Source organism: Centruroides vittatus, unplaced genomic scaffold (assembly GCF_030686945.1).
Source record: "Centruroides vittatus isolate TY-2023 unplaced genomic scaffold, ASM3068694v2 contig_1752, whole genome shotgun sequence".
NCBI lineage: Eukaryota > Metazoa > Arthropoda > Arachnida > Scorpiones > Buthidae > Centruroides > Centruroides vittatus.
In genome coordinates this window covers 29,998-99,272 of record NW_027121068.1, presented here as the reverse complement: position 1 = coordinate 99,272, position 69,275 = coordinate 29,998, and the positions used below count along the sequence as shown (strand labels likewise).

Here is a 69,275-nt window from a genome sequence, read left to right as displayed (position 1 = left end):
GTTCATTTCTACTGTCCATTTCATCCGTTGGCGTGGTTTTCCAGCCTTTGTGGTCTGTGGATGTATTGCCACAGAAACACCAAGGCTGGGTTGGTTCCTCACATCTGTTGAGGGCATTGCAGTAGCCATGCTTGGGCCGGTGCTGCTTTCGCCACCGGTAACCAAGGGAGACTGTGGCCTATTTTTCGAACGTGAGCCTCTGCCTAACTCACGAACGCGGACCTTGTTAACCCGGGTGACGTCCGAGCCGGTATCACATTTGGATCTGGTTACTACCATAATACGTATCTCTACAGAATGTGGGTGTGTGGTCACTCTTAGCTTTATTTTTCCCCATAGACCTTACTGGCATGGGTGTCCCTACCAGGAGCTTGTGCTCCAGCCTGCATTGCCCTATGGATCAGTAAAATTACTGGGCTCTCCCACCACGACCAGGTGGTTACCATGGGAGAGTTGTTATTATTATTATTATTATGTTGGGTTAAGTTAGATATACTCGGTTATCACCGGTGGCTAAGTACTATGCCGGACCAAAGTCAAGGCATAGTAACGAAAACAGAAATTAAAGAAGTGTATCAGTGTGTGTGTCTGTATTCAGGAATTTTCTCACAATATGACATGTATTCAATATAGTGGCCTTCTGTAGAGTGATGTATGTGTTTCTATTCAATTCTAATGTGCCCAGGCTTTTGTGTAGTGTGTGTGGTATGACACCTGTAGAGGAGAGAACTACAGGTACAATAAGCACCCCATCCATCCTCCACAGATGCCTTATTTCCTGGGCGAGTTCTGTGTACTTGCTAATTTTTTCAGTGCATGCGTTTTGTATATTGTGAGTGTTTGGAATGGATATGTCTATAATGTATGTGATTTTATTGTGTTTGTCAATGAGTGTGATGTCTGGTCTGTTGTGGTAAATTGTTTTATCTGTGATTATGGCTCTGTCGTAGTACATTTTGTGCGTGTTGTTTTCCAATACTGTCTGTGGAATGTATTTGTAGTATGGTTCGTGGATGTCTGCTAATTTGTGTTTCTTTGCAATCTCTTGGTGTATTATATTTGCTACTTGGTTATGTCTGTGTAAATAATCTGTCTGTGCCAAGAGCTTGCAACCAGAGGTGATGTGTTGTATAGTTTCTGGCATGATGTGACATTTTCTGCATGTGTCATATGTGAGTGTTGCATCTTTGAGTATGTGTTTTCTGTAGTTTTTAGTATTTATGACCTGATCCTGTATGGCAATCATGAATCCTTCCGTCTCCCCAAAGAGGCATCCCCGAGCTAACCAGCTGTTTGACGCAGTTTTGTCAACAAAATCCTGGGCCAGATCGTAAGGATGCCTGCCTTATTATTATTATTATTATTATTATTATTATTATTATTATTATTATTATTATTATATTATTATTATCATCAACGCGTCTCGATTATATATACATAGATACACGACGTAATGTACAAAAAACAGATGTAACATCAATAATAGAAAAGATGATAATATATATACGGAAGGTCGTCGCCAGGAGGCAGAGAGGCAGCTGCCCATTTCTAGAAATTCGAAAAAATTATTTAAATGCTAAGTTTTAATTAAAATAATTTTCTTAGGCTTGTTGTAAGTTTAAAAAATGTTTTAATTAAAATGTTTCTTTAACGAGTACATAGTAAATGATCGAAACTTTACGAATCGTTTTTATTTTGCCTATATACAATTCATATCCTCTATCAATTTACATCGTCTTGCTCCCCCCTGGCTCATTGGCTGGCGTCGTCCTTGTATATACGTCATTTTCTTATATTAAAAGCATTGATATATACGAAAAATATAGTGTGAACCCGCGGACCAATATACGGGTTTTAGTGGAAGAATGAGCGAATTTCGCGCAAAATTACGACTTTGTAATTTAATTTTTTAACGCGATTGTTAGAAAAAACATCGCACTAGAACGGATGGAATGACATTTTCTCTAAACAGATAGAGAGGAATTTTAACAAAATGTCAAAAAGAAAACATCTCATTGCGAAAGAAGAAAAGCTGCAATCAAACGTCATCGAAGTCGACGGAAGAAACTTATGCTGGTACCTAAGAATTAACCTTCGACATGTCAATATTGATTACATTATTATTTTCCCAGGCATCGGGCAGGAAAGGTGAAGAAACTGAAGTTCCGGGCGGTCGTCCCATACGAAGTCCGAAGAAAGGTGAATAAATTAATTAGTGCCCGGAGTAATCAACAACTAGATGCCACGTTCAGCGGACCTCCACACGAACGGACTGTCTCGGCCCATGCAAGTCAACGAAAAGAAAACCCGCAATACAATTTTCAATCCTCTCTGAATTTCTCTCTCTCCGATCGAACGAACGTCATCTAATTTGGGCAACGAATATCGAGGTATCTATAGATTGTTGTAAACTCTCTCTCAACGTTAGTAGCGTCACAGCTAGGTCAGCATGCAAGCTGATAAGAAACTTTTGTCGAACCATGCCATAGGTGTGTATACGTAACCTCATTTAACCGCATTTAATCTTACGTTTAGTAATATGTATCGTAGGTTTAGCTGTATAATAAACTTTCTTTTGTTAACTGTTAAATTTGTCCACCTGTCTTATTCACCAAAAAGAATACCTATCGACTTATCCACGCGACTTCCCCGATCGAAATGTAGCCCTCCTAGCTCCTCCTATCCGACGACTTCGAGGTCGGGTTTTAACAACCTGTGCAGATTAAGTGGTCATTACAGAGTGACGCAGTAACCCCCTGCTTATCTCACAATAGAAATGTTTACAAAAATATAGTGTAGTACTAGCAGCCAAACTAAAACATAATATTAATACTAATAAATCTAAAAATAAAGAAAAACTAGATGAAATGGGTGTTGTACACGAGCTAAAATTTACATGTATTAAACCAGCAATTTACATAGGTGAAACGGGAAAACGAGTCAAAACTAGGGTAAAAAAGCATTAAGCAGAAATTCGTTTAAAAAATAATCAATCACCACGGACAGCTAATTGCAATAAATACAGATGTGTAATTAATAGTAATAATTTAAAACTAATTCACAAAGAAAAAGATAAGTATTTAGGAAAGTTCAAGGAACATTTCGCGACTGTGAGTGCACGTAGCACTACTAATCTAAATAATGGGATGGAGATAGATGACGCGTGGGCAATGTGGTAAGGGCAAAATAGCGCGAAAACAAATAAAAAGATAAAGAAGAAACGGTTAGAACGATGCTTCGAGCGTAGGATATCGATAAAGTGAAGCGCTGTATTTTTTAGCAAAAAACTTCAGTTCGTTATAATGTAAATCATTTGAATGTTGTAATTTTTGCAACATTTTTCTAACATCTGTATGTTTTCCCTAATGTAGTTATGTATTACCTGAAGAGGAATGCGAGTGAAATAAAATTTTCACCCGAAATACATTGTAATGTAATAAAGGCAAACGTTTGTAAACGTTAGTGGTTTTGTCTCTGATAAAATGCAGTTATAGTTTAAAAAAATAACGGTTATCTTCTGTCTTAACCTTTGAAGTGTTTTAATTTTTAAAGTTTTCTTAACATTTTTTTTTAAACATTGTTTGGATTATACGCTTTAATTGCATTAAACCAAACAAATACATAATGTCCTTATAAAAATTTAAATTTGACAATAACACAAAAATTATTTTTATTTATTTGTTTTGAAATCACGGTATATCGAGACACTCGCGTTCTGAGGTGAAGCCAACATCGTGACTCTTGGATGTGAGAAAAGAAAAATGGCCTGTTAATTTAATTACAGTTCGTATAGAAAGCGTTTCAAAGTTACACGGAGTGTTAATTTTCACGTATGACATACAAAAATTCTGTCCGTTAAATCTAATGTCTGTCAAAAAGAAATGTGTTAAATCTATATTTTACTGTAACAACAAAAATAAAAAATAAAACTGTTTCAAAGTCAATATAACCAAGAATTGTACAATGAAAGAAACGCTTTGCAATTTTCGATTTAAAATTAAATTTATGTTAACAAAAGATTTATTCAAACGGAGATGAAAACAGTCGAAAGTATTTTAACGTTAAACAAACACCGGATTAGAACGGGCTACTTTCCCGCGATTATATTTTATTACTAAATAATTTGTCTCCAGAGAAAGGCATTGGGCGCCATCTCTTATTAAATTTAATAAGAGATGGCGCCTCAGACCTCCCTTTATTGACAAATTGTTTAGTAATTAATTACATATAATCGCGGGAAAGTAGCCCGTTGTAATCCGGTGTTTGTTTGGCTTTGCAAATTTATTGGGTTCGTGACGTTTGCTTATGTATTTTAGTGTTTTAAATTGAAGGATAAATTGTTTCGACGATTAAGTTTAATCTCGGAAAAAAATTTTAAAAAATTTTATAACAGATTTTACCTAACATTCAGGGCCTTATAAATGACTTCCGTTTTTTGTTTGTCATAATCGAAGTAATACTGTTCACAACTCAAATTCTTTTTTACTCCAGCCTGCAAAGAAAAAATAACTCAATTCAGAGTGATAAAATAATAATATTTATTTACTATTATTAATTTACGGGAAGTGGTAAATAATAGTAACAAATATGTAAAAACGAAACCATTCATTAAAATATTTTAAAGCGATATTTTTACTTTCCTTCTATCGTAATCGCTTTCCTTCTATGTACAGCAATTAGACCTATTTAAGACAAGTGTGTTTTTTATGAAAAACCAAATTGGTTTTAGTAAGGGTTTCATAATATCCCACGTTCCTACGCTCACGTACTATTATATACTACACCTCTTTCAATCGGGTCTAAAACCTGGTTGATACAATTGCGTATTTCCTTTTCTTGTTCCATTCTCACTGAGTTTTCGGCATGGATTCCGAAAATAGAAATACGTACTGTACATTTGAATTATATTAATAAATCTATCAATTATGTAAATATTGTCGAAACCCTATGAATTTGTCACAGGTTTTAATTCGATAATTTTGTTAAGTACGGAAGTCGTGCGGGGCTTTCGAACAAAGTATCGCTGAACACCGATATCTGTTGTTGTTTGTATGTTACTGTTGACATCGGAGGTTAAATAATACAATTAATCCGGATATACCACAAAATCCTTTGTTAATTACATCACTTCGCTTACAGATAACCTCGAAGTACGTACGCTGTATGCTTAAATACGTCATTCTTTATGTCGCGAAAATTTCGTATATGTTAAAATACACCCTTTTCTGTGGAATTACACAGATTTCCTATAGCCATTCGAATGCTGTTTAGCAGATATCAATTTCTAAAACGTTCGTTTTTACGGAGAAAAAAACTATGACATGCTAAATAGGTCTGTGCTTTAAGAGTGCTCTTTCTATTCAAAAACGACGACAATTTTTAACTCTACCGTTCTAAATTTTAAATTTTTTGACTACGTTTCTGCACTGTACGTAGGAAATTGTGGGGTTTTTCTTTAAAGTTACGTAGTAAAACCATCTATTACACGTGTGGATTGTCCAGAGCGGGCGCCATTACGAATGAGTTTTTAGAGAAGTTTGACGCAAGAACAGATTTATTTACTGTTATCGGCTGTTCGACGTACATTTAGAAATTGCTTAAACAAGTAAGTCTCGTTCGAGAACAATCGCAGTGTAATATTACTTGAGTACATTATAAGTCTTCCTGTCTAAAGAATTTCAGAAAGAATCAAAAAATCTATTTCTCGTAGTTTACTACTAAAAAAAAAAGCATAAGAAATTTCGCTAATTTCGACAGTAAGAACGAGTTTTATAAAAATTGCATATTATAATAACGAGAGAAACCTTCATTAATTTATACTCGCATTCGGATACGACATATGAAATTCCTTTATCTTCCCACCCCGTCGACCTTTTAACCGTCATCAAAATTAAGCAGAGTCAATCTCTTTAATACCCAATACCCGAACCTCGTGATTTATTACTTATAATTATAGGCTTTTCAGTAAAAGTATGTAAACACGATATAAAAATTTTCCTGCCCGTACAGAAAGCTTAATTTTGAAATAATCCAAATAACCCCGCTCTATCCTATTTAAAATAAGAAAAATTATTCGTCACGACAAATTACTTACAAATGATATTGGAATCTTCCAAACAGCTCTTGTGTCTACGGATTCTAAAATGAAGAAAAACAATGTTATTGTTGATGCAGTGTTAAATTAAAAATTTTAAGTAATTATTCGGTTTTCTGACAAAACATTTTAATGGTTTTTTATTCTGAATCCAAAAATCTAAACAGATTCGAAATTAAACGAAGAATTTAAAAGTTATACGTGAAAAACTTTGCCCTATATCTTCTATTTAAAGTAAATAATGTAATCATTTTGGTGTATAAAAAGGGAAAAAAATTACTATTAATGTTTTTAATAAAGATATTTGTCTTTTTTCACAATTATTTATATACCAGAATCCAGTTTTTAAATTAAAATAACTGAAGAAAAACAGAACATAGTAAATATCTTTTATACAGATCTTTCATTAAGAAATGGATGTCAAATCGATACCATCGAGAACCCAACAACAATTAAACAAATATTAAACTGCTCGACATCTGCAATTTTCTCAAAATGTCTAACTCGATATTGTATATTTTACACAAAATAAAACAATTATTTTCTTATTCTAATATAAATTTCTGTCTGTCCAGGCCTTTTAGTGCTGACGGTCCTAGTGGACCCCATCGATTAACGTCTATCCACTCTCTATATAATTATTAAATTGTTTAATAAGAAAATGTAACAAGGTATGTATATTTATCTATAAACAATATTGGAAATTGCACTACATATTTTAAATAATATTATCTAAAAGAGTAATTGTTATAGTTCTTCGCGATTATATTATATATTGAATGACATATATAGAGATTAAATTAAACGATAACGAATTCCCAACTTACAATTTACCTGACACTTTTAATAATATTTTAATTTAAACTGCTTTTTAACAAATTAATTTTACAAAAAGGTTTACAGAAATTTACTTACTTTCTGTCCAAACAACAGGAAAGGAACACAACAGTAGAAATTTAACCAGTTTCATCTTGTATGTCTCTCCGTTGTTATTATAATTACAGTACTCGATGTGTGGTTTACTCTGTAGTTTATAATATTTTCAATTTACTTCTATTTGCATATTCGACGATTTATTTGTTTGACTTTTATACATAATTCTTATGCAGATGGAACTGAAAATAATGACGAATGGAAATTTGATGTTGGGCTGGTTGGTAACTGTCTCTCAAAGTTAATTTATGTTTATAATATAATACAAATAAATATGCAAATATCGATAAGTAATAAATATTGAAAATTATATTCCATAATAGATAAACAGAAAGTTGTTTAGTTAAACTCTAACCTAGTAAATTTTTACTGGGGGGCATACAAACCGGGTGTGCCAAAAAACTTTGCTTGGAATTTAAAATAATATATTAGATGTATAATCGGCACGACTCTATTGCCAACAGAAAAGTATTATGTAAAGTACAGAGTCAAGACACTACTAATTTGAGGTGAAAAGCATATATTATAAATGAAAAAGTTATTAAAAATATTAACAAAAATTGCAGCGCGGCATTGTGATCATGTCACTATAAATAATTTCTCGTTTTATATGTATTAGCACGTATTCAAGAGATAATATTAAGGAAAGATCAAGATTATAAACAATTCACTATTATAAGTACAGTACATATTTATTTTACTTGAAGTTATCTAATAAATAAATTCGTAAATAGTAAAACGATGGTGACTTGCACGATTCAATTGTATTTATTTGTTTTTCTTATTAATAATACACACGCACGAATAATAATATTGAAATTTGGTTTATATAGTGGGATGTTTGCGTGTTAGTCACGGGCGGATCTAAATTTTTCGAGGTCCAGGGTTTAATGAAGTCCAGTGGGGCCCCATTTACAATAAAACAAGTAATACTATAAATGATCATTATTATTATTAATATTTACTATTTTTACTATACGATAAGTGCTCATTGATAATGAAAAAGTATTAAAAATTTATGATGATAATTCACTTTTTGTGGGCCTTTTACACTTGGAAGCTTAGGGCTTAAACCCTGTTAGTCCTTACGTAAATCCGCTCCCGCATGTTAGTATGTGTATGTGTGACTATGAGGCACAATTTTGTTCACCCTATTTGAAGCTTAATAATTCCTCTGCTTTTTGTCAAAACTTTCTAAAATATTGCAGGGAGGATTGTTTATTAATGTGATTTATTTAATTAGATTCCCGTGACTAAAGATCGAGAGGTGCGGAGATAAAGCGGGTCGAATGTATCTTCAGTAAGAGCAGATTATTGACAATTTTACTCGTTATTAGCATTTACAACCTTTTATAAAACCCAACTCTATCCTTACAATTAAGCTTTTCGCTATTTTATAATAATTAAAAATATAAAATGCTTTTTAATTAAACTACCTAACAGATTGCCTTCACACGGAGTTTTAAATGTTTCTAGGAAAGTTATGCAACTCATTGGGGGATTTTTCACTGGTTGTGCGGCGTTATTTTCTTTTCGAAACTCATAAATCATAATACGCTCGACACGCTTTTAATCCGAAGTTTTATTGATTTTACTAAAAAAAAAAAAAAATGTGAAGTAAAAAGTTTAAAGTAGCCTTCTAAACCAGGCCTGGCCAACCCAAATTGTTTCGCGCGTCACTTTGATCACGCGCAACATTACGGTGGGCCACAATTTAGGCAAACATGCTTTTAAAAAAAGTAAAACAAATACAAAATGAATAAGATTTTATTGTTATACCAAGAGTTCGTACTCGCACTTGCGCATTATAACAATGACACATGCAAATTTTTATTTATTTAATTGTTTTGGTGTACACATAACGGGAAACAAAAGTTTTAATAGATATATAACAGATATGGGCAAATGCGGCTCTTGCTGAAAGTGTTAATTTTTGTTTTTTGTTATTATTTTTACAATTTTATTTTTGTAATTGTGTGAAAATACGTTTGTTAATAAAATTCAATAGGACGGTGAAATGATCGTAGACCCCGAGTCGTTGGGCACGACTTCAGGTGATTTTTCTCGCAGGAACCTGGATGGCACTAGGCGACACAACAGAGAGGTTGTTTCCACGATGTCCGAAAATTCCCTCCTAAGTTTACTGAAGCACACACGTCCAAGATAGGACGAACCAAGAACTGAGAGAACTAATGACCGAGAGAACGTCATCTCCTCTTTTTCTTCGGGTTTTATAACTTTCCTTTGAGTCCCAGATCGAACATTCCGATAAGTCGATGTCGACTTGCCTCCGCTCTCTAATTGCCCCCCCTCGTTACGCATTGTAACGAGATCGGAACCCCGGTCGTCGGATGAGTCAACATCGACTGACAATTCGATTCCTACCGAAGATGTTCGATCTAAGTACTCAAATTCATCTGTTTTAACCGACTTTCTTGGAAATCTCTACAGACATGCCCTTTTATGGCCATAAAACATTCATTTTTCGTTTTCCCGTTTTTTCTTATTGATGGTTTTTTAACATAAATTTATAATAATAATAATAATTATTATTGGCTTCTATTCCAAAACAACAGGAAAAAAATTTCTTTTCCTCTTTTCGCACAAAGTCTAGACCCATTTCCGAAGCTTCACATATTTAGACTTCATTCTGTATATAGTGTATGATCAAAATTCTGGATTTGAGAAATTTCAAATTTGTTTTTCATATTGTATTGTACGAAAGAAGATCTCGCTGAACGCTGATTCGATATAACGCGGTCTGCTCGAAGCCTTAAAAAGCTCAAAATTTACGCCGATTCAAATTATCGCAGCATTTTATTGATTCGTAAATAATACAATTATTTCCAAACCAATAAGCAAAAAGTGGCAATTCGTTGTAGCGCTGTACTTTTCTTAAATCTGTTTGTTTGGTGCAATTTTGGAAAAAACTATAACGTCGCGGATGCCATAGGCCATGGCTTGGCAAGAATTAACTAATATATGCACGAATGAAGTGTGAAAGAAGTTATGGCCGAAGGTATCCAAGATTGTCGACGAGAAGAGCCTATCGCTTTATCGTTAGGGTACCAAATTGTCAACCTAATCAATGTAGAAGGACTAGAAGATGTAGACGAACAGGATATTGAGGAGTTACTGCAGGTTTCTGGCAAGAGACTTACCAATGACGACCTTCGAGAATTGGCAGAACAGGAATTCACGTAGAACTGGAAAATTGTGATTCTGGAAACGAAGAACCCAAGGAATTTCTTTACAGATTTTCTTAGAGAAAGTTCGGTAACGATAGCCGAAATCGTCGATCAAACTGTAGCAAATGATTCAGATTTTGAAAGGAATGCAAAAGCAAGTTGAAGAGTTTTGGATGCGATCTTCCGCTATAAACATTTGCTTAAGGGAGAAAAGCGACAAATAAAACTACACGACTTTATCGCAAAAAACAAGAATTTCATAAAAGCCAGGATCTTCGTCACAAAAAAATAAACTTTGCATTTCTGTATACATATGTTTATGGGTTATTTAGCATATATTATTATGCAAATTAATATAAAAATAACTTAAAGTTAAATCTGTTTATAATCTGTCGCGTGTTCCTCTTTCTCTATTTACTCTGTGTTAAAGTGACCTAATTTAATTAACGCCTTGTCGTCTAGGAACGTATCCCCTCGTTAAGCGAGGTCTTACTGTACTTATCACATTAAGAAAAAATATAGATACGAGAGTTGCGTAACTTCCCCGGCTGTTATGAGTTTTTATTTAAAAACTTTTATATTATTAAGCGAAAGTGAAATTATGTGTGGCGTCATCTCTTATCAAATTTTGTAATAAAAACTTTTTATATTTTCAAGTACTATAAAATGGCTGAAAGCTTAGTTTTGAAAGTAGGGGTGAGTTCTATATAATAGAAAGTGTAGATGTTAATTATTAACAAATAAAATCTTCATTAAGTCTGACCATATTGGAGATACACACGATACTCTTTATCTCCCCTTCTCCTCGACCTGTATCCACCAAAATTTAATAGCATCAGTGCCCTTCGTATACAAGTTACCACGCTAAATTTCGTTACCTAATCTTTACACCATGCTGTGATATTAAAGCTAAATTCACTCCAACACCACAGATATCGACGGAAGTTTTTTGTTGTTATTTTTTTTTTACCTTTTTAGTACAGGAGATCTTAAAACGCGGAGATTTGCAACGCGCTGTAAAATATAAAAGAGCAAGAGAGATTTGTAAAATTAATAGCGAGAGAACTTTACTTAAAATTTAGAAAGGCTTCTTACTCAACAACAGTTAAAGTTACGTAAGCAAAACACCTACACACGACACTAGAATAACCTTGCGCAAGGTTAAGCGTGGGGAAAGGAGAGCGACGTCTACCGGCCAGCGGTTGCCATAGAGTTAATGGCGGCCACCATGCCGACGTAAACAAACAAGCGGAATGCTAACATAGGTTATCGTTCGTTTTAAAGAATAAATCGAATATAATTCGATGCAATCCGTAATTTACTCGATCGTCCGTTTGTTCAGAATAATAATAATGCAACATTTTATAAGAGACGTGACATCTTAGCATAAATTGGTGGAAAATCGGCCGCCAAGGTGATGTTCGGCAATCTCTTTCAAGAAAATAACAAAATGAAGAGTGCCAAAAGAGTGCCTCCACCCAGATCCGTTTACGGATTAAGTGGAATCGAAAATCAGGGTGCAACTTGTTATTTGAATACCTTGTTACAGACTCTTTTATTAACTCCGGAATTCAGGGGTAAGTCTCTTAAGTGTAATTACATCTCTGAATCAGATGGTCACACCATTAGGTGCAAAATAGTCAAAGGGTCCACACCTCTATGCTTTGCCCTTCGCCGGATACGGCCACCCCTAATATCGAGTCGTGCACCATGTGCCGGTTGTGGTTCTTTTGACTTTTTAGCTCCCGCAGGCGGGTTTCCAATTCTGGATTGGGTGGAAAACTTCTCATTTGGAGTTCGTCTCTTACCGTATTGATCTTGCGGATGAGGAAACGTAGAGGTAAAGTTTTGTCCGTGCTACGGGTCCACGTTTAGAACCCTCGATATTGCCAGAGGTGGCATTTTTACGTACGGGCTCCCTACCAAATTTCTGCCGGTTTTGTTTGGATAGTTTTCCGGATTGGCCGAAATTACGTAATAGTATCCCCCGGAACACAAATGCAGTTTTGGACGAGGTGGTTGGACTTTGTCGGAGCTCTGGATGGTTCCCGTAGGAGTAAAATGAGTGAAAGGATTCTAAGGGAACCTTTGCCACGTATAGTGGTGTGGTATATAGTTTGTAGTTAAACCCTGACCATTCGTTTGTGAGCTTGTCGGTTATTATTCGCTCGACTCCGGTGGCCGATATTGTTTTGCCCGGTTTTGGTCGCCTTCGGTCTTCTAAGAAGTAAAGTAAATATCGTGAAAATGACCTCCGATAGAAAGAAAGTGGTTGTGATAGAGAAACAGTTGTGCACCCAAAAGAGAGTTAAGGGACACTCTCCAAATAAAGAGAAAAAAGTATAAAATTTTCCAAAAATCATTTTGCTTAATGGTTGCTTATAAATAATTTTTTAAAGGTAATTATTGGCCATCAGTCTTTATAGAGAAAGGATAAAAAGTTTGTTATGTAAGGCATGTTGATGGGTAGCCTATGATGAAATTTGCTGTTGTGTTTTATTTATTGTGTTGTCTTTATTGTAAAAGATTATTGCATTTAATTCGGTAGGTGATTATTTTGGATTATATTGAAATATTATAATGCATTTCAGTCGTATTGTAATGAAAAAATGTTTCTTTTAAATTGTTTGCTTGTTTAATGCATTATTATATTAGGGTGTTTCACGATGTTTTGATGATTTCAAAGTTGAAGAACTCACAAACTAATTGCTAAAAAAAGTTTAAAATTTTACACAAGGTACAAAATTTATTCAATTTTACTTATGAAATACTACGTCAAACAATTGACGACGATTCGTGGCTACACAAGACTCGAGGCGTTTCACCCAGCTTTTGGACACATTTTTTGTAGCTGCTGGAGGAATTCTGGAAATTTTATCTCGAATTTGATCTCTTGATTGTTACAAGCTTCTTGGCCGGTCGGAGTACACTCTCGCCTTCAAATAACCCCATAGGTAAAAGTCTGGTGGGGTTAAATTGGGTGAGCGAGATGGCCATTCGAAACGAGTGCGTAAATTATGCAGTTGCCAAAGGCTTCATGGAAAACTTCAAAGCTCTTGTTGGCTGTGTGGCATGTTGTGTCATCTTGTTGAAACCAAGTTGACCGGAGACGTCTATGACGGCAAAGGGTAGGGATTAGGAATGTATTCAACATCTCTGTATACCAGCATTATACATCTCTGTATAATGGCTTCTCCTCAATGGCCTTGGGATTATCGTGTAGTAACCTATATGAGATGAAAGTTGACAGTCCGCACTACTAATAGAGGGTGCACCGTCGCCGTATCTCGGTTTTAACACAAGTTATTGAACTTTGAAATTGTCAAAACATTGTGAAACACCCTTTAAATAATTTAATTATTATTAATAATCTTGTGGTTTTATTATCATTTAAACTGATATTTGATGTTCAGTATAATATACAAGAAAATAGAAAAAAATGATAATTCATTAATGTTACAGTTCATAAAATAGGATGAAATAGTAAACAGAATACATTTATTCATGATCAACTTTTTGAATATTTTTAAAGAACAGCTTTTTCTTAATTAAAGTAAAAAGTTAGTTATCATTTAGTGTTTTATTTACAATAATATAATAGAAAAATCACATAAATGATCTAATTTGTTACTTTGCATTTGTTAAGCAAGACTTTTACATTTTTATTCTGAGTAAGCGTGAAACAAATCTAAAAGCTGTGGTTTTCTTATGAATATAACAACTTGTTAGTGTGGTGACTTGTATAACTGTCGAAACTAATAGTAGACGAATCTTAAAGATTGCTAACATTTTGGCCCGGTTAACAGACCCTCTTGGGTGTGGACGGTCAAAAGCCGAATTCTGTTTTCGACTTCCACCGGTCTTTTTCGCCGTCCTTGCCGAAGAAGGGCCGTTAACCGGATCAAAAACATCAGCATTCTTTAAACTTTACCCACCATTAAAGGTGTATTAATTTGGCCTAGTAATCGTGGTGACTAGTTTGTCCATTTTTGTGTAAGTGCTACGTCATTTCTCGTAATTAGGACACGATTGCATTAAATAATTCTCCAAGAATTTGTTTTATAAATTTCTGCAAATATTAAATTAAAACATGATTTGAGCAATTATTGATTATAAAAAAAAAATATATTTATAATAATAATAATAATTTTCTGATTGTCAGAAAAGGCAATATTTATTTTTAAAAATTAAGAATAGTGTGCCAGAATTTTTTGAATTTGAATTTAATTTGAGCTGTATTTTCTCTATTTGTTTGTCATATCAAGTTAGTAATGCGTTATAAAGATAATGTTGAATTTTAGACTTAGTTCATCAGAAATATATTTTTGTCATAAAAAAAATTGAGATAAGATAATTTCTCTTTATATCAAACTTAACAATGTTAATGTTTATATATTTTAGAGTTTACTTAACTTTAATTATGTTTGTTAATTTTTAAAGACTGAACTGTTTTTGAGAGAATTGGGATAGATCCTTTAATCTAGACTGATGGAAACTCTTCCAAAATACATAAAACAAACTTTGTTTGAAATGTAATACATAGTTTTTGTAATATAGAATTTGAATGTGTTTGAACATAATATTTAGCTCTTGTGCAAACATTATAAAACCTGATATATTAGTAAAATGCCAAACTACTGCCGGATTAAATTGGGCTACTTTACAACAAGTTATTTAAAAATTAATTAAACATAATAGCAGTCAAGTAGCCCAATTTAACTTTGCTGTCATTTGACATTTCAGTAATAATAATTTGTTTTTTTTTAATGTAAAAAATATGCAAGTTCTAATCAAAATATCATTTGAATATGAAAAAGCAAAGAATCTCGCGTTAAAGATTTTTAAAAATTTCTAGTAGGTCTTGTTTGTTACTAGTTATTATCAAATAATGGAAGCTCAACAAATATTAGTAACTTTGTTAGAAAAGTGAAAGAAGTTAACAAACAAAAACCCCTCAATGAACACATTAATAATTTATGATGTCAAAATCTCACTTACTGCTGATCGGCACTAGGTACAGCTTTAGCCGACCGACTACTGAAGTTACACTTTATGTTTTCCATTTATTATGGAGGTATTGGCATTTGTCCTTCCCACCGATACTAGACGTTGCCGTTGGTCTAAAGTGGTGTGTGGCCGTAATGCATTCTTTGAGTTATCAGAGATCTTGTTTCCAGTTGGCTTTTTTTCAGAGCTTTGTATATGGGTTGAGATGTTTTATAGTAGTGCTTAGATGAATCCTTTGTTGTAAATAATCATATCTTGTCAGCTTGGTGATATCAGTACTAATTCGTTTGCTATTTCTATCTAATTCAGATTGAAAATGGTCACTAAACCAATTAACCAATTGCTATTGGCAATGAAAATGTCATGCAATTGGAACTTTACACTGAAATTTATACAGTAGTAAAGTTTAGTTCCAAATAAGGAAACATGCATGTATTAATTTTGAAGTTCATGTTGTGCAGTCAAAGGTGTAATTCCACTCTTCAGTTCTGATAATATCATGTAAATGCAAACAAGAGTGTAAATGTAAACAAAAGCACTCAAAATAAGACATAGAATAGCCTCCAGATCTTAAATTTTAAGTCAGGGAAATGCAGTCCGAAAGCTACTTTCTTCAAACACGGAATGTATGAGTCTGTGCGAGTGGGGACAGAAATAAATGGAATTTAAGAAATTTAATTATTATGCCTTTGTGTCCTTTATCGTAACTTAAATTTATCTTTGTATACTAGTACATTTATCAATTAACAGGACTTATTATACTGGAAAATTATGGATGCAGATATTTAGTCTTACAGATCAGAAATAATATTTTTTATTTAGTTCACCGGGTGAACTAAATAAAAAATATTATTTCTGATATTATCTATATTATCTTGAACTACACTTAAGTAAATTTCCAAGAAAATGCCTAAAGGTCCTAAACTTTGCGACACTCCAATCGTGGTGCCGTGTCACCCCGGTTGAAAAACACTGGTCTATTGTGTAATAATAACTGATATTATCTTTAACTTTTAGTAAAGTAAAATACATAATTTTGAATTTTGATATACATTTAATAAAAAAATATAATTATTAATTCTTACTTGATAATTTATTTTACCCTGTTAGTAATTTATATCGGGAATATAATATGATTAAATTCAATTTTGAAAAATGATTCATGATTAAAAACACCAGGAACTCCCAATTTAAATTAGGAGTATACAGAATAATTCCAAACTCCTTTCTTTAAATGACATTGACCTGAGATTAAATATTGAATGTTATTATTAGCTTAGAAATGTTCAAGTTATGTACAAAATAATTATCAATTTAATAATAATAATTGAATTAATCATATTGTGAAGGTCATAAGAAAATTGATTTGGAATTTGTTATATAAATGAACAATATAGAAGTATTAACGAATCTCTTATACATCTTTCACTTGACCTTGAACTCTGAGAAGTGTGTATAAATGTTCTGTGAAACCTTGACCTTGCACTCTTGTTTTGAAATCATAGGAAGATGCGGTGGGGTAAAGGAAGTGATTTAACAATTAAATATAACAAAACAATTGTTCATTAATAGAGATGCCCATCTCTTTAATTAATTTTAATTCATTTATAATGAGATGAATTGAACTGAGTCATGTGTTATGAGAGTGGTTAAACATTGTTTATAACAACTTTTCTTCTTGTGAAGTGATACTTTCCTTTTCTGTTTGTTTAGAAGCCAGTCTAACTAGAATTTGTTGAATTATCCTTTTGTCATTCACATGTTTATGCATTGCTTCGGGTGTAATTTTTCCTTGGATTATAAGCCTGCTTAATTTATAATAATAATAATAATTTAGGAGAGATTTAGATTTGTGAAAAAATAACTACTTTGTTAGTGTAACTATTAATAAACCTTAGATTTCCAAGCAGTTTTCAACTGAAAAAGTATGTCTTTGGAGGTGCATGCACATATTTTTACTTTGAAAACTGTTTATATTTGTGTGTATGCCCTGAGGATGAGTGTATATCTGTTTGAAAGTGTTTGAATGTACGAGGATTATTAAAAGTTATATTTAAAAATTCTTCATGTTATTACGTAGTTAAGGAGTCAAAAGTAAGACACAGTAAATGCTTGACATTAGAGTTACTCACTAAAAATAGCAGATCTGTTGGTTCCAGACAGAAATCAGGTGATTCGTGCTACTAAATATAATCGTCATTTTTGTTTTTGTTGCCAATTTCAGACTGTTCTTGTTAACTGTCAACACATTTTTGTCTGCTAATCTTAAAAAAAGAAAAAGTACAAAAAGTGATGATGAAGTTTGCTTTTCTGTTTATAAATTGCCAGAATTGACGTTTAACTGTATGAAGTAAAGCAAAATTATTACAAAATGTCATTGTTATTGACTGGAACATTTTAAGTAATCCTGGCATCTTTCCAAAAGTGTCCATTAACATCAATTGATCGGTTGTCTGCATGACGTTTTATCGTATCAATTGGTTAGATTGTTTTGCACAAGAATTTATAAATAAACATCCAGCAATTATTTTAAAAATGTAAAAATTCATATCTGTTTTTCCAGAATTTTATATTAGTTGCCAAATTTTCTCTGTCCTTTATCTGAACGTTAAGTATATTTTAAAACACTCCATCAGAATTTAATGATTATATATGTATAATGATGATAAAAATAAACTTGTAGTTATATTCTAAATGGAACATAATTGAATTTCTATATAAATTATTGAACAGAGAAGAAAATTTGAATTTTTGGTCTAAATTTTCAAGGAAAATATGTTGCAAAATGAACCAAATTTTTATTTTGCATTTCCAAATGATGCACTTTGTTAGTATACCAACAGTTTTTGAACTTTTTGTCATCAGTGATGCATTGTGTATTATATATAGTAGACACTTGCTAATTCAGCCTCTCACTTATCAGGCATACCCCAGTGTGATTGTCTATGCATTTTTATTTCAGTGAAAATATTAGTTACAACACACTTCTAGTTTTTTTGTTTACTTGGTTTTCATTTCTGAGGATAGTATTATTTTTTGGTGCACCACATTAGTTGCTCTACCAGTTTCAAAAGTAATTACTATCAAAGGACAACATGCCGTGTCATTTCTGCCTTTAAGCAGACTTTAGAACTATACACTCTTAGTAATCTGGCATTGCTCTATGCAAGGAATAATAGTGATATTAGTGGCAGTCTTCAAAAATAAACAAGTAAATAAAAGTTTGAGCATTAAGGTCTTAAGGGATGGAAATGCTCCATTAATCCATCTTATAAAGTCCATTAATTAATGGAGTTTATAAATGTCTTAAAGATAAGTTGCCTTAAAAGATTTATTATTTATCATTAGAAGATTTCCATATTTATTAAATGTGTGTTTTAAATTATATCAACTTAGGTTATGTTCCAAATGACTAACAAATATTTACCAGTCATAAAAGGATTTGTGTGTTGTCTGTTTGAGTGTGAATTTTTAAAATACTGGCCAACAGATCATAATTGATTTTAAAAATTGACAAATTCACAAAAGAATTTCTCATTATAAATTTGATTTAATTGCTTTTCTTGAAGTAAAATTCTGGTAAACTCATTTTGGGCTATATGTTTATCATTGAACAAATGCCTGAGAAGTGAATATTGAGACAATGTAGAATTATTACTAACAATCAGTCATATGCTCTGGGATGAAAATAAGTAAATAAAGCATGGGTGCATCATCACTTGATCTTCATTTCTTGTATTGATTTCTGATGACAGTCCAAAGTCTAAAGGTTAGACGTCTTCCTAAGAAAAGTGCTGAGTGATTAAAGGAAAGTAAAACTAGTGAGGAGTTCGGTGATCCATAAGTTGACCACACTTATTAATGACTCTGGTTATCTATGAATCAAATTTGGGTGTTCAGCTCCTAACACTACTTATGAGTTTTACTTTTTGGCACACTATTTCCGTCATGATTTGGATGAAGTAGCAACAAAAATCAACTATTTTAAAAATATTTTGTAGTTAATACATTTTTGTGTATAATTTTATGCCAATATTTTTAGAACATGTAAGCAGTTTTCTGAAATAAATTAGAATTACTATTATTGTAGATGGAATATTTGAACTGGAAGAAAGCGAATTGGGTTCTTTGAATGACAAGCAAAAGAAAGGTTCTAAGATTCGTATTATTCCTCTCCAACTCCAACGTCTGTTTGCCAGACTCTTGTTGAGTAACCAAGAGGCGGCTTCCACTTCAGAACTGACAGAGAGCTTTGGATGGAAACATAACGAGGTAAGAAACTTTTTATTCAAATTAAATTACTATGTTTCGACACTTAAAGCAGAACTTGATACCTTTGTATCTCCACATTTAGGGAATATATTATTTAATGCTGCAATTAAATATAAAGTTATTTGACACGAATCTCGAGTTATACAATTATTTAAGATAGGTTATTTGTCTTGGAATTCTCTTGATATTAAATGATGTATTTGACATTACAGATTTGGCACTAGCATTATAAAAATTGAGTTTTCTGATTAGATTGGAGTTTTATTTTTCTTTAGTTTAATCTTAAGTTACTTGAGTCTCATTTTTGAATTCATGACATTAGAAAATTTGATGTATTAACATCAAGATCTTTCACACACTTAACTATTGAAACAATTAGCCAACACCTAAATGCGATTTCCAGCAAACAATAAAAAACAAATTTACTGCTCAAATATTTTTGGCCGTCATTTAGAAGCCGTCGTCAGTAAATTTCTTGTTTATTGTTTGCTGGAAATCACATTTAAGTTTTGGTTATTTGACTGTACAGTTCCAGTTTATAAGTGTGCTGTTTTTTGGTTTATTTTTAACTATTGAATCCATGAAAACTTTTATATAATGTGTCAATGAATTTGAAACAAAATTATTCTGACAGTTATAAAGTTTAAAATCATTGTAAAAAATATTATTTAGGCTGTGCTCTTACAAAATATGTAGTACAGTAATAACCTTTAAATTCTATGCAAGTTTTCACTGCATCAATTTAAATATTTTAGTTTCAAGTTGTGAAACAATGCAATTTTCTATTGTTAGTTAATATTCTGTCATAAAGTAAAACTCTGTAATTTGTTCTTTCCTTACAAAAGGATTGAATTTCAATTTTGTATGTAAAATATTATTACATATATAGTTGATTTTCTTCTTTCTGATTCCATCTTCTAGGTTCAAGTCATCTACTTGAAAATTTTCAAACCATCTTTGCACTGTGCATTTCAAAACAGCATCATATCTGACAACTGAACCCAAATATTTTATTACAACAGTTGTATTGTTAGATTTTTGAAACTTGTAAATGCACTCTGTCTACAAACATTTGTGCTTGTGAACATCTCCATTGTAGAAACTGAAGTACATCTGTGGTTTGAAGCCCAAATAAAGGTCTGTTCGGGTAACATAATAAAAATTCAATTTGTTAGCAAATAAGCAATAAAAGATGATAACGGATTGTACAGTAGAAAAATTCAACGTTATTTTCTAATCATTATAGCAATTTATAAATAGTAGTATTTATATTTGCTGTCTTTTGTGGATGAAATACTGACAGTTTCTACTAATATAAGAGTTAAATTTCTCCAGCAACTTCTCTAATTAATCTTTAACAAACACTTTTAGCTGCCTTTGTCAATTGTTTTTAGGTTTATCAAGCATCAACTGAATGCAACATCAAATACTTCGTGAGTGACAATGAGGAGTTTTGTTCGATTGTTGTTCATTAAACCCGAAGACAGCCGAAAATGTTTATTATTAATTAATTAGAGAAAAGTTGCTGGATAAATTAAAGGTTTGTGGTAGTAGTACTGAAATCCCAGTTGTGTGTTTATTACATTTAGTTGCCAATTTTGTGGCTAAGCAATCTTGTCAGGATATTTTAAATAAGTTTAAAATATCCCGACAATAATTCTGAGCCATGGCTTAAACTGTTGACTCTCACATAATGACTAATACGTAGATCCGATAATGCCTATTGTTCATTGTATCTGTAGATGTCATGGCCAACTACAAAACAAACTTATATTTTTGATACAAACAACTTTTACTGTGGTAAATACAAAAGAAACAAATATCATTTTCAAGATAGAATGTAAACTGTACTTGCTAATGCATTTGTGAACATTCCGTGTACTTATGATCACAGCATGCTGATTCTCATTATAATTCCCATTAAATAGATGCTATTGTATTTGTTGAATTCAAACCTCTGAATTGGGGGATTTGAATGGATTTTGGAATTTATAATGCAAGACTTGGCATATTGCCCAAGTCTTGCATTACAAAAAATAGAAATTTAATTATTTTGTGATTTTGAGACTTAATCTGATTTGAAGTTATTTAGTTAGGATCAGGGTTTGTGTACACTCTATAATCCATAACAGTTTTAATTATAGAAAGTATCTTTATAGTATTCTGCTTTTAAGAGTCTCAGAAACACAAATAATACTACACATATATATACACATATATAAGAGCATGCTCTTATTTTTACAGAACTATGGTATATGCTTATTATATTATGTTTATGTATAGTACTCAGAATTCAATAGAAAATGGGCTGCAGCTTTGTACACATTCACAAATGGTATAATATAAGCTTTACATTACGTAAAAGAAACTCAAGTCTACACTTGCCTGGTGTCTCTCTCAATCCTAAACTCTCAACGTCTGCTAGTGATAGTGGGAGACATTAAACATAACTCAGAGTTAGTGTTCTTGAAATTACTGATCATGAGTTCTGCTTTAATCATATCACTATTAACTAAGTTAAATGAAATTTATAATTATTTTAACACTTGCAGGAAATGCAGCAACATGACGTACAAGAACTGAATCGCATACTGTTTAGTGCCATAGAAACCTCTCTACTAGGTACCTCGGGGAAGAATTTAATTTCTCAGTTATATCACGGATCCACAGTCAGTCAGGTAACTCGTTCGATTGACTCAGATGTAAAATAAGCTTAGTCTTATTAAATTATTTTTAATTTTTGTGATATTTCAGCATATTATTTATTTCAAATGAATAAAATTGGAACATTTCAACAATATAATTTTTGCGTGTGAAGTTATGAGTAATTAAAGATCCAAGAAAGGTATTAAGAATACACTTCTTTCAAATGCATTACACTGGATTCTAAAATATCACTTTTGATTTATAAATTGCAATTTTTCAGTCTTTTTCTCATGTTATAAACAGCTGCATGATCTTTGCACATTACAATTAAATCTGATATAAAAATTTACTAAAAATTGAAAGAAAAGAGCTTCATTTGTATTCATTTTCAATGAGAATTGCAAATTTAGTGAATTATCAATTGAAATAACCTAAATTTAGTTGATTCTGCTTAATTTTTGTATGTGATATCTGACAGAATCTGTATTAATGTTTTTATTGACATTTATATTCTTGGAGAATGATACATTTTTATGCACAGAAACAAATGAAACTAATTGTAAAATATCTATTTTAATTAAATACAAACAAACTTCTTTGAATGATTGTATTTTAAAACTGTACATTTTTGGCAAGTAATACTAATTGGCATTTGCTTCTATTTGTTGAATGAACCATACACTATAGAAGTGCTAAAAATGTGCAGAAACTTTTGTTTTATGTACCAAAGACACACGCTTTAAGAACATACAATAAAATTTCTTCTACATGATGTCAAAATGTAATAAATAAAATCTTTTCTAAAGAATGTAAAGTGTTAATAGAAGTGATGTTGTAAAGTACTATTTTTAGTATCTCAGGAAACCGACACTAACTGCGGTCGGTAAAACTTCCGTTAACCTAACGGGTACTTTATGCGGATTCGAGATTAGTTTACTAGGCCTGGGCTTTTAAGCGTGCACCGAAAAATTTAGTAATAATAACGATAAATATCAAGTCAAAGCAAAAAGTTCAAATATATTTAATTAGTAACTAGAATTTACTACGTACAAATGTCTATAATCCAAACAAAATTTATTAACGAAATTCGACAAGTCAACCCGACAATAAACTCAGCTACTTAGATTAACTTAATAGTAATTCCCCTTTGAAAATTCGACAAATCAAATACTTAGAAACTATGAACAAAATCTCTTACTAATTAAACGTCTATCCGTCACCTCACTATACGAAGAACCTATTTCCTCAATCCTTTCGATATCGTCAAATCGTCAATCGAATTCCTCTTTAACACCTTGGATCATCCAATTATCAATCTGGACTTCTATCAGAATATCACTTCACTTTCGAATTCACCTCGCTCTGGAAATCACCTCGATTTGGAATTCACCTTTCTGGAAATTCAGCTCTCCTTCTTCGGTTAACGTACAGGTTTTATGCTGTGAGGTGACGTCACACTTCAGCTGGGTTACTCCCCTTATTTACATACTTAGTCTGCTAACATTAATTTTTTTTTCTGGCAGCTTTAAGTTTTCGACAAAGCTTATAAACCGTTTACAAAGTATTTATCATAATTTTCTGGGATGTTAAGACGGTTTAGTAAGTATTTCTTTACTAGTGAGTGTGGGGACTCCCCCCTCCATTTTTTTTTCTGCGGACCGTTTACTTCCGCTGGGCAACGCAAGTGCGCGAGATTTTTCCTACGGCGCTTATTTTTTCCGTGAGTTGTTTTTTCTTCTTCTTTTTTTTGTTACTAACAAGAGAGTGGTGGGGAACCTTTGTCCTAAATAAACATAAGCCCCAAACAAAATATAATAAAACGGAAAAATAATAATAAAATAAAAATAACGCTTGGACTCAGTTCCTTGCAATGTGTCACCTATGATACTGCAGTTTTCTCTTACAGCAAATGCTTTAGGAGAAAATGTCTACAGGTCCCAAAATCTGGAAGAGTGAGGTCTGGAGGCTTAGTATGAGAGATTCCTTGGGAGATTATGCAATTGTCAATGAAGTCCTCCACAACCCAGAACATCTATGACCATGCAGTAACACAATCTTCTGCAAAGTGGAAACATAGGAAATACAACATACAGGACTTGTAAGCAATGCCATATGTATAACTAATGCCATTACAAATTTCTCAATGCATAGTAACTTTTCAGACACCCTATACTGGAGCTAAATAAACAATAAAGCATTCATCATAATAACTCTGCATTGAATTGTTAATTGGAAAAAACAGTATTTTTGAATGTTTAAAATCATCTTTTAGTGACTTATTAACAAAATGGAATGTCAAGTAATAGAATACACATAACATTCCTCTAAAAATTTATTCTGGAGTACATCACTCATTGTATATAATTTTATAATGTTTTTTGGAATGCAGTTCTGCACCTTCTACTTAATTGCTTCTTGCGTTTTTGTGCACAGAACATCTTCATTTCTGAGTAAAATATGTTTTCTGACTTGCATTGTTTTTGATTCTTATGAACCATTAAATCTAAGTTTATTGATTAAAGTTTCTTAATACCTGTATGACAAATTACCTTGAAATGCCTGCATTTTGGAAAATTACATTGAAATTTTACTTATTTCTATTAAAATTATAAAATAGTGTAGATTGTTTTTCAGTTTTTATATAAATAATGAACTGGTTAAATTCATTCTCTATGATTAATGTAAAAAGTGTTAGAAAAGAATATAAAATTCATCAGGAAGAAATCAAAATTATAATTTAAAATTGTTAAAATTCATCCAGGGGAGATAGGGAAGGAATGGTGCACTGCCTACATAAATATTTTTTCTATTTATGTTTTTAAGAAGAAACAATCTTTCTTGTTATTGTATATTATAATGAACCTTCTGCCTTCCATGTAAAACAGTTTGAATGACAAAACATAGACTGCATATAAAATGTTTTTGGATTATAACAAATGCCTCATTTCTCCTTTATATGAAGAGGAATGGGACAATATTTAAATGATAGTAATTTGCAAATAATTGGCACTGTAACAAGTTATTCTGTAGATAAATGAGAAAAATAAATAACTGGCATTAGACTGGCAACTAGTTTTGGTCCATAAATATATGCCAAATTTAAACACACACACACACAGGGTGGGATGGAAAGGATGGACTTTTTTAAAAAATCACATCTGTAATTGTTACTACAAAAGATATTTGTTGGAAGATGTGAGTTCATATTGAATTAGCATTTTACAGAATCAAGTTTGGAAAACAACATCTCCCATGTGTTGTCTGTTATCAGTGATGCATTTCTGGAGGTGATTTTGGTGACTTTCATGTAACTAGCTTCTTTCAGTATTTGCAAAGAATGGGCTTATGCTTATATACATGTGTCTTGCGGTGTCCCCACAAGATATAATTAAACATGGATAGGTCGGGCAAATGAGGAGGCCAATGAATGTCACCGTACCTGGAAATGAGGCAACCAGGGAAAAGACGACAAATAACATCAATTGATGCTCTAGTTGTGTGGGCCATTGTTCCATCCTGATGAAACCACACACATCTCATGGGAATACGTTTCCATCGTATGCAAGGATGAGGAAATGTATTCTCATCAGATGTATATGACTGAGCTTTCCCCTTTGCTTATGACTGTTTCTCCACCTCACTTTGTATAAATATTTATTTCCAAAGACGGCCTCAGTTTCACAGAGCACCACTGAAGTTTAGAGCAGAATGTTTACAAGCATAATACATGTAAAACAGGTTACATAACAAGAATATGTTAGATTACAGGCATATAAGTTTTAGAATTCAGTTAATGTACTTGGCAAATTATTGATCATAGAGTATCCAAATACTTACATAAAATAACTTGCTTAGAAGTTGATTATATTAATACATGGTAACATACGTCAGGTATTATTAACAAATTAACATAGGATAATATAATACAAAATATTATATCAATGATAAACACATATGAACATTTTATAGATAACAAGATAATACAAATATAAAGGAATGAATGCATGTGAATTAATGTAATATAACAACATAGTAATAGCAAATAATAGCAATGTTATGAATACATAAACAAATACATAGATAAGATTTTTGTACTGAGTTTCTAATACAGATGTGAATACACGATTACCAAGTATTGTATCATATCTCTTTTATATCAGTTTTCGCAATATCCGAGTCTATTGCGTTACATAGCTTTTAACACGAAAACAGTTAACAGTAGTACAGTACTCAAAAGAGTATGGATTAACATTATTACCATACAATATGTACCAACAATACCAGCGCATGATATTATTAACAAACTAAGAGAACATATAATGTAATAGTACACTATGAACCCAATGTGGGTCCGACTAAAGTTATAATGCGTTGAACTACGTGGAAACGAGTTATCATGACACTGAAAATGCAGTTAACATGTGTAATGTTCATGTTATTATGTGTACTTTAAATAAACAAAAGCAGCAAGATACCCAAATAGGTATAGTACAGTGCATGGTTCGAGAAAGCATCAGTTCATTGAGACAAAGTGACCTAATTAACAGTAGTTCTGTTGAAATAAGTATAAACTAGTTCTTTAAATGCTACAAAACAGTTTTTGTCTTTGACAAATATGTCAAGGCTGCAAGGCCAATTTTCTTCTCATGGAAGTAGAGTGGTGATGGTAAAACGCTTATCGTCCAACATAGGGCATTTAAACAGATAATGTTTTACTCCATCTGTTTCATTACAAATTTCACACAGTGAAAACTCACTGTGCAAAATTTGTAATGAAATTTTCACCAGATGTTTGTGTATGACTGTTTCCTCAGTCATATGTAAACACCCAGTGTTCTATCGTCCATGGCTCCATGCCTTCAACTGAAAAGACAATGCCAACACCTCGCTACTTTCACATTACCTGCCACACATCTGTCACTTCACCTGGTGGTGAGCTGTAGCCATTTCAAAAATGTCTGTTCTTTCTGCCTACTATGTATATGTTTGTATATATATATATATATATATTTTGGCCATCCAGCCAGTAGTGATATACACATATAATATCATCAGTTGCTGGATGGCAAGGCAAAAGCGTACTGCTCTAGGGACCCAGGATCAAATCCAACTGATGAAGAGAATTAGACCAATAGATGCTTTGTTGTGACAGTCTACAGTTCAAGTCACAATCAATTATTTTGAAATTAGAAGTTACAAAATGCATATAGACATCCACAACTGCCATAAATAATCGGGCTATAATTTGGAAATAATGAATTTGACACTAGAGGAAAGTGTTAGGTGCCATTTTGTATTAAAATTAATAATTATAATATTTAATTAAATAATTTAGATTAAACTGGAAGAAAAGAATGACACCTAATGCTTCCTTCTAGTGTCAAATTCATTTGTGATGGCAGTTGTGGATGTCTATTTGCTATATGTCGGGTTTCGGTTGGTGTTTGTATTTGTACACAAAATGCATGTTGTGGTGAGCCAAATGTCTGTTCACACAGGCATTTCATGATGTTTCAGGTCCAAATTGGGACAGTTATTTTAAAATTACAAATAATAGATCACATTGGCATGAGTCGGTCATCCGTTCATACAGGCTATACTACAGTAGCTTATGACTCAAATTAGAAAAACATTTACAATTTAACACAATAGGCAAAACTTTATTTTGTTTATTGATTTATTTTTTTCAAGTGAATTATAATTTATAAAATGTAGTGTATTAAAATGAGGAACAACCACTGAGCAAATGGCAATTTCAAATTCCTAATTTCCTGGTGGGCCAGTCTACCACTGGTTACTGGGTTGCAATTTGAAGAAACTGTAGACCTGTAAATTCCCATTGTCATCCATTTGTCTGTGTTTTCTTAATCTTGAGAATGGAGTTAGATAAATGAAAGACGAGACCAGATATAGAAACCTTAGGAGTTCATATACAGTAAATCGGTAAATCAGCCTCTTGCTCAGAGGCCCTGATTTACTGTATATGAACTTCTGATGCAAACAAGAAGTCACATTATTTCAATTCAAAACTTTATCTTTGAAATCAGTTAATAGACGATCGGCACGACTCTGTTGTTAAAGAAAAAGTAGGATGTAAAGGGGCAAGCCACTACTAATTTGAGGTCAAGAGCATATATTTTAAATAAAATTAATTATGATTAAAAATTGCAGCCTAGCATTATAATGATGTCACAAGAAATAATTTCTCATCTTATATTTATTTTTTTCTCTTTGCATATTTTTACAGTCTGAAAAATGTCATGGTTTGTATGATGATTTTTTTCCTATTTGCTGGAATTTCCGTATGAAAAAACAAAGAAAACAGTGATAAAATAACAAACCAATAAAAATATTAGTAAGTGTAGGACACTTAAATTCCTCTCTACATTATCATTTTTGTATTATGTACTAAAAATTACAGATATGATTTTTTTTAACTATGTCTTCTCTGTAGGTAGTAAGAGGGTTTTTTTTTAGCACATCCAGAATCAGTTAAGCCAGGCCCATAATGTGTAGCTGGTAAGGAACAGGACCCAACCTATATTAATGGAAAAATGGGGGTTTTTGACACTTCCCTGAAAAATTCTTTTGGGGGTTTTTAACTCATCCATGTTCAATTCTGGATCACCAGAGTGGTAGGCTGTCACCTTAACTGGTTTGCCATCCAGTCGTCAATGTAAGATGTTTATAAGATGACATAATAAAAATTTACTATCGGAGCTCTACTTTCAACATTTATTTTACTGCAAGCAATGTTTAATTACATGCAGATTAAAACATTTTAGGTATTTAATAGCAAGGTTGAGGCCGAAGTATTAAATGTGAAAACGTGCACGTCGGACATTCGGCGCCGCTTTCCTGTAAGCCTAGAAGTTCGACAATGGCATTTGGAATGTCGAGCACGATTCCATTGACTTTCCAAACACCATTGTCAAACTTCTAGGCTTACAGGAAAGTGGTGCCGAACATCCGACGTACACATTTTTGCATTTAAAACTTCGACCTCAACCTCACTAATAATTAAATCATAATAATTATCTGGGGAAACATTGCATGCAATTTCTCTCTTCAAAATTCTTCCTGCAAATTAAACAGGTATCCAATCTGGAAGGAATACAGCCACTGCTACTATAACTGTGAATATGGAGAAAACTTTAAAAAATAAAAAATAATAATTTAAAGTGTCCAACTTTTCTTTCGAAATCCATTTCTTCCTTGTCTCTACTGTATAAATTATAAATTCCTTAAAAATTAAATGATAAAATTTTTCTTTTGAAAGTCTTTTCAAACTTTTGGATCTTTAATCATTAGGAATGTCGTCACAATTTATTTTACTATTTAATTTCATGTAGAATTGTAAAAATTATATTGTTATTTAGTCCATGTAATGACGTTTATGTATTTATTTGCAGATTGTATGTCAAGTTTGTAGCAAAATTAGTGAGAAAGAGGTAAGTTATTTTAATATCATTAAATTATTTTAATGATATAATTTAATTAATTTAAACAATTAAAATAATTTAATAATTACAAAGTATATATTTAATTTAATGATTTTTAGGAGGATTTTTTAGATCTCAATATTACTGTTTCGGGATTTAATAGTCTGCAGGAAAGCTTAACATCTACATTCGTCCACAAAGAAGTGATGAAAGGAAAAAATCAGTACAAATGTAGTATGTGTTGTAAACTTGTAGATGCCAAAAAAGTGAGTACAATTTATTATTTTACAAAATATTTATATGAATTCTTTCAAGACATAAGCATGTTTCTGTTAACAAGTTTTTCATATGCATAGTGAAGTCCTTATACATTCATGTAAATAATGGATGAAACAGATACAGTTATGAATGTGATGAATAGTTATAGTAAGGTGATTGCAAGATGAGACCAATTGCAGCACCCTTGGTGGTGTGGTAGAATTTGGAAGTTAGTGTTCCTATTTTAATAATGATGGATGATACAGAAGAAAAGTCAATTGCAAAGTTGTGTAGTATGACCGATTTAGTTTGAAAGCATATGCAAATAAAGCATGAATGCTAACATACACATTGTGTGCAGACAGTAAAATGTGTATTTGTTGTGTTTGCTGAAGTGTTCTCATTCATTTCTCATGTGTTTCTTAATAATGTATATTTCTCATTTTCTTGTGTGTTCATGCTGAATTCATTACTGCATGTTATGTGTTGTGTATCACTTATCAGTGTCAGTGTATAAGGACTTCACTATGCACCCTGTATAAATGTTTAATTTGTCCTTAGTGCAAACTAAACATATAGCAATTTGTACACATTTATAGAAGATGAAATACATATCTGAGATAAGATTGTGTGATTATCTTATTTAAATCAGAGTCCATACTGACATACTACTGAGGTTTCCATTTTCACTTAGACAAGCTTCAATATAGCCAATACTTTGGCAGATTGTTTCACAATACAGACATGTAGGATAGTTGTTTTTTACTTACATTAGGAAAGATATATTTTTCTGTGGAATGTTAAAAATATATTTGTTTACATTTTAAAATATCCTATTTGAGAAAGCTTAATTTCTATATTATGAAGCCAGAGAGAAAAGATATCTTAGTTTTTGTATTGATAAATATTAAAATTGGTTAAACAGTAGACTCATTTCTGCAACTGGCACTATTATATTAAGAGTACAGTACAATAACTATTATATTTTTGACAAGATCAAAACACCTCTAATTGAGGCAGTTTCAAATAGCATCCTTTATAATAAAATCAAAACTATAAGAAGCATTCTTTAACAATAAAATGTTCTGGATAGAATTTTTAATTATTTAAATAAAGTTAGAATCACTCATTTAAGGTAAAACAGCTTCTTGTAAAAAAGTGGGAAAAAATTATAGATTATTTTGCAATATAAGTATGTAAGAGTAAATATTATACAGTATTAATTTTAACAGCTTTTTTTAATTTTGGTAAAAACTACGTTACCTTCTGTTTGATTTTTCCATGTAAAAATGTATGCGTAACATTTTATTCTTTTATTGATGGAAATAAGAGGATATTTTTGTAGGGAACAAAACATCATTATGGTATACTTTATTAACTTTTCACTTCTGGTGCATTTTTCATTTAACAAATTATCTATATAACAAATTTTCTGTGTATGCCAGAGCAAATTGAGTAAATCTTGGTGCCACATTGTAAGAAATAGAAATTCAAGAAGTAGTCTGATTTCTTAATATGTGCTTGTTCTGTTTATGCTCTTCTTCTAACCTTGGTACTTTGCTTATATCTGGGAACTATCTCTTAGAAGAGTAATTTGTCTCTGTAACCTCAGATGTTTATCAGATATCAGAGATCTGAGCAAATCTTCCCATAGAGGTTACACTTCTGAGTCATCTTCCTGATTTAAGGTTTGGTCCTGACTGATCAGGAATAAGGTTTGATCCTTGTGAAAGCTACTTTTACAAGGATCAAAAGTTTATATTTAATTTCTATGGAAAATTGGTAAACACCTTGCCATTTAAACTTGGTGACCATCCTTCTCATTGTTTACTTATCTCTGTTTTTCTAAAGCAGATAGTTTTATTTTTTTTAACATATTAAAATAATTGTTTATAAAATTTAATTTATTTTAGGGTGTAAAAATTAGAAAACTTCCTCCTATCTTAACATTTTCTCTGTTGAGATTTTGTTTCGATCTCTCTAAAGGAGAACGTTACAAGGTAAGTGCATTTATCGTTTAATTAATTTTAATGAAGTTGAAATATTGCTAATAGAACAGCATTATAAATTAATTATTTGAAACAAGGAATAGTAATGATTAGGGTTGCCACCTATCCGGGTTTGACCCGAAGACTCCAGGATTTAGTGAGTTATCTCCAGGCTCTGGGGTAAATTAATATTTCTCCAGGTTGTGCAAGTTGAAACGAATATGTACAAAATTATATGCAAACCGTCACGTATATTTCTTCCTCCGTCTTCCAAATTACTAGTGTGGTGGTCGTTGGCTTAAATACATAACGTCTATAACTGGCATAAGCGCAACACTGCTGCGTGCTATATAGTTGTACTCCCATCTTGTGACTGTTCTGTCAAGAGATGTCTATTGATAGTGACATGACATAGCCTACACAGGGGCAGTTTGATAATCAGTGTTCATGTTGGTTGATGATTAATGGTACATTATAGAATATACTCCTATCGTCCCACGCTCTAGTCAGTCTCGAGCAGGCTAAATAGTGTTACATAACAAATGGTTCTGTTGACCCTCAAATATCATATATCACAGGCAAATATGTTACATAACAAATGTTCTGTTGACCCTCAAATATACACACATATATACACACACACATATATATATATATATATATTTTTTGTATTTTTCAATGTTTTCTTTGTCTCCAAATTTTTCCAAAAATTTTTACCCGTGCGAAAAAAATTTTATCGCGATTTTAATCAACCTGCACGATTAATGCTTAATTGTTTTTTTATGAAATTTTTTAATCAAATTTCATTCATCGTTCTAAAGTTCTAGTGCACAGATTTTACTTCGGTAAAGTTATTTAAAGCTACTTTTTGATGTCATAAACGACATCCAATAGTTTTTTAATTTTTTAAATTAATAGATTTTATTACATATATGTTTAATTAAGTCAAGGGTCGGAAATCGCAATAAAAAGTGTAATTTTTGAAAAATATTTAGAAATATACAGTCAGCTAGTATTCACCCTAATTTAGACCCTTTACCTCCCGAGACTTGTATGGAAACATCCCCAGGTTTTTTTGGTTTCTTAAATCATCGTCTCCGGGTGAGACTAAGTTATGAGGTGGCAACCCTAGTAATGATTTCTACAAAAATTGTAAGTTTATTGTCAGGCCAGTCAAGTTAGTTAATGAGTCAAAAATTTATTCTGCAAAATTATCATTTTAACTGTCATCTTGATGAAATTGCTAACTATAAAGAATGTTAGAATAATTCACACTAGAGAAGTTTGGCAGGTTTGGAATATGCTTAAAAAGCATGACAGGATTCCGTGGAAATTAAGGCAGTGGTGGCAGGGGAGATAGGGGAGTGATGTTTATTTTATTTCTGATCAATTCAGTTACTCTCTACATTGCTGCTTACTTACATGATTGTGTGTGTGCACTTGGATATAGTTGGTCTCTATTAAAAACCATGATTTTAGTTTTCATGAAAAACCAAAACCAAAATAGAGCTTTAAAAAGAACTGAAGAAGAAAAGCCATTACAAAACTCTTTACACCATTATTTAATGGATAAAAGTTTGTGTCAGCTTGAATTAAAATTTAGTGTTAATGAAAAGTTGACGATAGGAATAATCTTAGGACATGTAAACATGTACATGTCATGAAAAGTATCATTGCTATTCTATATTCTAAATATCAAATAGATCTTTCTACTCTTTCTCACAAATATTTGGGTTGATTGGTTGAGATTAAGTGACTGAGCTGGCCAATGAAACGAATGGAACGGAGTCATGTTTACTGAACCAATCTAAGACCAATTGAATACAGTGGCAGGGTGCATTATTCTATTGAAAGTGAATGTATCAGCAAATGCTGTAGCCACCAATGGGTGCACATGATTGACAACAATATTGAGATAGTCTGCAGCATTAAGAGATGTTTCTGGAGGTATTAGGGGGTCAAGTGTGTCTCAGAAGAACATTCCCAGACCATTATTCCACCACTACCAAGTTGTAGGGTTGTCATTTGGCAAGATGGGGCCAGGGATTTGTGCTGGTATCATATTCTGATCCTGCCAACTTAGTAGAAAAGAAACCAAGACTCATTGGACCAAGCAAATTTTCTTCACTTGTCAAGTGTCTAATTGTGATGTTCCTGAGCCCATAGTAGATCTGCTTTCTTGTTTAGCTGTGATAGCAAAAGTACCTTTTATGTTCCCTTTTAACTTTAAGCCTGTCTTAATGCTCTTGACTGTATTTTTCTGTAAATACTATTTTATAAAAGACTGAATTTACAGATTTTTAAATGAGAAATATTATCATGCTATTTGTTTATATTCTCAGATCAGTTGTAAAATATTTATGAAAGTAGTAAAAGTGAATAAGTACATGCAATTAAATACAAATTTACTTTTTTTAATTTCAAGATAAAATTGCTTTTTCAGGAAAAAGGGAAGTTTATTTTTCCAATGGAGATCGATATGGCTCCTTACTGTGATGAAGTAAGTAATATAATAATATTTATTATTGCTTGATACTATGTTTATTATTGCATTGTAATTTCCATTATTTACTTTAAAATTTTGACTAAATTGGTAAATTTTCTTTTTCAGCAAAAGAATTCTGAAGATACTCATTATGATTTATTTAGCATAGTCATTCACAGGTAAGTTTATGTTTAATTTTTATGGAAAATTGGTAATTGATGAGCAAATATTATATTATTAGAGTAACAATGTTTGCCTAATGATTGCAGTTAGATTAGTAATAATAAAAGTTCTTTCTTGTATGGTTCAGTTTATGAAAGTTTCTTAATTTCCATTTGGAAGTTACCTTTACTAGTACACAGTTCGAAAGTCTGCTTGTAGATGGTTGTCCATTTCTTTCACTCATTTCTCCTCCCTTGATTACTTCTCTTTCCTTTTATGTGGGGACTTCCAATATTTTTGAGACCTTCCTATAAAGAATTTTTATTTCCTGAATTAATTAAGTACAGAAAAAATTTACTGATTATTATTACTTGCTTTGTACTATTAAGACTTGTTAGGTTGGCATCTTGACACGTTGGCATTATGACTGAAGCCTGACAACTCATCCATGATTAGGCAATATGGTAATGATGCAGCATTTTTGTCTGCCCTCATTATGCATATGTATTGTGTTTACAGAAGGTTAGATTAGCTGTTACAGACTAAAATATAATTTTCTGAACATTTTCTAATACACAGAAAATTATATTTTTACTTTTTATTTATATTTAATATAATTTAAATTATATTTTTAAATTTTTAATATCCATGTTGACAACCTCTCTTATTTTAAGAGAGGCTGTCGACATGAACAGATTATTAAAATATTTGTACACAATTAGAAAGAACTTGCATTGAAGGAGGATGAATCATTTGTCTTGTGTTTTTTCTAATTTTGCAGTTTTTGCATGTGATAAATTTTGTGAAATATGTTATAATGTTGCCTTTATTACTATGGCTTCTTCAGTTGAAATGTACAATGGTACAACAGAATAGAATATGAATTTTTGAATTTATAATTAAAACAATTTTGAAAGAATGCAACAAACTTTACAAGTTTAAAATTTTAGTTTTTCAATGAGCATAACTGATCTGCAGTTTCTGATTGGTTAGTATATGAAACTGAGTTCAATTACTTCAGAATAACTGCACTTTACAGTCTTCTCATTAAGAAAATTAGAAGTTGAACAAATGTGCAACATCATCATCATATTACAAAATTTTAATACATAGAAGTACCACATAAGTGTCTTCTTTCTTTTGTAACATCCTTTACACGCTTTGGGAACATACAGTCCAAACGGAGGAGTTGATCGTCCTTTATAGGCTACTTTCCTTGCTTCAATATGTAAAAATGTTAGTAAAATATTCCCAAGCTTCGGCACAATCACTTAAAATTAATCTTCAATTAAACATTAATTAAAATATTCAATTAAAAAAATGCCAGGACGAAAAATTAATATATTACAAAATTGTAATACATGGAAGTCTATGTATTACAATTTTGTAATATATTAATTTTTCATCCTGGCATTTTTTATTAGCATTATCACATTAACAGCTTCTATGAAAATTAACATGTATTATACAATCTTATTTGTAGGTTTCTAACAATAACAGGATGTCACAATAAATTTAGTGTAGATTAAATTTTTGATATATTTCATGATTTTTATCCAAACTTTTTCATCATAACAGCATTATATTTCAGTGGAAGTGGTCACGAAGGACATTACCACGCATATATTAGGGATTTTGATTGTTTGGGAAGATGGTTTCCTCCAGTAAGTAGAAGGCAAATTCTTAAATTTTAAACTTTTGTTTTTATTTTACTTACTTTTTACCAATGAATTATTTTTAATTATAATAAATATTATTTTAAAAAATTTTCAAAATTTTATTTATTTCAAAATTTGGAATCCTCAAAAGAATGTTTATGAGTCATTTAATCATTTCCATTCTTAAATATATTATAACTATCAAACGTTTATCTGATATTTTATCATCTATTATTCATTAAGTGCAATAAATATTAGAGATGTAATTAATACGTTGATGTAACTAGGTCGGATCGGTATCGGTAATCATGTCTAATAAATATGACGGACGCAATACTAGAATGCTTGCAATGTTCGAGATAAAAAATAAACTTTACTCTGATTCAAACATAGGAAAAGTAATGTTTTCTTTCTCGTAAACAAGTATGCTTTTGCATTAAGAATGAAAATCACTGGAAAAACATTCAAAATCTAATGACCATTTAACTCTGTAGTATCAGTATATATAGAATGTATTATTAAAGCACAATTATGCTGTTATGGCAAATCTAATTTGCATGCATAGATGAGAATGAGAAAACAAGTCCCATAATTAAACTACTACTGCTAAATTGAGAATTTCTGTATTGGGTCGAGTCCAGATTTCTATATCATTAAGCTGGCACCATATCGTGCAATCATTAAAATCTGTTCTATTTGAAAGTTACTCTAGAGCTTATACTGGAATTAATTATACTTATAATGTTTCATTATACACAATATAGTATATTATTGTTAATTTATATTAGTGTGAGGTTTAGAAGTGATGTATCAAAAGAATTTATTTTGCAAACGATTGAAGCTGCAAATTTCTGATAATCAAAAAAAGTTTTTCTGTTTACATATAAATTATAAAGCTGAATGTTAAGCTAGGTAAAAAAATTGAATTAGCTCACATAAAATTTTAAGTTTTTGATATATTTATACTTTATACATAATTTAATAAATGGCGACCTATCCAAAGGATGAAGAATGCCATTTTTCAAGCCTCGGAAAGAGTGGAAGTACAAATCAATGCAAACAGGATCCCATTGAGTTGATCGTGAACATTTTGCAGCAGCAGTTGAATTTCTGTCTACCTTTAGAGACCTTATGTTCGGTATGTTTATTTGTATTTGTTCTATGTAGAAATATATTGCTTAAAAAACTTTGAGACTCGAACATTATTAGAATTAAATAATTTTGAGACTGTTTATGAAATATTAAAGAATACGAAAAAATATTCTATTTGAGTAAATAACAAATATTTACTTTGTTAAGTTTGTTAATACTTGTTACAAATATTCTATTTGAGTAAATAACAAAAAGTTTATACAAAAGATTTTCTCAATGTACAGAAACTTTTAAAAATGACAAAAATATACTAAGCATAATAAAAGTTAACTTTATTATTGATGTGATGTTATCAACTAGAACAACAGACTCTTGTTTCCTTTTATTTAAAATCTGTTCAGAACAGACGACAATCATAAACGATCGTGAGGTTGTCCTATTTTGTTTTTATCTTTCCATTGTTAGCTAAGGCAGTATTTATCCTCTCCTCCATTTTACATTCTTTTATTGTCTTTAAAGGCACTTATTTCCTATAAACTGAATCTAATTTACTTCCTCTTTACATCAAATGGAGATTCTGTATATCCCATTTCTAATGTCAGAGCTTAGTAGTCTTTCTCCTTATAATCAGATTGTAGGTTATGTGGGAGTGTTATTGTCAACACCCTTACATCACTTTGTATAAATTGAGTTTGTAAACTTAGCAATTATTAAACCAGTTGCTCTGACCTATCTTGATTTATGAACATTCATCCTTTAAAAGAAAAGGTGCATATAAAGAAATCAAATGTTTTATGGGAACTTGAATGGAGTTAAATCACTAATATTTCATTTAGCTTACTAGTGATTTTGTATAATTTTTGTGTATTTGGAAAAATTTCTATCAGATTTATTTTCTTTATATTTTCACATCATGCATATAAATATAAATTGTAAACATTATAAAACATTTTAAGGTGTTTTACAGTGTTACATTTAATAAAGATTTGAGTAGTTACAAACTGTTTTTTTATTAAATTAATACAATTTATGAAAAAGAAAAATAAGATTTCAAAATTTGTAATCTTTATTCCAAAGTTTTATAAATACATTTGATGATGATGATATGTTAATGATGATACAATGTCATTATCATCCTCTAAAAGATTTTGGGATTTACAAAAATTTTAAAAATATGAAGTGACATAAAAAGTAATGCATCATATTTTTTATGGTAAACTATTTCAATTAGGAAAATGAAATTTACATATTTTATCAGTTGGGTCTTTATTGATTTGTGTGCCCATCAATGAACAAGTGGATAAAAATTATTTCAGCTGGGTGGATAATTCATTTCAACTTTTCTCCTGATTTCTCCAAGCTTGTCATGTGGAGTAGTCTTGGTTTTCTGTGTGTGCAACACTTAAATATGGACCAGTTTTCTATAGAATGCCCTCTTGAAAGGAAATCTCCCATGGCAGGTTGCTCTTGTATTGGGTTGACTTATTTCATCAAACAGACAAGCTTTATAGACTTGCATTTACTTTTTCTATATATTCTCCTTCACATTCCATTTAAATTTTTTCCAAGTTCAATGTGATTATATCTCCTCTTGTAAAAGAAATTACCATCTGATTAGTCACTTTTTGACAGTTGCTTTTTCTTTCTTATTGGAAAAATGTTGCCCTTGAAATTCAGTTTATTATCGTTCTGCAGTACTTTCCTGTTGGAGGAAAATGGGAAAGTTCTTCGGCATGATAACACTGGACCATGTACTGCAATTCTGCATCAAGCACTTTATATAAACTGTCTCATCATATATTTCTTTCGGTTCTCACCGAGTATAAATGGGCGTCTGTCTGTTTTGTCAATTGAAAGACAGACTTTAACAGCAATATTTCTTTTTAACAACTGCAATCAGAGTAACTCGTCGTAGACTGCATATCTTATTAAAACACTACACTCATGACACCTTATAAATTTGCAGCCGTGTTTATTCGGTACAAACGAAAGTTTTCGGTTGTGTTTAACGACCTTCTTCAGGAAATATCCAAAAAAATTCGAACACAACAAAAATCTGCAAAAACGAACAAACTTCAGAACGTTTTTTAAAAATATTCTCATATATTCTCAATATTTGCAATCAGAGTAGTAATAACTTTTATAGGAGCTGGCAGAAAGTCATGTTGATTGCTGGAGAAAATGTGTCAAACATAAGGGAGAATGGGAAAAAATAAAAGCATGTTAATACATGTCTGATTGTTGATATGTATAAGTTTTATTTCTTTACTTTTACAGGTTTCTAGAAAAACATTGGAACTATTATTTTCATACTGCACCACAAATATTAATTTTATGGATTTGTTGAATAAAATATTACATACTGTTTCAGGAAATGGCTGCAATTTCAGGCTTGTCATGGAATAAGAGATTTAAGAAGCATTTTGGACCACTTAACAAGGTGAGAATTTTTATCCAGTTTTCTCATATGAAAATTAGAATAAATGATTTGACCAAAAGATACTGCTTTTTGAGAGTTTATATCTTTATTACCCTAGCACTTTCAGGATTTTACAACTCATCTTCAGAGACAAGCAAGACAGAAAAGCAATGTAACTATTGAAATAAAAAAATCATACATTTGTTAAAAATTGCACCTCAGTAATATCAATTGGGAAATAACAAGGTATCACACACCATTTTCTAACACAGAAAACTGTCCTCATCTCTTTCTGAACTCTTTCTAAGAAATAATAATCCCATCCTGCAAGAAACTGAACAGGTCATTTTTATTACTTTCTGTAAGTCATCCATCCTCCTTTGCCTTCTACCTCTTACACTGATAATTTTTTCTCTCTCTCCCATTCATTTCAATATATTCAGTGAATTATCAGTCATTATTATTGATAATGGCTCTTTTTAAACTTTTCTAAATCTATGTCTTTTGTGCCCTCTCAGCATTTTAGCATATTAACTTTCCTCCCTTCCTCCAACTTAACACATACATTTCAATAATATTCTTTTTGCATCAGAGCAGAGTTCTCAACATTTTTATTGCAGAATGCTTTTCACCTCAGTAAAAAATTTTGGAACCTTGACAATTTTTGATGACTATAGATTAAATATCAAATAGAAACACTACACACAATTTATTTAAAATGCAAGAAAGAGTTAATAATGGAAAGCAAATATTGTTACTTAATTCAAACTGGTCTTTAAAGTAAAGGGTTGTACTTCTTTTCTTTCAATATTTTAAACAGTGCTAGTGCCTGGATTTGTTCTTTTGTTTATATCTATCTTTTCAGTTTCCTTGTTATTAGAAACATTGAAAATATTTGCTACATTTTTCTTCAAAATGCTTCTCTCAGTCAATGCTCCATGAACTTTTAATTTGGGGTATAAATAATACTAATAGCACTATATATGATTCCCACTATATTTTTACTTGAAAATACTTAAAATATCACAATATGATTGCAGTGCAAAAACTCATGTCGGTAAAAGATTATTTTAACTGATATGAACTGTTGGCAATACATTACGCTTGTCCAACGTGAGTGTTCCATCACTAATATCATAGTATATACTGTACAGTACCATCGGGCATCTGACTGGCCACTCCTATTATTAGATTCAATAGGCTTGATCTGTAGATATCGACAAGTTAAAGCATATTTAATGATTGCATTATTATTTATATGTTGGATACTTTTTAAGGTTATTTTTTAAATGATATTCTAGCTTTAGGATAAGGTTTTACTATTTTTAGGGTTTTCATTATCTTGTAAAACATTATATCAAGATTTCAGTTTGTTCTGTTTATGATGAATTTGTCCCCATTGTTTATAAAGCTATAAGTAACTCTAGTGCACATATAGGATGTCTAAGAGGACTCTATTCATGACAAGAACAATTACACCTCACATACCAAATGTGCATTGGCACAACATTCATACGTGATTAGACTCAACCAATCAACAGCCGAAATAATCAGGCAGAAATTATCCTATAAATATTATAATTAGAAATTATATGATAAAGAAGAAACTATAATTCTTCTTTAGTCAAGAGATGGCACCTAACACCTACCTCTAGTTGTTCTTATCATGTAATTTCTAATTATAATATTTGTAGGATAATTTCTGCCCAATTATTTCAGCTGTTGGTTGGTTGATTATTAATTAATACTTTGGGTTACTGGGATGTTGATTTATCACTATACTCAGTGGATTTTATTGTGGAATCCTATGGTTCTGCAGAATACAAGTTGGGAACCCCTGCATTAGAGCAATCATCATTTACCCATCTTAAGTTCTTTTTATGCTCTTTCATTCTTTCTTGAGGATTTTTTTGATAAGTGTGATGTACACTTTTTTATTTTCTTTCTCTGTAGTCATGGATACAATGTATATTCTATCTTTTCACAAGCTGCAGCTTTTTTTCTTTCTCAATTCTCAGGCATCAGGAACTGTTGTGGAGAGAGAAAAGGGAGTAATTACAGATGTTAGGGGGTGGAGCAGGAAGACTAAAAGATTAATAAGAATGATGATATTTATAGTAAGAAGTGTTGTTTCTTCGAAAAAGTTTAGGAGAGAACAGTTTTTTGTATTAGAAGTTTCTAGCTAATAATTGTTGCAGTGTGATTTTTTTTCTTTTTTTCAGCATTAACTGTTTGTGAAGACAGGTTGTAAACATTTAAAAACACAATAAAATAAAGATAAAAACTCCAGAAAAGATGTTTATTTTGGGCAAATGATTTGATATGGGAATTATTTTTATTTTGGACACAAATTTTTAAAATAAATGTATTTTTTATAAAATTTATCATCTTGCAGTTCCTCCTCCAGAATGATGCAATATTTTTTGTAAATCAAGATACAAATATTGTATGTTTAAAAGAGCAAACCAGTGATCAAAATATTGCTGTGAATAGCAGCAATTCTCCTATTAGTGATACCAAAGATAATGTAGTTTCTTCTAAATGTAAAGAACCATCTAGAAGTAGCAGTTTCAAATCCAGTTTATGGGATAAGAAAAGGTAATAAAATTACTCCAAATTCTATATAAAACTAATTAAATTTTTGATTGAAATACATCATTTTGATTTAAGATCCAAGAATTACTGTACTGGTTTTGGCAATAATTGGTTTGACTTCAATGACACTACAGTGAAACCGATTAACCCAAAAGATATCGAGAAAATATTTGGTGGTTCTGAAAGTGCCTACATGTTATTTTATAGACGAAAATCCTTGAAGAGACCAGTAGCGGGTGAGTTATTAACTTGAGTAATTCTACGTTACGTACACCTGTGTGAGATCATTCATTCTATAAGTTGATGGTGAAACATTTATTTCTACAATAACAAAATTTCATAAATGTTTATTTAACATCAGAGTAAAGTAGAATTTGATAACATTTATTGCTTAAAACTAATTACAATTAACTTGATTGTACAGAACAATAAAAATATTATAAATTATTTTTATTACATATGTAAGTGTGAAATAGAAATGTTTCAGGGATTGCAGGTAGAGCTTAAGTCTACTTACATACTGAAATGGAGTAATTTCGCTTTCCACCCAATTACAGACATTTCTTCTATACCTTTGATTGCAGTTGCAAGTTTCTAGTGGCTTGAGGTGTCAAATATTCTGCTGAAGAATGTGGACCAAGGTGTCAAATTCAATATATTTAGAATACAACATTGTATTTATGAAAAGAGGACTATTTATCCCTAAGTAAGACTAACTAGTAAGGTGTGTGCTGACAAACCTCCAATCCCAACACCTAAACAATTTCAAATGGATTAGACAAAATATTTACTATGCAAAATAAAAATTAGCATAAATATTAATAATTTTCTATAAAGTTAATCTGATTAATTAACAATTAGAATAATTACTTATCAAGTATTGCTGTATTTTTTAGTTAGATTTATTTTATTGAATTTGATTATAAAATACTAGATTTATATATTAAAAAATTTTTCTTAATTGTGGTTAAATGATAAACATATATCATTTATTTATTTTCAGCTAGAGAAAACATTTTATATAAAATCCCTTCCCATTTGATTACTTTAGTTAATCAAGAAAATGAAGATTTACAAAAAATGAGGTATTACTTCTTTCTATATACGGAGAAATTTTATTAAATTAATATTTAGTTATGCGCAGTAAATCAAAAATAGAAAATAGGCAAGTATTTGAATCATTTTCATATTTTAAAATTTATACATTAATTTGAAAGTTCAAGGGATACCCTAAAAATTCTCACAATGCTGGTACCAATATATCTCCTACTGGTTGTATGACATTACTATAGTAGATGCTGATCGAAATTAATCTGGGTCTTTGTATTGGGATGTTATTTCCTCTTTTTCTGTAATGGTGGAGGTAATGATGTAAAGTACTATTTTTAGTATCTTAGGAAACCAACCCTAACTGTGGCCAGTAAAACTTCCGTTAACCTAATGGGTACTTTACGCGGATTTGAGATTAGTTTGCCAGGCCTGGGCTTTTACGCGTGCACCAAAAAAATTAGTAAGAGTAACAACAAATATCAAGTCAAAGTAAAAGTTTCAAATATATTTAATTAGTAAATAGAATTTACTATGTACAATTGTCTATAATCCAAAACAAAATTTATTAACGAAAATCAATAAGTCAACCCGACAATAAAACTCAGCTACTTAGCTTAACTTAATCTTAATTCCCCTTTGAAAATTCAACAAATCAAATACTTAGGAACTACGAACAAAATCTCTTACGAACTAAACGTCTATCAGTCACCTCACTATACTAGGAACCTGTTTCCTCACTCTTTTTGCTATCGTCAAATCGAATTCCTCTTTAACACCTTGGATTGCCTAATTCTCAATCTGGACTTCGACCAGAAATCACCTGCTCTGAAAATCACCTCGTCCTTCTTCGGTTAGCGTACTGGTTTTATGCTGTGAGGTGACGTCACAATTCAGCTGGGTTACTCCCCTTATTTACATACTTAGTTTTCTAACATTAAGTTTCTTTCTGGCAGCTTTAATTTTCCAACAAAAGCTTATAAACCGTTTACAAAGTATTTAGCACAATTTTCTGGGATGTTATGACGGTTTAGTAAGTATTTCTTTGCTAGTGAGTGTGGGGATTCCCCCCTCCATTTTTTTCTGCGGACCGTTTATTTCCGTTGGGCAGCGCAAGTGCGCGAGATTTTTTTCCTACAGCGCTCGTTCCTTTGTGAGTTGGTTTATCTTCTTTTTTGGTTACTAATAAGAGAGTGGTGGGGAACCTTCGTCCTAACTAAACATAAGCCCCAAACAAAATATAATAAAACGAAAAATAATAATAAAATAAAAATAACGCTCGGACTCAGTTCCTTACAATGATATCCATATTCTTCATAAACTTGTGCAATTCCACATATCAATGGATTATGTATCATGTAATTTAAATTAGTCATTTAAAATATCAATCCTTGAGTCACGACAGTTCATAATTAGTGTATTGAGAGTTAATATTTTTCATTTAAGAAAGGAAGAAATCAAAATAAATTATTTCAAACACATTTTTACGAACAATTTACAACTTCAACTTAAATTATTTCTGGAACAAAGTATGTCTACAGTTTAAAATTATTTTCTGAACAAAATACATATCTAGTTTAAAAATATTTTTGAACAACTTTCAAAATGTGTTTTAATTATTTTCCATAAAAATAGTTTAAGATAAATTTTGTAATGATGTAGATGTTTTGTTCTGCATTACATGCCTGAAAATGTTAGTAAATATTTCTTAATTTTAAGTCTGCTGGTATTGGTATGTTGTGTATGCTTATTCTATTCCAGTATTAGAGTTATTTTGTTAATTGAGATATAGTTCAATGGTTCTTGAATAACAACATACGAGTGTTCCAAACTGCTTTTAATTATTATTAAAATATAGCTGAAAAATCAGTTAAATGAGTTATCCAGCATGTTAAAGTTAACCAAAATTATTTGAATGAATATATATTTGGATTTTTCAGGAATGAATACGATGCCATCGTAAACAGTATTAACCTGCAAATTCATTTTGGCATTCATCATCAGTATTATCAAGGTGCTTTACAACCCATTCCGGAAATGCTGAGCATCCTGGAATTGAGTATCGATAAACGCAAGACTCTGGCTGATTTACGAAATCAGATTGGGCAAGTAAGGATTTTAGTTATTTTATTTCAAAAGAAATTGAAACTAAATTTTAATCTGAATCATTTTAAATTTGCAAATTCTTAGTTAGGTATGGAGTTCTGTCCAGAAAGCCACGATACGATTCATCTTCTGAGTGAAGTGCCTGCGGGTCTTCATCTGTATGAAGAACTAAGTCCTAGTAATTTGTTTTTGTTCATTACTATAGAAAAAATTTAATTTGTGCAAACTTAATTTATCCTTTATGCAATTATACTGTGATAGGTCAAGATTTGGAAAATCTTATAGATTTACAAATTACGGATGGAACTAAATTGTTTGTTTGGAATGGCAAAGAGGTAGTCATTGCTTAATTAAGGTGCAAAAACTTGATGATTAATTTTTCACAAATTTACAATTTATATTTGTAGGTTGGGGGTGAAATTATTCTTGTGGGCATTCACCACGAGCCTATTTTGTTAAATGTCACCTGCAGGTTGGGTGACATGGACTGTGTTAAAATTACACGGGGATTTCCAAAGAGTATGACCTTAGGAGAGTTAAAAGTTCTGCTTTGTGATATTACACCCTTAAACTTAGAGGATATTGTCATTAGTAAGGTTGAATTTCAAAGTGAGTGTTTCTTTTGTTAATTACCTACTAGTACTTAAAACATTTAATGTTGAATGCAACTTTTTGCTAATACTTTTTTATACTTTAGATGACGATTCAACAGTTACGACCTTTGACGACTTGAAAGAAGGAATGTCGTTGATAGAACTCAACCTTTTAGATGGTGACAATGTTCTTGCTACTAGCAGCTGTGATAAAAGTGATAACTATACAAAATTGATTACTGTAATTGTTGAAAACAGATGCACGGTGAGTGTTGATGCGTGCTCACATCTGATGATTTATACATTAAACTATTGAAACAATATACAAAAAACAAAAATAACTTTTATTATAGATTAACGACGGTTGCGCACTTCCCAATCCAATTCGAAACGAAGTCGAAGTAGATCCGAAACAAGTGATTATGCAATTATCATCACTATTGATTTCAAATGATCTTTCAAAACTTTTAAAAATAATTGTCAATCTTAGAATATTTCAGATCTTTTAAACCTGCTCAAACAACGATTTTCATTAGACAAAAGTATTGATTATAGAGTGAGAAAAGTCGCTGATGGTCGTCGTCAGAAACCGTCAAGTATGAAATAATTGAGATAACTTCTTGGCATGTTGTATTTTTGCAAATGTTTATAATAAATCTTTATAAATTTTTCTTAGTTTATTTAGATTTAACTCTTAGAGAGGCGGGGATAGAAGACAATTGTAAATTAATTTTAGAAAAAGGAGTTTCACCAAAGTCTAATCAAGTATTAATCAGTATTTTACATTTTCAAGACATTTTTTATTAATAAAATATTGATAAAATTGTATAAACTTTGTAGGTAACTTTACTGTTTAGCATAAATGAGATGATTGACGATGCTCCTGCATATGAAGTGACAGTCAGTCGTAAATTAAGCATTTCAGAATGTCTAAAATTAATGCTGAAGCAGTCCGGTTTAGATGGTATTATACTGTTTATCTTATAAAATAATATTCTTTACCAAATAGTTATTTTATCATCACCAATTTTAGGAGAAAGCTGGCATCTTTGCAAGACGAGTTGGTGTGGAGAACCCACCAGTCCATTAGTTAATGAAAATTTGAGCTTAGAAGAGGAAGGAGTGGGACACGGTGATTATTTGATTATTTTAGAAGGTCGTCTTCCTCCTCCAGGATATCTCACTCTTTACATGTGGTTATATGAAACATTCACTTGCAATCAAAATCAAAATTCAAATGACACAAGAAGTAAGTCTATTTAGTTGCAATTTCTTTGTAAAATGATATATTTAAATGTTAAAATTGTCACACACTAGTTTTTGTTCTCTGTGTTTGAATGCAATTAGTGACAGAAAAATTATATGCACTTGGTCAAAAGTATGAGATATTTGAGGCAGAGAGTTAGTGAAGCCTCTTTTATGAGGCTTATAGAGTTGTGTTTGTTCTCGAAATTTGTTTGATCGATTTTGATTAAACTTTGTCATTTTCTATTAATCGTGATAAGGAATCCAAAAAAACAATAAAAAATGGGAGTCCATGAATTTGTTTTTGACATATATGATCATTTACAAGTGCACGAAACAAAGCAATATTGCACAAATCATGCAACTTTGTTGTGCAATGTTTTACAGTCACTAGCATGTCTTCTATTTGTTTCACTACAGAGTCGAGTTTGTTCTGAAAATTTAATGGGCCAATACTGATAAAACTTTGCTATTTTTCATGAGGAATCCAAAAATGTAATGAGGGTCTATTTGAATGTAAAAAATAACTTTTAAACGAGGGTCCATGATTTCATTTTTGATATACCGGGGTTATTAAAGTATCAATGTCTGTGTTCTGTGATGTGACTGAGCATGCATGATGAAATTTGGGCCTAGGAGTCAACAATAAAATCAGCATCATGTGTCTAACGGAAAATAGGTGCAAGAAATGAACAAAAGACAAGGACAAAACAATCAACATCGATTGCTTTGTTCTTGGATAGCATCTTTATGTCAAGGATCATGTCTCTCATGGCTGGCGGTTATATGGATAGCCTTTTTTGTGGCAGCAGTGCAAAGTTCACCTGTCTGTGTCTGTTTGGTAGCCTATAAGAATTGCTTATTCTATGCCTAACAGGTGCAGTGATCACTTCTTTCTTTCTGGATCCATCTCAGTTTTATTGTGATATGACAAAGTTGCACAATATCCTAGTTAATATCTACATTATGTATCTAACGTAGCTTCATCTTTTTGGAGACCCAACTCCCCACTCACTTGCCCAATGGGTTTCACCCACTTCTTCTCAATATAGACTATTCAACCCCTCAACCAACTGCACTCACTCCTCTCCCTTTGCTCAACTCCCTATGGAATAGACAACCCTGCTCATATTGCTTGCTTTTTCAAAAAATTTTGTAATATTTTATTGATTCCCATTGCTATTTTTTCCATGAAAATTTTAAGCTACATATTCTATCAAAAGCAAAATTTTATGTAGGAAAGGAATTGATCATAGCATTATAAGTAATTATGCATGAGACACTATTCATATAAGACTTGGTGTATAAAGGTATTACAATAGTATTCCACTAATGTGTTTTTCATTACGATCATTGGGCAGTGTGTGTTCAACCTTAGGCTTGATGACTACAAAAATTTTACAGTTAACCTGTACAAATATATTTATTTTTTCATTTTCTCCACAAGCTGTTTGTCTCTTAAATGTTGCCAATTTTTTACATTTGTTTTATTGTAACAAATAGACCAATTAGCACAAACTTATGTTAAATATTGAAGAGAATTATAGAATGAAAACTTAATAATAGATGTTAATGAAAGAATATTACAGTAGAGAGTTGTTAATCCGAATCAATTGGGGACTGGGGTTGTTCGGATTAGTGATTTGTTCGGATAACCGATTATGTACGAAAAATATATTAACCTGTCCAATGTTCAAATTTTTCTCCATTGCGTGTCGCTTCATGTTGAAGTTTTCTCCGTTGTGTGTCGCTTCGTGTTGAATTTTCGTCGATTTTAAACCTAACGAAAATTTTTTTAATAATAATCAAAGCTATTGTATCGTTAAAAATTATTTCTTTATTTTGTACAAACAAAATAAATATATTGAACAATATAAAAACATGAAAATTATATTTTAGAAGTAAATCTAGTGTCAAAAACGTTCGATTCGGCAGGACACAGTCCAACTGAAAATCGTTTGGATAACTGGCGATTTGGATTACAGGGGTTCGGATTAATGACTCTCTACTGTATTTTATTACATATCCAATACAGCTACATAGACAAAATAAACAATATCTAGAAGCCAATTTTGTTTTATTGAATTTATCTGATAAATATACAAGTATATCTACCTGGTATATCTTCTAAACATAATAATAATTTGTCTTTGCTATTTAGTGTCAAAGCAAAGAATTAATATTTTTGTTTCAAATCTATATTGTTAGCACATATATGGAGAAAATGTCATTGCAACCTAACTTGCAATTCTATAAATATGACACCAATGCAAATAAAATGCAGAAAGGTAGATGTAACAACAGTAAATTATCTCAAAATACATTTTATTGTATAATAAAGTTTTGACTCATCAACTCTTGTTAGTAGTGTTGTCTTGATTTTAAGTTGTAAATTAGTTACTAGTCGGTCTGAAGAATTAACCTGTAAAGCTGAGTATCCATGAATGATTCACTGCTTGTGTGTGACATAAAAAATCAGTATCCAAATGACAAGTAACCAAGCAATTTGGATGCTCAAGTTGGACAGACTTTCTCAAGCAAATCAGACGTGGCTAATTGGCAACTAAAAATTTATCAAAAGTTTGAAGAAAATTTTTTTAATGGGATGGAAAGTGTATATATTTATCATATTTTAAGTTTTTTTTTTAGTATTAATAACATAAATAGCCTCTTGCAAGTCAATAAATACGTCCTGGGGGTCAGCCTTGACATTTCCAAGGCATTTGACAGTGCCTGGTGGCCCCTAGTGACATTTCAGCTGCGTAATATCAGGTGCCCACGCAACTTACTGATCCTGCTTCAGGATTATTTTCGGGACCGGATAGCCGTCCTGCAGTACGGGCAACACGAGGTGCAAAAACAGATAACTAGAGGCTGCCCGCAAGGGTCCGTGTGCGGGCCCTTGCTCTGGAATATCACCTTCAACGCCTTCTTGGGTGAACATTTTGGGCAAGAATCCTGTACCGCTTATGCGGACGATGTCTTTCTGTTGGTGGGCGGCAGATCGAGAGCAGATCTCGAATTGAAAGGAAACCACCTCCTCCAACTAGTTAGCACCTGGGGTACCAACCATAAACTAGACTTCAATCCGGCCAAAACAAAGGCAATTATTTTCAACAAACCGAGGGGAGGCAATCTCTACCTCAGGCCCCCCGTCTTGAGGATGAATGGCAACTCCATTAAGGTGGAGAAACACCTCAGGTACTTAGGCATCACTCTGGATTTCAAACTTTCTTGGGCTCCACATATTGAGCATATCTCTAGCCGCACGGGCCTTATTTTTCAGGCGTTTGCTCAGGTGGCCAGGAGAGACTGGGGCCTCTCTCCTGAGGCCCTCTCGACTATATATGACGGTATCTTTATCCCAATCGCTACCTATGGGTGTGGCACATGGGGTAGCGCCATCTCAAAGGTTCACATCAGAAGAAAACTGGTTTCCGCACAGAGGCGAGCTCTTCTGTTATTAACTAAGGCCTATCGCACCACTAGTAATGTTAGCCTACAAGCGATCGCACGGAAATTACCCATAGACATTGAGATCTCTATGAAAACGAAGATGCAACAAGCCAAATGGGGAACGAATATTCAGATAGGCGACATCACAATTGAATCTGCGGATATTGAAAGGCCTCACCCATTCGGTGATACCATTACCCCCACTTACAACTTCTCAAGTAGCTGGAATAACCTTAACAATGCCAGTATCCAAATATACACCGATGGCTCAGGTATTGACGGTGGTGTAGGTTGCGCTTATGTTGTTTATGACAACAGTGAGGAAATTCACAACCAAAAATTCAGACTACATCCGCAATGCAATGTATTCCAAGCGGAGCTTCTGGCAATCAGCAAGGCCACGAACTGGATTAACAACACCTACTCGAATTTCAAGATCGACATCTACACTGACTCGTTATCTGCCCTTAACATGATCTACAGCATCAAGCTCCATCCACTTGCAGTGGAGATACGGAACAACATCTGCGTATCCAATAATAACATTCAAATATTCTGGGTCAGATCACATCAGGGTATGGAGGGGAATGAGCGGGCGGACGCCCTTGCAAAAGAAGCTGCCCTCGACCCAAACATCTCTTACGACTACGGCAAAATCAGCCAAGGGACTCTTAAACGGCTTCTGCGGGAGGAGGCCATAGATGCATGGCAATCTCACTGAAACGAACTTGGGCACCACATCATTAAGCAATTCATTCCTGACCTCCGGCAACACAACAAAATAAAGTGGTTTACCCCTGACCACTATACTACTCAGTTTTTGAGTAACCACGGGAAATTTGCTCACTACTTGGCGAGGTTTGTCAATAGAACGTCTGACGAGTGCCCCACCTGTGGGGTTAGAGACGGAGCTAACCATTACCTATACGACTGTACTATAACTGCCAAAGAGAGAACTGAAATGAGTCTTCTCCTGAATGAAATTAACATAGACTGGCCCTGCGACCTTACCGACATTTGGAAAAGTCAAGAGATCTTCCACGCCTTCAAAAGGCTCGCAAAAAAGACGATTCTTACTAACAATCAGCTGCTCCAAGATGGGGCAGTTGGGGGACCAAATAGCTCCTGAGGGGCTGCGCTTTCGGGTTTTCCTATCCCCTGCTGGGCGGCAATGCCGCCCTTCTCTTTAGGTACAGGGGATGTCATCTTGTTCTTTCTCCACGCGATACAAGCTGTAACGCGGTGATTCGTGAAACTGTTTTATTTTATTGTTTTATCCACTCTATATTTTCATCTTGTCTCTTCAATGTAGCATTCTGTAGCGCCAATTATATTGTTTCCTATGCCCTGGTTGTGCCACTGGCAGGTACAGGGCATGTAAAATAAATCTTTACGTCAATAAACCAATATAAATTCATTATAAATTAGTATTAATATAGGAAATATAACAAAAAAAGAAGGCATAATACAAATATGATCCAATCATAGTCTAAGCAAGTTAAAACTGAATTCTTCCATTCATCGTTTCATGTTCTTTTTCTCACCTTTTGTAACTGTTGCCATCTTCTCATCTGCCTCTCCTTTTATTTTTTTAAAGAAACAAATGCCTTCTGATTTTTTTAAATTTAGAGTTCAGAAATTTCACTCAACTAATTCCCACATTTGGCCATTCTGACAACTGACATTGTCCCTGATATCCTCATCTGGCTAGTCAAAAACTTTGTTAGTCAATCTGACCCATGCTTTAGATATTATCCACTGAAGTAGACGTCTGAATTGGGCCTTTATGATCATCTGTCTTCTCCATTAAATATCTACCATTTCTTAGAACTGTTATGATTTTGTATGGCCCTAAGAACTTTGGATGGATTTTTAACCTGGAGGACCATGTGTGATCTCCTAATAGCTAACTACAAGATCATCAACTAAGAATTTACCAGGACATTTCCTTTTCTCGTTAAAAGTTTTCCTGCTTTCAGCTTCTTAACGTTCTCTTTTCTACCATTGCTCTGATTTCATCCCTTTCTTCCTCAAAGCACAGAATTTTCTCTATCTCAGTTTTTGTAGTTTAAGATCCTGCTTCAAATGCATTTTGGTACCAAACAGCAATTCAAAAGCAGACTTATCAATATTTTGGTTATACAAGGAATTGATGTAAGTCATAGCCAGATTGACATGCTTTTACCATTCTTTAGGTTTTGGAGCAGACAGTGTAGTAAGCAATGAGATCATGACTTGATGCATTTTTTCCATCTGTTCATTGACCCTTGGAACACCTGTAGTAATTCGAATATGCTCGATGTTTTCTTGCTTGCAATAATCCTTAAAAGCCCTCTACATAAATGCCGATGCACATTCAGACACAATTTGCATAGAGTTACCAAATGCAGCTATCTGTTTTTTCGTCAAATTATAACTTCTTCTGCTCTTGTTGATTTAGTGGGATAGCTCCATAGAAACTTGGCGAAGGCATCTGTAACTGCAAATACATACTGACAACACTTCCGAGTCTGTTAAACAACCCAGACGATTGATGTGATAAGTATAAAAAGGTCTGTCACTTTTGTCAGGTTGATTCGAAAATCCTTTGGTTTTTCTCTTTACTACAAGCAGAATTTTTTTCTGTTGTACAGAAGTCATTTCTGTAATTGAAAACCTATTCCTCAAGCAAACAATCAAATGAGGGTGAAGTGATATTTTGTAATGAAGGAAATCAGCAAGTTAAATGTTTTTCTACTTGTTTAACTTCTAATAATTTTACATTTGGAATTTGAGGATTATGTTTAAACAAAGATGAAATAACTTGCGTCAATGACTTCTCTTTGGCAGGTTTGCTGTCTCCCTCTCTAACTTTTGTATGATTAATATGGCTGAAGTCAACACCAATTCAGTATTTATGTAAGCAACATCAATATTATACATATACATCTGGAATGTTTATTTTTGTGTCTTTTACTTTAATGATTTTTTCAACAGAACCTTGTCTTAAACCAGGAATCACCAAACTTTTTTCACAGCGGGCCAGATAACCGAGAGAATGACGAGCGTGGGCTGCATAATTATTTTGTTCAATACATTATACTGAATACACGAAAAATAAAGAAAACCGACATATTTATTTACCAATACACAAACACGATCACTGCAGCAAACTCGTAATCGATTTTCTTAGAAACTTTATCACAGGTACTTACACAAAAAGCTCTCCAATATCCAAAGTTGCAAAAAATTTTCAAATTTTTTATTTCACTGATTTTCCTAAAACTTATATTACTGTCAAATGCAAAAATCAGATTGGACCAATTTTGGAATTTTTACTTGAACTTACTATGTAGAAAAAATAAGTGTATCTACAATCTATGATATTTCCATATAAATAATTATATTTTAGCTCATTTGTGGCACAGTGAGGCAGCTGGCCGGATCTGGCCCGTGGGCCGTAGTTTGGTAATATGAACTTGTTTCATAAAGTCTACTTCCAACATAACTGATATGCAAGGAATGAACTAGGAACTACATGAATGGGAACTGAAAATTGGTCTCTGTCAACACTTAGTACAGTCCAAAAACTTTCCAGTATAGAAGTCTTTCATGCACTTGCTTCATGTAACTCTAGTGAATTTCCAGTTGCCCATCCTTATATAATCATTGGCACTCATCAAATTATATATATATATATATATATACATATATACTTCTTGAATCTGTAAGTGCTGTAAAGCTCACTTCCCCTATTTTGACTTCTTTCACGGGCTTCGACTTAAATTTTTTCTTTACTTCATAGCTTCTCTTTTCAACATTTTGAGAACATTGAGATGAATTATGACCAAAATTATTACAGCTAAAACATTTCATTTCTTTGTCTTTCTTCAGACTTTTACTCGCATGATTTTTCCCGCCACAGTTATAGCAACGTTTTTCATCTCCATAAGCTTTATTAGGCTTTATCTCTTGTCCCAGTTTCTTGAATCTCGCTGTCATGTTAGGAATTTGCTTACAGTTTGATTTTGTGTCTTCATGAATTTGCAGATTTGTCGAAATTCTTTGAAAGTTGTAGCACCATAAACCACTGTTTTACTTACTTGTTCATCTTGAATTCCATCAATGATGTATTGTATCACTGATTCTTCCTCAATTGTAATTTGTGACAAAATTTCAATCATCCGATACATGTATTCCCGATAAGTTTCACTAATGCTTCACTTCATTGAAAATTGCTTGTGAATCTTTTTGCTGTTCTGTTTTGAAGAAAATTTGACACAAATAGCTTTTTTTAATGCTCTCCGTGTTTTAGTACATTGTTTACAGTTTATGTAATTCATCTCTTATCTGTCTAGCCATCTGAGTGTTGATATTGTTGAATTTACTAGTCACATGATTGCCTATCCATTATCATTAATGTGATCATATAAAACATAATTATTGTGTTATGATTGTGTTTTATAAATAGTTCAATAATTTACTATATAGTTAAACTGCTGTGTTAATTAGCTATATTTAATACTCTATGTCATTTTCATAGTCATAATTCAATTTTAAAATAAAATTAAAATTGTCATTGATGTATCTATTTTATTATAATATTAATTTGGATTTGTATATTTAACAATTGCAAAATATTATTTTGTATAAAATTTAAACAGTTATGAACGGCGAATGTTCTGGAATCTCCCACTATTACAATTACGTGCCCATTCAGTTGGGAGAAGTGGAAATCTCTGCCGAGTCGACGCTGACCGATCTCAAACGCCAACTTTTAACTCTTCCAAATCTCGGTACCTGCAGTCTTCCGGGCACGCTCTATTTGAGACTCAGATTATTAGAAGGAAACAAACCCGGTTGCATTCTGAGAGGTCACGCTGCTTCACTGAGGTGAGTGTCGGCAGATACCTTCATATTACGAAATGTTATTCCGCATTTTTCATTAAACATTAAATGCAAAGACTATTGTAAGACATTTGAAACATTTTTTAACTCAAACATCATGAGTAATCCAAATTTGGTCATTTATATTTGAAACTTAAAACAGTTTTTCTAAAAGATTTTAATTTTTTTCAGTACTATAACGTTTTCTCTTTACCTTCTTTCCATACTATGTTTTCAGCTAAAATCACAGCTAAACAGTTTTACTGTTTAAGATGCAAATATTACTGAAACATGCAGCATATACAGTACACTCATTCTCTAAATGTTTATAGAATTCTTGCAACATATATTGTATAAATTGGTTGACAAGAAAAATACAATTTTAATATTAAAAAAATACTAAAATATTATAAGAATAACAACGGATTTTAATTATCCAGCAGTTTGTATTTATCACATTTAACTGTATTTTTTAACAAGACTTTTATTCTTTTATAAAACGTGTCAACATTTTCCAAGTTACTTCAATTTAGTATCATTAGGTATGTAAATTTATAATGAATTTAAAGATTGGTTGCTCCATCTTCATATTACATGAAGCAACTTATAAATTTGATTTATCATAATGAAATTTCATCAAGAGCAAAAATTATATGATTTATTTAGTCTACATATTAAAAATTAACACACTCCTATTTAAAACAAAAAGTTTTACTTCTCTGCTTTATTGGAGGTCTTATGATGTTTGCCATACACCCTGATGACAAACAGTTTTCAACATAAAATCTCTAATAAAACAAGAAATACTATATTTACACAATTACTGGTAGTAAAATACTTTAAAAATTCTTTCTTGCACTCTCATTTTGCACAAAATTGAAATCATTTAGGGCATAACAGAGCAATTTCTAAATAGTCTACACAGACACAAAAGCAGATTCCACTCTTTCGTGTCTCCTATTCAGATTCCTACTCATGCCCTTCTGATTTTCTCATAATCAAAAGAGTAGACAATTACACAATATCTATTATAAATACACTACATATATGGTATCTACATCCTTCTAACATTTCAGCTAATTGGAAATTAGGCCCTAATTAGCTGAAACATTGGAAGAAAGGAATCAACAATACCTGATGTTAAAGTGAATGGGCAAGCTTATATTTTCTTAGAATATGAACCCGAACTCTATTACTTCTACTCAAAAGTTGCCAAGATTTCGAACCATAAGACTACAGTCCACAGAAACACTACAGTCACTCAAAAAGAATAAGCTAAATATGCATAGAGTGCCTGGAATGTATGAAATACCACTTACGGATCTAAGATGTAATACATGACTAAAATATGTACGTGCTATATATAGATTACTTGAAGCTAAAATTAAAGAACATGCCTGTGATACCAGCAAGAATAAGCAGAAACATCTGAATTAGAAATAAAGCCATATTGGCCCAAAGCCAGGCTTATAAGAACAATTTTTGACAAAGCAAAGCTTAAAACTGTGGAAAACATCAAAATATGCTAGCATATGTATAAAGGATGCTGCATTAATTACAAAGATAAACTAAATCTATCTCAAGCATAGCAGATTTCATTTTTACATAAGTAGTCTGTGATTAAAAAAAATGTGGGGACTTATTGACTTTGTAGAAAGATGTAAAATATCTAGAAGTTGAGTAAAAGATCAATGGATAAACATTTTAATTTTAAAAGATTTTTTGAACACAGACTGATAAATTTTTAGATTTCTTTGGCATTTGCTGTTTTAAATTATTTCAAATGTAATGCCAATAAGGCAGATCAGTGGGATAATTTGTCTTCCGTATTATAGTACCAAAAGAGGGTCTCCAAAGTGAATGAAAATACTTATATTTATGAGACACATAGTTGCTAAAAGTGATGTTATAAGTTTAAGTTTGCTCTATACTAATATCCTTTTAAATCCTCCAAAAGAAGTATACAAGTCTATTGAGAGACTAAACATATTTGTCAAATTTTGGCAGTATTGCTGAGTTTGATCCAGTGGACAAGTAATTTTAATTACATTTTTTTCACAGTGTTTTTTAGTGTTTAAGCTTTCTTATATTCAGCAATGTGATTTTTACCTGTTTCAAATTTTTAACATTTGATTTGGCCTAGTGGGTCATTCAGACAGTTGTGAAGTTAGTGGCTTACAGAATTTTCTTCTCTAACCTAAAATTGGATAAAGTCAAATTTTTGAGCAGAAATTCAACTTCTGTCTGAAAGGATTTCTTGTAAGATCATATAATGCATTTGTAAAAAGTTAATGAATCTATCTAGTGAATACAAGGCACTTTAGAAATATATTTAAATAAATTTTTATGAAAATATTCTGTTATCAATAATTGTAAGCAATTTCATGCATGTTGTAAATTTTATTGCTTTTTAAACTATTGATAAATATTCAAATTACCAGATTACAAAAAAAAACGCAGAAAATAGCATTGTTTCTATATAATTTTAATAAAAAGAATGAATTTGAGACATATAATCATCAATAATTCTCATATTCAGTCTTGTACAGGGGTGCAACATACTTCAAATTTAATTTGTTACAGGATGTTGTGTGAATTCTGAATTGTTTAAAGTTCAAATCATTATTTTCCCTGTAAAAAATAACGGAAAGTGGATTAATCCTTTTCCAGACCATAAAGAATACCCATTTTGATAATGTTTAAACAGCAAATATGCATAATTCAAGTTAAAAATATTGCATTAATTATTGAATTAATACTGTAAATTTCAGCAAAAAATTTACAGTATTAATTCTTAAGCCTTTGTGTCCTTATTATAAAATTTTATTATTTAAATGTCTACTAGGACAGATCATATTATTAGGACTTATTACACCAGTGTCCAAGTCCTGCAAAATGAGGAAGCATATCCAGAAAAATGGAAAAATCTTTACTGTTTGCCTGTTTCACCTGTACACACTTTACACACTTTACACACTTTACACACTTTGTTTGTGTTTTGGACCATTCGGTCTCTCGTCAGCAGGTTTACAGCACCATGTGCTAAAACAAGATTTAAAAAACAGGGTTACAATAATGCTATATTAATTCTCCATACAATAATACTATTAAAATGACTTACATTATTTTGGTGTTTATATAACCAAACACCAAAAATAAAACAATAATAGCACTGAAAATGTATGAGTGTATGCAAGAGATGCTTTCACAGTGAGAAAAAGAGATGACTTGGGCACACAAAAGATGGCATTTATGCAGCAAGTGCATTTTTTCACTGTGTATGCAGATCGAGCATAGAAGAATCATTTAAACTTAGGGTCAATTTTCTCTCAAATTTAACATTCAAATCTTTGGAATGTTCAAAGTATGAAATACCATTGTTTTAGCTTTACTTGGTGTGATGTGATTGAAGTCTACTTCAAAATTGTGACTCCAATTGCTTCAAGTGTTGTAATGGCATGATGCTAGGTAGTACATTATATTTACCATATGCATTCTGGTATTTGAATCAATTTTGTAGGGAGGAACTATACCTCACACATAGAACTATTTTTGGACCACATTGACTGTCTTTCCTTGTAAATATATTTTTTCTGATAGTGAGAACCAAATAGGTAATGTTTGATAGGTGCAAAGTCTGGATTATACCTGTACATCAGTGTTCAGACATAACACATCCCACTTCTAACAACTATCATCTGTTTGGACCTGGTATAAAACACATCTCCAGGAAGAGTTCTTTTATTACATGACAGAGTAGCCAGTGTGGTCCTGCAAACAGAACCCAGATTTCTATGCACAAGATATATTTCTGTACAGAGCTTTGGACAAATGCTTCGATAATACATAAGTAGCGATAAATTTATTTTACTTCCATACACTCGTCATTCCACATAGCACCCAAGCAGTATGAATCACAGTTTTCAAGTAGGGAGTCCTTGATCTGAATTTGCTTTTTGAGTACATCAAGAAAACTATCAATGTTTGTATAGAAAAATTATCCAATTAACCCATCTTATAAAATTAAAAAGAAATCCCTCTGTAAAAGTGTTTAATTCTCCATCAACATTTTTTATAAAGGAACTGCTATTTACTAATAATTCACAATTATGAATAATTTCCTGTAATTTCTTAATTTAATCCTACAAAATTATTTACAACTATTTCAGAAAATTGAAATTATATAACAATCAATCAATTGCAGTTCAGATATTGACTGAAGAGGAAGATCTTTTGTAAGTATATACAAATATTATTATTATTTATAAATATATTTATATCTATAAGCACATTTTGCTTTTAAATTTACAGGCAGAGCGAAATTCTTTTAAACGTTCACTGGAGAATATCTGACCTGCGTACTTACGGGCCGTCGGTGGAAGTCGTCTGGGAGACCGGAAAGTCGGCAAATATTAAAAGTCTGTGCCAAGTCGTGTCGGAATATCTCGGAGTTCCGGCGGATAGGTTTCTCCTGGCCAAATACTTTCCAGAAACTTACGAATGGAAAGTGATCAACGAAATTACGGTAAGTCTAATCAGACCGGAGACATTTCTTTAAATAATTTCGAATCTGTTAAAGAGATATGGCAATTGTGATTTATAAGATGATGCTAATCAATATTTATGAATTTCTGGACTATTTTACCTGAATTTAATGTATTGTTTATTTATTTATTTTATTTTCAATTACAATAGAAAAAGTCTTGCAATAATAGATTTCTTTTCCCTAATTAACATTAAAACCTATTATACCTAAACAATACGTAAACAGCATAAAATTATTTTTAAAAAAATTAAGAATTATATAATATTCACACGGGAACACTTTGAATGCAAAAAGGCCAGTTTATTAATAGGAAAGGATATGCATTTTGGGCTTAATGTCCTTCTTCGGTCCTAAAATTATTATAGTGACGACTAAGATAACATAATTTCCGAGTAAAACATGGGCAAAATAAGTAAAAATGGTTCTCAATGGCAACCTTGTGCTCAAGGAAATACATATAATCAAGAGAACAGCAAGCAACCAAGATCTATATAATATTCATTTTGCTGGCTTTTTTGAAATGGGAGTAATCAATGTGTAGTAAGTGTTCACAACTACAGTATTTATATTTTGTGAAATGAAATTAAAAAAAGATCTTTGAGAGCAAGATAGTCTAAAAAAGGGTGCCTATATGTTTGAAAAATTACAAAAATTGCATGAGGAAACACTTAATCTAAGCCAATCAGACATTATGTATCCATTCTAATATCTAATATAATAATTGATTAAAATATTTTAAGCAATTAGAATTAGTAAATAGGGGAAGTCCCAATCTGGACCTAGCAATGTTAGAATGGATAGTTAAAGACAGATCACAGAATTTATTTAAGGTGAGATATATTTTATTTAGTTCTTTTGTGATTTAATCCAAATGAGAGCAGGCAGTCGTCGACCAGATTGGTATGTAATAATCAATAAAGGATTTAAAATTATCGAAGAAAACGGATGCTAAAACAATTGTAGAGGATATCAAATGGCAAAATCTCCTTAGGTAGTCGGTATTTTTTGCATAAATCAGAGTGGCCTGTTCTGACATCACCGATCAACTCTACTCTAAATTTATCCACTAGTCATTAAAGCAAGGAAATGTATCTGTTATGATTGATTTTTAAATAACTTCAATTTTGCATAATTCTTTATATATAATATCTACAGAAAATTAAGGTGTTTGAAAATAGATATTTTTATTAATGTAAAAGACTTTGTGAGTTTCAAAATCACTAAAGACAAAATTTAAGATGTTTGCCATGAACAAACACTTTGCTCTCTAACTAGAAATATGAATTATGAGAAAAATTAGTATTCTCCAATAAAAATTAGGAAACAAAACACAAATAAACTTTAGCTATTTACACTGACATAAATATTAATGTTTCTGCCAGGTGGAGAACATAAGTTCTAATTCACTTGATGATGATACAGAAAAGCTAGATTTAGCAGATTTTCTGATACGTCGGCTCGCCTATCAAGCACTATTAAAGTCGCTTAACCTTGCAACGTACCAAAAGGATTCAATGACTTAATAGATTGGGGAGCACCTTCTAAGTTTCACTTAAGGAGTAGAGAAAATACATTACATTATATAGGGTGCATTGGGACCAACAGTGTAATTTGACTTAAGGAGGAATTCAAGATTATGGGCTTTATAGTACATACAAGCAAATCTCTACATAATTTCATTAAATTTTTACAGAAAAATAAAGTAAAGAAGAAATGGACTTTGCCTAAAATAAATTTAAGACAAAAGCCATTTTATTTAAAAGATGGAGACATAATTGGTGTTAAGGTAAGTCGTGCAAAATTTGATATCGTAAATACCCATAAATTGCAGAAATAAGATTTACTTGTTTCAGGATTCCAACACAGACTGTGATAATCTATATGATTTCAACACTCCAGAAGATGATCTGAAAATAGAAATTTTGAGAATTTCACTAAAGTATGACATTTTATTAATTTTTTAAATTTTTCTTTAATGCATTATTAAGGATAAAGAGATCAAATTAATTATAGAGAGAGTCAAAAACTGGAAGAGACTTGGAGCACGGGAAGTGGTGACACGGACGCCACCAACAGCAGTCAGCCGGAAGTGGGCTTGACAATCCACGTGGAGGATTTCAACTGATTTTTTGAATCACTTTGGGCTGTCAAAGAATTGCGCATTGTCTTTCATTCCAATTTGGATTTACCGTCATAAAAGTAAATTGAAAAATCTTCCGAAAGTCATAAACCAGAATTTCTTTTATTTATGGAGTCGATTACTTTTATGCTTAGATAAAATAATTGATTTTTTTATATGTAAGTATTTTTCTGTAATTGTAAAATACATAATAAATTAATTTTTACTCTAATGAGACTCTGCATGAAGAATTAGCCAAACACTTTACCCACAATTAACAATCCACAGAGCACAATATACATGAAAGCTAAAAACATAACATTAGTAACCTCCACCATCATATAGAACAGGCCCGGCCAATCCAAATTGTTTCGCGGGCCACTTTTATCACGTGTAACATTACGGTGGGCCACAATTTAGGCAAACATGCTTTTAAAAAAGTAGAACAAACACAAAATGAATAAGATTTTATTGTTATACCAAGAGTCTGTACTTGCACTTGTGCATTATAACAATGACACATGCAAATTTTCATTTATTTAATTGTTTTGGTATACACATAACGGGAAACAAAAGTTTTAATAGATATAAAATATCGCTTAGCAGGCCACACAATTTAACGTGACTGGCCGTGGGTTGGCCAGACCTGATATAGAATCACAACAACAAAATAGCCATTTTAACAACTATATGGGATACAAAGAACAGTTGCTCGTCGTGTACTTGTTGTAGGTGTGCATATATATATATATGCCACCATTCCTGTAATCTATATATAGATTACAGGAAGGCATCTGATAACATCCCACATACTCATGGATATATTTGTATAGATATAATGTACTGTACATAATAAATCTCCCTGAAAAATTTCTTGCCATCTGTATGAGTGTTTAGTTTTGTCTCCTCTGGTTAACAAAATATGAATACGTCATCAAAATACAATTGAAAATACAATATGTATTATCTCATCTTAGGTTTGGAAGATTTTACATCTCAGAAACAAAAATTATTTTGAAAATTATACAAGAATATTTTAGCCTTTGGAGAGTAGGGATATTTCAGATTACAGATGTCATCAGACTTACAAGAGTAATAATGTTCAAATGGCTATCTCTTTATAAACATGACAGTAAAATTTGTTTTCTTCTAATTATAATTACAGATTTATTTCTTACACTTGAACAATATAATTTTTTGCTCAAGTGTAAGAAATAATACTAACCATAGCATTGCATTAAAACTTTACAAATGAATGTTTGATATAATCATCTCAAATTTAGAACTTAATATAAAGTGAAAAAATTAATATACAGGTAACCCCCGTATAACACGGGAGTTATTTACGTTCCAAAAAATTACCGCGTTATGCGAATCCGTGTTATACGAAACAAAGAACTAGTATGAAAAGGGGGGTTAGGTTCCAAAAATTAAAAAAACACGTTTTTGGTATACTGGCACAACGAAGTGACGCTTAATCGACACCGGGCGAGTTTTCCATCTTTACTTAGTTAGTTAGTACGCTATTTTACATATGCGTTTCGGGCTTTCGCCCCTCTTCGGCTAACTAAACACGAGAAAAAGGTATAAAGCAACATAAGAAACTACAAATTTAACTATAAACCGAACATAAAAATTATTTCGTAACTAGTAAAACATACCTCAGTTTAAAACACACACCTGCGAACAACATTTAACGGATTGGCAGGCGACAAAAAAGTGCACGACTATTATTACGGTATCTATAAATACGGTTCTCGTAAGACAGTCATAGTAGCACGGTCGGTTTCCTTTAATTTTAAAAAATTAAAGAAAACTTTATATACACACTAAAACATCATTTAAGATACATCAACGTATGCACGATTTGTTGCTTTTAATACGAGAATTAACACGCATCATACACAAACAAAAGGAACATACCGCAAAGTCCCAAGCATTAGCATATAGATAACGTATTTTTTGCAGGGTGGATGAAACAAGGATTGGTTTTACATAGGTTACGCCTAACAACAGTGTAACCTTTGTAAAACCAATCCTTGTTTCATCCACCCTGCAAAAAATATGTTATCTATATACTAATGGTATTTATGGTGAATAAAGGTATTTATGTGGTGAATAAAGGAGATGTTAGGCATTGGAAGAATCCTTTGGAGGTGGCGGGAGTCGTCTACAGATTGATGTGTATGTGTGCAGAAAGTAAATTCTATATCGGCGAGACGGGAAGACGGCTCGAAAAGCGGCAATCCGACTAAAAAGAACCGAATCTCCGTGGCATCAACATTGTAGCAATAAAAACTGTATTATAAATAGAAACAATGTTAAGATAGTGTATAAAATAGAAATCCTTGTAACGAGACGCATCGTTGAACATTATTGCATCGAAGGTTATCAATTTAAATACTGGCGTATCGGTAGATGCATGCTGGGATAGCCTGGTGGAATATAAACAAGGACGACGCCAGCCAATGGGTAAGGGGGGGCAAGATGATGTAAATTGATAGAGGATATGAATTGTATGTAGGTAAAATAAAAACGATTCATAAAGTTTTAATCATTTACTATGTACCGGAAAATAAATATCTCAAATAAAACATTTTCTTTAACTTATAAGAAGCCTAAGAAGATTATTTTAATTAAAACTTAGCATTTAAATAACTTTTTCGAATTTCTAGGGGAGGGCAGCTGCCCCTCTGCCCCTCCCCCTGGCGACGCCCTTGAATATAAATGTACCGGTGATGTAAAGGCAATTGTGAAATGCATTTGGATAACGAAGTAAGAAATATTTAGTAATTTTCTGTTTTTAATTCATTTCGAAATCGGATAAAAAAGAGTTGTTTTTAAATTATTTCGTTAATTTTTGTTTTCTGTCGACAGAAGATTTCAAAGTTTTGGTTAAAAGACTTATCCGGAACTTGTTTCATAAAGACGTATTGTCGATATATTTCGGGGTCGTAGCAAATTCATTTTTGAACTCGAATTTTATCAATTCATTTTAATATAAAATTTTATGCTATTTAAACGTTTCGTGAATTTTACATATTACAAGAATTTATAGAAATTCCATAGACTGAGAAATGCATTTTAACCCTTTCCCGGCCGGGATACCGATTGATCGTTACCCTGTTAACAATCGATTTTTATAAAATTTATCGACAACAGATGTCAGCACTTGACGGCATCGTCTTGTTTATCGTCTGTTTCACATATTTTTGTCCAGGTGGTGTTTTGTCGACTTAAAAAATTTTAATTATCGGCTTTTTTTTCTTAATTTTTCATTTTCTGATAATTTTTTATTTCATTTTTCGCATATTCATGCAATAATATTACTATAATAAGTTTATTCAGCTATAATATGTTAATGCATTATAAATATTCAAGTTATGACCTTCAGTTCTGATATTTTATATATTTTTTTTAATTTTTAATGTTTTTTTAAATCTAAAATATCAGCAAATGTTACATCTGTTGCTACTGGTAATCATATGTTTATTACAAAAATATATAATCTTGTTTGATATGAAGTGAATAAAGTATATTAGTTCATTATATTAGTTGAAAGCAGAATAAAGTTTAGATTTCAAACAAATGTTTGATATAATGTGCGATAATTTCGCAACGAATAAATATACATGCATAAATGTTATATCAAATTGTACAGAACAACATTCTACGTCGTTCTGGCTCTAGTGACAATAAGAATGAAGTAACCGGACAATGTTAATTTTGACAAAAAGTAACAAATTTTCGAGTTTGAATGTCAGTTATCATATATTATTTTTTTTCTCATAAATTTTTCAAACAAACTTTATTGAAAGATGTCGTATTTAAAACTAACTATATTGATAAATATATGTGATTTTTTTTCATATGAATACAGTAATAATTTAATTTTTGGTGAATTTTTAAAATAATATTGCCTGATTCACCTATTTTGCGCTTGGCCGTTTTACAAAATAAACGTAAACAAGGGGGCGCGGCAAACGGCAGGCTAAGGGTTAAATTTTGAGATGTTTGTTTACGAGACCTCCCTAGTAGAAGTGTCCTAAACAGAGAAATTTTTGGGGCGAAGCGTATAATAAGAGTTATAAACGAAAACTGATTGGATTACTTACCGATTACGCACGGTAGAAGCCGCTATTGGCTATTGCTTAACATTGTTCACATCGCGGAGTAACACATTGAAGGCGGTGGCTTACAAACCGTGTCACGTGACCAGGCTCACGCCACTAGATCACGTGACATGGCGGACGTGTTTCCGGTCGATCTATTTTTCTGCTATAATTTGGAACTTTTGTTAGATATTGAATAAAATAATAATTGTTATACAATAACAATATTACCTTAAAATATTAATTGGTTAATATTTAAATAATATAATATTTTACCTACGAAAGGTAAATTAAAAAACGAAAAAGATGGTTTAAAAGAATCGAGTATATAAATACGAATATATTACATTTAAAAATTCAGAAAAGTAAACTATCTTATTTGCAGATCTTTACAAAAGAGGACATATGTCTCATTTGTCCACGCTAGATCCGGCCCTGCTAGTTACGTTTCTGATACTACGTAACCTTCAACAATAAGACCTATTTGATACACGATTTGACAACGACGATTCATTTTTCACAAAACAAAACAAATTTTTAAAAACTGAATGAAATAATGGTCCAAGTACCGTACTTGAAAATTCCCATTAAAAATGCCTAGAATCTTATAGAAATTATAAATTTGTAAATATAAAATCGTATTCTTCGACTTTAGTCTTGTACTAATTAATAACGTTTTTGAATAAATTAATTGGAAATTTAACGTTTTATTTATAATTTGAAATTTATTAATTGCACTTTTTGAATTAGTAAAAGTACAGTACATTGTTTGAAAAAGTCGTCGAAAAGGTTTGTTTTTATTATTTACAAAGTACAGTAGAGCGTCGTTAATTGAAACGTCGGTAATTGAAATGGCCGGAAATTGGAACGATTTTCAGTCGGACTGTGTCGTGCCGAATCGAACGTTTTCGATACTAAATTTACTTCTAAAGTATAATTTTCATGTTTTTATATTCTTCAATATATTTATTTTGTTTGTACAAAATAAAGAAATAATTTTTAACGATACGATAGCCTCGATTATTATTATAAAAATTTTCGTTAGGCTTAAAATCGACGAAAATTCAACGCGAAGCGACACGCAACGGAGAAAAATTCAGCAGGAAGCGATACGCAACAAAGAAAAATTTGAACATCGGACAGGTTAATGTATTTTTTTCGTACATAATCGGAAATTGGAAAATATCACTACTTGGAACGACCCCAGTCCCCAATTGGTTCCAGTTATCGACGCTCTACTGTATATTATTTTACTGGATATTAATGACATAGTTAAAAACCGGATTTAATTAAGTCCAAATCACTTAAGTTATCAGTACACTTGGTGATATAATTTATAAATCTGAATCAATAATAATATATTTAGTACACGAAATACATATTGAACAATAAAAATTGTTATTTAATTTAATATTTCTCAAAGTCGTTTATTCTTTATTATTCTTTTTAACTTTCGCAACACCTTGTCTAACAGAATTATTTAACTGTAACCAACGTTTTCAACCTTCGGGTTTTTAAAATTTTGGAACATTGATAACCGTAGTGAAGTTTCTCCCCAAACTCCGTCTCGTTCAGTTGGTTTACCGTATTTATCACGACTCGATATAGTTGTGTTCCAGGTTCGATGAAAGCACACCTCCACACTCGGGATAGACAATATTTACAGTTTACTTACAAAATGTATACATAGAGTATACAGGTTAGAAAACACAGTGGTGCCTCGCGTACTAGATTGGTTTTCGGGAACTATTAAGCTCTGGAGAGGCCTCGGTCAGTCTGTGGAATGACCCTACTGCACGTTTCGTCTGGTCTCTGCACTTACCGTCCCTGAGATAGTTACCAGAGGAAGTATGCTCTCTCTAAGCTCGGCGGGTTTCCCAAGTGCCTGAGACTTCCCTGTTACCAGTCTCGAGTCCTTCTCTCCTCTTTTCTTTCAATCGATCGGGTTAATATGGAGATACTAGCCGTTATTTTTCGGCCTTCTCTCCGACGAGCGTTTCTTCCTCTCCCGTTCGCTCCGCAATTTAAGAATTTCCTGGACGGAATCCAGTGAGGTGAGAAACGTGCGGCACCTTGCGAGTAGAGTACGTCGATATGGGCAGGGACTTTTTCTTGACCGTTCGAGTCTCCATCTCGTTACCCTGTGGCGACTTATTCTCACCTTATTGGTACGGAAACCTCCGAGACAAGCTCGGCTTGTTCGAATTTCTCGGCTTTCCCGGACGACCATCGTAGATTGGTACTTTTCTGCAGACAGCTATTCATTTACCATGTGGCCTCTACAACGGAAGAACTTGGAGGAAAAGGCCGAGTTGTCGAAATAGACGAGGCGAAATTCGGACGGCGGAAGTTCAATAAGGGGAAAATAGTTGAAGGTCAGTGGATCATCGGTACCAGAAACGTTCGTCGAGAGGAAGTCTCGAAGAACGTTTCTGGTACCGGTGGAAACACGCGATAGCCACACATTACTTGGAGTCCTCGAGGAGTGGGTGCTTCCTGGGACGACAGTTATCAGTGATTGCTGGAAGTCGTATGATTGTCTTGCTGAACTGAAGGCTTTCATCACCTGGCAGTTAATCGCAGGTATAACTTTGTTGATCCCCAGACGGGTTCCCACACCAACACCATCGAAAGGACGTGGCGGGAGGTGCGCGCCAACGTTCCCCGGTACGGTGTCCGCAAAAAACACGTGGTCGGATATTTGGCTGAATATCTTTTTAAAGCCAAATATCCGGACATGGCGGTTCGACTGCACCACTTTCTTGTTGCCGCTGAGAATCTTTACTCCCCGGATTATTAGTTTCGGGGAAGTTGTGCTCGCAGTTCTGTTCACAAAAGGCTCTTTTCGGGGCCATCGTTTTGAATTTGATTGTTTTATTAAGTTATGGAAACGCAACACTTGGGCGATCTGCCTAGGGGGAATGAATTCTGGGAAGTCTTTTTAAG

The 69,275-nt window shown here is 32.1% G+C and overlaps 1 protein-coding gene and 2 long non-coding RNA genes across 5 annotated transcripts; 2 read left to right on the top strand and 1 right to left on the bottom strand.

Annotated features, from left to right (window-relative positions):
• The first annotated feature begins 11,407 nt into the window (after positions 1–11,407).
• Positions 11,408–62,449, top strand: LOC136969173 (ubiquitin carboxyl-terminal hydrolase 40-like). 3 transcript variants are annotated; one of them, XM_067263268.1, is made up of 30 exons: positions 11,408–11,792; positions 19,313–19,494; positions 22,047–22,172; positions 29,553–29,591; positions 29,702–29,848; positions 31,754–31,840; positions 34,272–34,328; positions 34,440–34,492; positions 36,067–36,139; positions 37,137–37,271; positions 39,597–39,665; positions 42,040–42,242; positions 42,315–42,475; positions 43,291–43,324; positions 45,227–45,395; positions 45,477–45,570; positions 45,654–45,727; positions 45,800–46,001; positions 46,090–46,250; positions 46,339–46,401; positions 46,476–46,581; positions 46,662–46,750; positions 46,826–46,949; positions 47,019–47,234; positions 55,330–55,558; positions 59,722–59,787; positions 59,864–60,077; positions 61,792–61,884; positions 61,952–62,037; positions 62,112–62,449. In XM_067263268.1, exons 1-30 carry the CDS (start codon positions 11,633–11,635, stop codon positions 62,221–62,223), a joined length of 3,624 nt encoding a protein of 1,207 aa, XP_067119369.1. In that variant the 5' UTR covers positions 11,408–11,632; the 3' UTR covers positions 62,224–62,449. The 3 variants fall into 3 exon arrangements, with proteins under 3 accessions (XP_067119369.1, XP_067119368.1, XP_067119370.1); XM_067263267.1 differs by having other exon boundaries at positions 43,243–43,324; XM_067263269.1 differs by lacking the exon at positions 37,137–37,271 and having other exon boundaries at positions 43,243–43,324.
• On the bottom strand, positions 42,603–66,404 carry LOC136969174 (uncharacterized). The gene is made up of 3 exons (XR_010879780.1): positions 66,333–66,404; positions 61,943–62,005; positions 42,603–42,994 (listed from the first exon to the last, which is right to left on the bottom strand). It is a non-coding gene; the product is annotated as an uncharacterized lncRNA (long non-coding RNA).
• Positions 64,934–67,032, top strand: LOC136969175 (uncharacterized). Its single transcript, XR_010879781.1, has 2 exons — positions 64,934–64,992; positions 66,715–67,032. It is a non-coding gene; the product is annotated as an uncharacterized lncRNA (long non-coding RNA).
• Positions 67,033–69,275: the final 2,243 nt, after the last annotated feature.

Coding starts and splice junctions, on each gene's coding strand:
- LOC136969173 (XM_067263267.1), top strand. CDS start 11,633: ATGTTCGGCAATCTCTTTCAAGAAAATAACAAAATGAAGAGTGCCAAA. Junction 29,592..29,701: donor GCAAAATTAGTGAGAAAGAG/GTAAGTTATTTT, acceptor AATGATTTTTAG/GAGGATTTTTTAGATCTCAA. Junction 46,950..47,018: donor GAAGCAGTCCGGTTTAGATG/GTATTATACTGT, acceptor CACCAATTTTAG/GAGAAAGCTGGCATCTTTGC.